Source organism: Carettochelys insculpta, chromosome 17, assembly GCF_033958435.1.
Source record: "Carettochelys insculpta isolate YL-2023 chromosome 17, ASM3395843v1, whole genome shotgun sequence".
In the NCBI taxonomy this organism is placed as follows: domain Eukaryota; kingdom Metazoa; phylum Chordata; order Testudines; family Carettochelyidae; genus Carettochelys; species Carettochelys insculpta.
The window spans coordinates 2,278,466-2,347,990 of NC_134153.1; the positions used below are offsets into that span (position 1 = coordinate 2,278,466).

At 53.3% G+C, this 69,525-nt stretch overlaps 2 protein-coding genes across 2 annotated transcripts in view; one reads left to right on the forward strand and one right to left on the reverse strand.

The window, feature by feature from the left end:
• Nucleotides 1-12,395: 12,395 nt before the first annotated feature.
• Nucleotides 12,396-48,676, reverse strand: KIAA1755 (KIAA1755 ortholog). Its single transcript, XM_075012141.1, has 14 exons — nt 48,587-48,676; nt 34,668-34,865; nt 32,637-34,011; nt 32,344-32,538; nt 31,194-31,317; nt 26,800-26,893; nt 23,754-23,840; nt 22,218-22,334; nt 21,295-21,393; nt 20,704-20,852; nt 18,569-18,707; nt 18,097-18,216; nt 16,904-17,095; nt 12,396-15,726 (listed from the first exon to the last, which is right to left on the reverse strand). Exons 1-14 carry the CDS (start codon nt 48,674-48,676, stop codon nt 14,665-14,667), a joined length of 4,041 nt encoding a protein of 1,346 aa, XP_074868242.1. The 3' UTR covers nt 12,396-14,664.
• A 2,764-nt stretch (nt 48,677-51,440) lies between these two features.
• LOC142022108 (bactericidal permeability-increasing protein-like) overlaps nt 51,441-69,525 on the forward strand; it is a 19,575-nt gene continuing 1,490 nt past the window's right edge. Inside the window, exons 1-15 of the mRNA XM_075011616.1 lie at nt 51,441-51,578; nt 54,063-54,177; nt 54,829-54,957; nt 55,795-55,950; nt 56,550-56,613; nt 58,707-58,770; nt 59,271-59,362; nt 59,882-60,058; nt 61,117-61,176; nt 63,285-63,452; nt 63,819-63,886; nt 66,315-66,357; nt 67,485-67,548; nt 67,997-68,073; nt 69,441-69,525. The exon at nt 69,441-69,525 is cut by the window's right edge and continues 1,490 nt beyond it. Coding sequence (XP_074867717.1) covers nt 51,464-51,578; nt 54,063-54,177; nt 54,829-54,957; nt 55,795-55,950; nt 56,550-56,613; nt 58,707-58,770; nt 59,271-59,362; nt 59,882-60,058; nt 61,117-61,176; nt 63,285-63,452; nt 63,819-63,886; nt 66,315-66,357; nt 67,485-67,548; nt 67,997-68,073; nt 69,441-69,479 — 1,431 coding nt within the window. The 5' untranslated portion in view covers nt 51,441-51,463 and the 3' untranslated portion in view covers nt 69,480-69,525. The remainder of the gene's footprint in view (nt 51,579-54,062; nt 54,178-54,828; nt 54,958-55,794; nt 55,951-56,549; nt 56,614-58,706; nt 58,771-59,270; nt 59,363-59,881; nt 60,059-61,116; nt 61,177-63,284; nt 63,453-63,818; nt 63,887-66,314; nt 66,358-67,484; nt 67,549-67,996; nt 68,074-69,440) is intronic.

Below are 69,525 nucleotides of genomic sequence, written 5' to 3' on the forward strand. Positions count from 1 at the left end.
ATGACTCACATCAACAGCCCTCCATGGTGTAGACAAGGCTTTAAAATGAACTGAACTGCAGCTGCGCCCCCAATAACCCATAGAATCATAGAACACTAGGACTGGAAGGGACCTCAAGAGGCCATCGAGTCCAACCCCCTGCCCCAATGGCAGGACCAAGTACTGTCTAAACCATCCCTGATAGACATCTACCTAACCTGTTCTTGAATATCTCCAGCGATGGAGATTCCACAACCTCCCTTGGCAATTTATTCCACTGTTTGTCCGCCCTGACAGTTAGGAACTTTTTCCTAATGTCCAACCTAAACCTCCCTTGCTGCAGTTTAAGTCCATTGCCTCTTGTTCTATCCTCAGCGGCCAAGAAGAACAAGTTCTCTCCTTTCTCCTTATGACACCCTTTTAGATACCTGAAAACCGCTATCATGTCTCCCCTGAATCTTTTCTTTTCCAAACTAAACAAGCCCAATTCTTTCAACCTTTTTTCATAGGTCACATTCTCTAGACCTCAGGCCTTCGTGTGTTGCACCTGTGGTCACGCAGCTCTGCTGCTGAAGGAGAAAGCTGTTTATTCAGGGAATCCTGACTGATTTGTCCCGGAGCTGCCTGTTGTCAGAGACGACTGCCAAGCCCTGCTAGGACCAGCGTCACTTGTGGCAGCCTGCCAGCCACAATAGTCCTGTAAGCCCCCATGTCTGTTGTTATGTAGGTTGTGTTGTTATTACCACCACAACAAATGCAGCAACAGGCATGAACACGATGAACCTACTCCTAACCACGCTGCTCCAGGCTCTGGCACATGCAGGGCAGGAAACCAGCAGGGCATTCACTTGGGTGGATGCTGGAGGCCCTGCAGCCTAGCAGGACATGTTCTGCAGGAGTCACAGAATCATACAATCCTAAGGCTGGAAGGGACCTCAAGAGGTCATTGAGTCCACACTCTGACCTAAAGCAGAAGCAACCCCAACTAATTCATCCCAAGACGGAACTTAAAACCTCAAGGGATGGAGAATCCACCACCTCTCCCTCTTCGACTTCAGACCGTTGCTTCTTGTTCTGGCATCTGCCACCACAGAGAACAGCCTCTCTCCATCCTCTTTAGAGCCCCCTTTCCGGAAATTGAAGGCTGCTATCAGATTACCCCTCAGTCTTCTCTTCTGCAAACTAAACAAGCCCAAAGCGCTCAGCCTATCCTCACAGGTCATGTGCTCCAGCCCCCAACAATTTTGTTGTCTGTTGGACCCACTCTAGTGCATCCACATCCCTTCTGTGCTGGGAGACCCAGAACTGGACGCAATACTCCAGATCAGGCCTCACCAGTGCCAAATAGAGGGCAATAACTCCTCTAGATCTGCTGGAGATGCTTCTCTGTAACCAGGGCTGTTAGTGGCAGACTCCCCAAGGTGTGGGAAGAACTCAGCATCCCCAGAACAGCACTTACTCTTTGGGCAGTGCTCTGCGCTGGTGAATTTCATGTCAGACAGTTCCTTATTGTTGTCTGAGTATGAGCTGGGTACATCAACAGTCCTGACTGCACGGCTAGTGCTGAGTACGGCAGGGTGTTGGCAGCAGAAAGGTACGTGCTGGGGAACAGTGCAAGCAGATGCTCAGCAAGGAGGATGGAGAAATAAACTAAGGTCATTTCCAGATACAATAAACTCTTCCATATCTGGCAGCCCTGGGACTGGGAGGTTGCTGGATAGTCAAATATTCCGGGTAATAGATACAAATTCATAACACTGAAGAAAAATAAGGTAAGATATTAAGAAACAAACCAAAATGTGTACAGAGTGCTTTATTTCCCAACAACAGTAGTATTGTACCCTGTAAACTGATACTGCATTTGCTGTAGTTATTTGTGTTGACTTTCACTGCACTGTACTGATGGAGAAGGCAACTCACATGTACTTAGGGTTAAAAAGCCGGTTATTTGAGAGTTGTGGATGATAGAATGCCGGATATGAGAAAGTTTATGGCATCTCCGTAGCCAGGATTAATCCCTGGCTCATTGCACAACCTCTGGAGACGTGAACGGGGAACAAAGATGCTCTTGTTTTGTTTACATGCGGTGAGTTTTGTTTGGTCTAACAGGGTTAGGACTAGAGGTAGGGACAATGATGGACTTTCTCTCCTCCCCATGGAAAGAACCTTTGGGAAGTGAGGAGGGAACATCATTCCTGCCCCTCATTGTCCTCTGGGGGAGGAGGGAGGCTTTGCCTGATGCAGGGCAAAGAAGCTGTGTCTACACGTGCACGCTACTTCGAAGTAGTGGCACTAACTTCGAAATAGCGCCCGTCGCAGCTACATGCGTCGGGCGCTATTTCGAAGTTAACTTCAACGTTAGGCGGTGAGACGTCGAAGTCGCTAACCTCATGAGGGGATCGGAATAGCACCCTACTTCGACGTTCAACGTCGAAGTAGGGACCGTGTAGACGATCCGCGTCCCGCAACATCGAAATTGCCGGGTCCTCCATGGTGGCCATCAGCTGGGGGGTTGAGAGATGCTCTCTCTCCAGCCCCTGCAGGGCTCTATGGTCACCGTGGGCAGCAGCCCTTAGCCCAGGGCTTCTGGCTGCTGCTGCCGCAGCTGGGGATCCATGCTGCAGGCACAGGGTCTGCAACCAGTTGTCGGCTCTGTGGATCTTGTGTTGTTTAGTGCAACTGTGTCTGGGAGGGGCCCTTTACGGGAGCGGCTTGCTGTTGAGTCCGCCCTGTGACCCTGTCTGCAGCTGTGCCTGGCACCCTTATTTTGATGTGTGCTACTTTGGCATGTAGACGTACCCTCGCAGCGCCTATTTCGATGTGGTGCCGCGCAACGTCGAAGTTGAACATCGACGTTGCCAGCCCTGGAGGACGTGTAGACGTTATTCATCGAAATAGCCTATTTCGATGTTGGCTTCACGTGTACACGTAGCCAGAGGGAGTCCCATGGGTAGAACCCACATACCATCCAAGATCTGCTGTGCACTGGAGGACGTCAGCACTGCCCTGGCTCTGACCCACCTGCCCTGCCCCCAGCTCCTGGCAGCACCATCCTGCCATGTCGGGGCTGTCCCATGGTATCTATTCCAGTGAGAGCATCACTGAGGAGAGGAGGAATCTGGAACTTGGGGCGGCAGTGGGGAGGCTGTTCAAAGGGGAATACACATTCCTGCCTGGGCGAAGGTAGCTCTCCACTCGCTCCATTCCTCCCGCTCCAACTGCCTCCCCTGCCTGCATCCCTGGGGGCAGAGAGAGCTCTCCCCGGAGCGTTGCCATGGAAGCAGCAGATGCTGCCCCCTTTGGCTAGCGATAGGGTGAGATGCAGCACAGAGCTCGGTCATTGCAGAAAAGAAGCCACAGTCGGAGAGGTTGCTTCGAACCCTGGGCCCCTCCAATGCCTGGATTCTGCATGGAGCAAGGCCCCTGCCAGGGCTTGTAAATAGTTGCTGTAGTTTTGTTTCTGAATTTCCATGGGTCAGTGTCTGTCTGTTGTTCCTTCTCTTTTCTCTTTTCCCTCTAAGATTGATGAGCTGTGCACTTGGAAAGAGAATCATTTTCTCAAAGCCCTTGGGGACCACCCGTCTTGGGACTGCAAGCAAACCCATCTTCGCCTAAAATAATTGTGCATTTGAAATTCCTTCCAGCCCTGTCCACCCCTCACTTCCACGTGCTGCAGAGCTACAGGGGAGCTCAGAGAGGTTTGCCGCCACCGAGTCCTCACACTGAGGCTCTTGACAAATGATTTTGCCATTTCAGGGATGGGGAAGAGACATTCATTAACTCCTGCTCTTGGCTTCCAGAAAGGTTACACATAATTGGTCAGACTGTCATCTATAAATCAAATACTGAAGGGGAAGGAGGTGAAGGGAAAGGTTTTACAGCAGGAGGCAAAGACTTCTTGGGAGGATCCAACCAAACAAGTGCAGAAAACAGGGCAGGAAAGGAGAGCTGAGAATCTGAGGGCATGGTTGCACCCTCCCTGGCTGTGCTGGCGGCTCCGCAGTCTGGTCTTGCTTACTGGCTGGGCTGCGGGATAAACTTTTCTGAAAGACAAGCAAATCAGTAATGTCAGTGGACATTTTCCAGGCATTTTACATGAAACATGATCGCATGAGAATTGGTTTTAAAAAAGCCTGTGTCCATTATGTGGGGAAACCCCCACATGAGCCAACACCCCCACCACTTTGTTTCCCCCCCAAAGGAGGAGTAGAGGCATGAGTGTGCTCTCACCTCTGCAACCACAATAATTGTTTTGTTAATACGTGAAAAATGGGCCAAAATGAAACCCTTTCACAAACAGCTGCCGTTCAGTTGAAAAGGCTTTTCCGTTAAAAACCAGACGTGCCTTTATGAGTGACTGTCTGTTTCCGCAGGAGGGTGGTGAAGCACTGTAATGCGTTACTGGGAGAGGTGGTGGAATCTCCATCCCTAGAGGTTGTTAAGTCCCAGCTTGAGAAAGCCCTGGCTGGGATGACTTAGTTGGGATTGGTCCTGCTCTGAGCAGTGGGTTGGACTTGATGACCTCCAGAGGTCCCTTCCAATGCTCTGAATCTATGATTCTATGAGGGATAAAGCCTTGGAAGGGATACACCCTTTGACTGGCCGTTTATCTTACAATTTCAGTGCAAGCTGGGTGCAACTATACGCACCCGGTGGTTCATATTTGTGAGTGAGGGCAAGTGTTATTCAGATAACAGGGCTCCTCCAGTGAGTTGGTCTTAAAATAATCCCATTGCCTCGAATCAGCTTTGAGCAGTGCTGTGGTGGTCCTTATTTCCAAGCAAGGGGAGTGAATTCAATCTGGTTTGTCTTCAAGTGTGGTTTTGGAGTAGAAAGCCATGATCCACTACTCACTCCAAGTGCACAGCCTAGAGCAGAGTCAGGACTTCCTTGTGTGAAGATAGGTAGCTTGGTAGGGCAGCGGCTCTGACCTGTTCCAAGCAACCGAACCCATTGCAGGAGTCGGCTTTGTTTGCTGCACCCCCAGGTTTCATGCCACTTAAAACCAACCAGCCTCATGGTCAGACAAGAACCCAAAAGAGTCACAGCTCCCCAGTGCTGACACATTGCTGACTTTCTCCTTGTTACCAGCTAATTGTAAAATACATCAGTCAGAATAGAGGCGTGGTACTTGCATCTCAGTGGATAGGATGCAGAGCTGTATGAATACCTCTCTATCTCCAGGGCTAGATTAACTCTTCTGGAAGCCTTGGTCTATCAGATTTTATGGGGTCCCCTATGCTCCAGGGTGGGGCCAAAATAAGGGGGTGAGGGTGCCAGGTGAGGCTGCTAGTTGAGGCAGAAGGCTGGCTCTGGGAGGGGTGTGATCTACTGCTGGAGTAGGCTCTGGGTTTGGGCTGTGGATGAAGCATTTGATGTGTAGGAGGGGGCTCCAGGCTGAAGCCAAGGGGAAGGGACTCAGGGCAGGAGTGGGAGTGCAGGGTCTGTGTGGGAGTTGGAGCTCCAGATTTGGTGGCAGGGTCTGGGAGAGGTGCTGGAGCAGGCTCAGGGCTGGGGCACAGGGTCTGGGCGGGAGTCTGGGACATCCCCATCCCATACTCATCTTTGGCTTTGTTCCTTGGAAGCTCTTGTGTCAAAATGCCTCCGGCTGAGCTTCAGCAGAATTTGCGCTCAGAGTCTCAGCACAGCTTGGCCAACACCTGTTGGTAATGGCTCTGCTCCTGACAGAATCCCAGCGGCACACACACCAAGGACAGCGCTTCTCCACCTGTTTACCATTGTGGGTCGCGCACACAGCTCTCTCTGTGTTAGGTGGGCCACATCCACACAACACGGAGGCTCCATTGATGGCCACAAGGGTGTGACTGTGTGTAGACTGGGCTGCAGACAGCCTGTGGGTCATGGGATTTAGAGCTTGAGACAGAAATATGCCAAGGCTGAGCATCTCCAGAGTCAGCAGAGTTTGGACTGGGGGTTTGGTTCCAGCCCATCTTTATTCAAGGCTGAACTGCAGAGCAAGTAACGCCTTAAAGAAAAGCCAGGGCAGTGCGAGATTTTATCTGCAGCGCTATGAGACAGTGGCATGGCCATGTGCCTGCCCTCTCTTGCTCTTCAGTGTCTTATTGCTGTGTTTGGAGACTGGATCCGTGCAGCCTTAGTTTCTCGCCCTGCTGGTTATAACCCCTTGGTTCTGAGAATCAGACTGTGAGGATTAGGACTTCAGTCGACAGAGTGATGCAGGTGTGAAATTCGGGTGAGAAGAGAATTAGGCCGCTATTTGAACAGCGGCTCCGTGATTTGTGCACACACCCCTGATCACAGGCACGCACTCTTCTAGAAACAATTTTGCTTCTGAACCAGCTGTGTATTTTTCATCTCGAGAGGCAGCAGCAAGAAATCCAAATGCCTGTTCATGGCGCGGCTGCTACCCATAATGCACTCCCAGGCAGATGGCCCTGGCTCTTACTTGCACAAAAGGCCACCTGCGCGGGTTCTGGCAGTGCAAAGGAGCCTTGAAGCGACCTGAGACTTCTGGGTTCAGATTTCTGACCTTAATGACATTTCCATTGGTGGAGCTGCTGGTGTCTGTGAGGGAGAAGCTGAGCACATCCCAAGTGCCTCTGAACTTCCCAGAATTAGCAGGAATGGCTCTGCCTTAGGGACAGCAAAAGGCCAGCTGGGACATGATGGCTAGCCCAGAGCAGTGGCAGGCCAGGGTCTGGGCGAGGGCTGGACTGGGCCACTGGGATCAGCTATTTCCTTTTTGTCATTCTGATGGATTTTGAGTCATGACTGACATCCCATCCAGCATGTAAAACACGGCCCTGTGGCCACGGCCTTATCCTAGGAGAGGTGGGGAGGGAGACGGCTGCAAGGGCATCTCCTGCCTTCATGCAACCAGTGCCCTATGTTTGCTACTCCATGTGGCAGCCTTCACATTTATTTACTGACAAGCAGGCAGTGCATGGCTGGGGCTGGGGGCCCAAGTGGGAAGGAAGAGCAGGGCTGGGGTGAAGATGTCACTTGTTAGGGGCAAAGGGGGCACAATGCTGGGGTCAATGGCAAAGGGAGGCAGGTTGTCACTTCCTAGCCCTAGCAAGCCAGCCCCCTTCACAGACACAGATAAGCCCCCCACAAACAGCCCTGAGGGAGTGCCCACATTTTATGCCCTGCAGTAACACAAGCAACAGACAGCTGATACTGAATTAGTAGCATTGGCCCTGCACATGGCTAGGGTGAGGTTTAGGTGCATGTGCAATGCAGCATTTATTTGAGAGTGAGATGAACTATGATAAGGAAATAGCTCTAAAAGGCTACTTGTATGCTTGAACTTTACGATAGTTATGAAACCCACACTGAGCTCTTTCAGAGACGTGGGGTCGAGTGAGAACATTTGTTGGGAGACCAATACATGAGCACACAGACAATCCAGGAAGTTTTTGGAGAATGTTGGGGATAACTTCTTGGTACAAGTGCTGAAGGAACCAACCAGGGGTCGTGCGCAACTTGACCTGCTGCTCATAAACAGGGAAGAACTAATAGAAGAAATAGAAGTGGGAGGGAACCTGGGCTGCAGCAACCATGAGATCATACATTTCATGATCTGGACAAAAGTAAGAAGGGTGAGCAGTAACATACAGATGCTTGATTTCAGAAGAGCAGACTTTGACTCCCTGAGAGAACGGATGAGCAGGATCCTTTAGGAAATGAAGATGAAGGGGAAAAGAGTTGAAGAGAACTGGCACTATTTTAAAGATGTCTTACTGAAGGCACAGGAACAAACGATCCCCCTGCATAGTAAGAAATGCAAACATGGTAGGCAACCAGCTTGGCTTAACAGGTCAATCCTTAGTCAGCTTAAATTAAAAAAAGGATGCATACAAGAAATGGAAACGTGGACAGTTGACTAAGGAGGACTATAAACATATGGCTAGAGAATGCCGGGCAGTAATCAGGAAAGTGAAAGCACAATTGGAAATGCAGCTGGCAAGGGATGTGAAGGGTAACAAGAAGGGTTTCTACAGGCATGTTAACAATAAGAGTGTTATCAGGGAGGGTGTGGGGCCGTTACTGGATGATAGAGGTAACCTAGTGACAGATGATGTAGAAAAAGTTGGAGTACTCAATGCTTTTTTTGCCTCAGTCTTCACGGACAAAGTCAGCTTCCACATGACGATCCTAGACAAAGAAGTATGGGAAGGTGGAGGGCCACCATCTGTGGGGAAGGAACAAGTTCTGAGTTATCTAGAAAAACTAGATGTGCACAAGTCCATGGGTCTGGATTTAATGCACCCCAGGGTACTGAGGGAATTGGCAGAGGTCATTGCTGAACCTTTGGCCATTACCCTTGAAGACTCTTGGAGATCAGGGGAGATACCGGATGACTGGAAGAAGGCAAACATAGTGCCCATCTTTAAAAAAGGAAAGAACTATAGACCCATCAGCCTTACCTCAATCCCTGGGAAAATAATGGAGGGAATCCTCAAGGAATCCATTTTGGAACACTTGGAAGAGGGGAAAGTGATCAAAAGTAGCCAACTTGGATTCACCAGGGGCAAGTCCTGCCTAACCAATCTGATTAGCTTCTATGACGAGGTAACAAGCTCTGTGGACATGGGGAAGTCAGTGGATGTGATATACCTTGACTTCAGTAAGGCTTTTGATACGGTCTCCCACAACATTCTTGTCCATAAGTTAAGGAAATATGGATTGGATCCTTGGACTATAAGATGGATAGAAAACTGGCTTGATGGTTGGGCCCAACAGGTAGTGGTCAGTGGCTCAATATCTGGATAGTGGTCTGTTTCAAGCGGAGTGCTGCAAGGCTCAGTTCTGGGGCCAGTGTCATTCAACATCTTTATTAATGACCTGGACGAGGGACTGGATTGCACCCTCAGCAAGTTTGCGGATGACAGAAAACTGGGGGAGAGGTAGATTTGTTAGTGGGTAGAGAGAGAATCCAGAGGGACCTGGATAAATTGGAGGACTGGGCCAAAAGAAATCTGATGCAGTTCAATAAGCAGAAGTGTAGAGTCCTGCACCTGGGGCGGAAGAATCCCAAGCATTGTTATAGGCTGGGGACCGACTGGCTCAGCAGCAGTACGATGGAAAGGGACCTAGGGGTTATGGTGGATGAAAGGCTGGACATGAGTAAACAGTGTGTCCTTGTAGCCAAGAAGGCTAACGGCATACTAGGGAGCATTAGGAGGAGCATTTTGAGCAAATCTACAGAAGTAGTTATTCCTCTTTATTCGGCATTGGTGAGGCCACATCTGGAATATTGTGTCCAGTTATGGGCCCCACAGTATAAAAAGGATGTGGATTTGCTGGAGCAGGTTCAGCGAAGGGCATCAAAACTGATTAAGGGTCTGGAGCACAAGACCTATGAGGAGAGGCTGAGGGATTTGGGCTTGTTTAGTTTACAGAAGAGAAGGCTTAGAGGTGATTTAATAGCAGCCTTCAACTTCCTGAAGGGGAGCTCTAAAAAGGAGGGTGAGAAACTGTTCTCAGTGGTGTCAGATGGCAGAACAAGAAATAATGGTCTGAAGTTGAAGAGGGAGAGGTGTAGGTTAGATATTAGGAAAACCGGGTGGTGAAGCATTGGAATGTGTTGCCTAGAGAGGTGGTGGATTCTCCATCCCTTGAGGTTTTTAAGTCCCGGCTGGACAAGGTCCTGGCTGGGGTTGATCCTGCTTGAAGCAGGGAGCTGGACTAGATGACCTCCTGAGGTCCCTTCCAGCCCTGTGATTCTGTGATTCTGATGGAAGACAGAGTAAATATATTGTTAAGGGTTTGTAGGAAAAAAGGGAAGTGGGTGAGAAGGAGCCAGATCGTCCCTAGGTGAAGGAGGGAATTCATCGAAGGAAATTGGATGGCTGCCTTCACACTGGTCCAGATGTAAGATTCGTAGTTCTGAAAATGAGACACCAAACCTGGCAGATGTTCCTTCTGCCAGCTGCACTGGAACTGAAGAGAAGGCAAACTCTAGCTGGCCTTAAATCATACTCAGCTTCAGTAACATCTGATGGATAAACCTGAGAGAACCCACTTAACATGTCTCATGAACAATTCCAAGCCCCGTGAGTGTAAGGGAGGGCAGGAAATTCACACCTCTCTTGCTCTCTCCTTGTTTGCAAGAAAATCAGTGTGTGCATTCCTAGAAAGAATAAATGACAATAATTCTTCCTTGGGCTTAGTGCAGGACAGGAAGCTCTATGCAGCACTGGTGATGGGGAATTAGGAGATGGGGAAGGAGGAAGGTGGCGGCATGAAACCTAAATGTTTCTTAAATGCTTTTGTGGGCTGCAAACTGGGCAGAGGACATGGCTGATGACTACTGTGGTTGGAGTGATAGCCCCTCTGAGACTTTGTCAGGAGCCAGGGTATGGCTGCTAATGTGTCCTGCTTGTGCAGAAAGACCCACAGGAAGGAAGTTTCCTCATTCAGTGCAAACCCACAACTCCAAACACGTGTCCAAGGAAGCAGCATTCCAGACAGATGCTGCCCCAGTACTTGTCTGCCTCAGTCCAGTAGGAAACATGGGCTAGGAAACCAGGGCACTTTCTCTAGGTCTTCAAACATACATGTGCCAGCTCAACAAGGCGCGACGGGCTTGATGCAGGAAACCCCAAATGGAATGCTGTGACCTAGGGCAGTATGGGATGTTACGTTGGTCTCCATGATGGCTGTAAAGATGAATTAATCACTAGCCTGCAAGTTGATGGCTGCCTAGGGACTAGTGACGATGACCCGATTCCATTTGATATGGGCAAACCGAGGACAATCCCCACCAGCAATAAAAGGTTTGGTGCTTCAAATCAGTCCCTGTCCCAAAGCTGAAGAAAACTATATGAAAAATAGGGAGCAAAAATGTACCCTGAAAAGTGTGAATGAAAATAGGGAGTTCTTTCAGCGATCCCAGGATTCCACTGTTAAGGAAGAAAAAGTTTGGCTAAAAAGCCTTCTTGGTCCGTTGGAGTAGTAAAGGCAGCAATTAGAAATAAAAAAAGCCACAAATAACAAATGGGGTGGGGAAATGGATAGCACATGATATAAATTAGAAGGTCTAAAGTGTAGAAAATGGATAAAGGAAGCTAAAGATATTATAGACAGATCCATGCTTGAGAGGGCTAAGGACAATATTAAGGAATTTTAAAGTGTATTAGAAACAAGGAAAGCCTAGCAATGATATAGGCCAGTTACTAGAAGGAAATGGTAAAGTAGTTAATGCAGAAAAGATAGAGATATTTAATAAATATTTCTGTTCTGTATTTGGAAAGAAGCAGGATGATATGCTTGTATCACATGATGATGGAGTACTTTTCAGTCAGTTAATAATCAAGGAGTATGTCAAATAACATGTACTAGAGATAAGCATTTTTATATCAGCAGCCTGGATAACGCGCAAACAAGAGTCTTAAAAGAGGTGACTCAGAGTATCTTTAGTTCATGGTTAATGTTTAATAAAATTGGAAGATCAGTGAAATTTCAAAGGACTGGAAGAGTGCTAATTTTGTGCTAATGTTCAAAAAGAACAAGCAGGATGATTGGACAGTTAGCTTGACTTCAGTTCTGGACAAAATAATAGAAAAGCTGATCTAGGATTCAATAAATAAATAATTAAAGGAATATAATTAATGCCAGAAAATTAGGTTATAGAAAATAGGTCTCGTCCCACAATCTGATTTTATTTTTTGATGAGATACAAGTTAGGCTGCTAACAATAATTGCATGGCTGTAATACATTTGTACTTCTGCATGGAATTTCATTTAGTACGGCGTGACATTCAGTTTAGAAATTAGTGCTATATAGTAGCAATTCTGCCCGTTAAATTGATTATGAAGCGGCAGACTGACCACTCTCAAGCAGATGTCAGTGGCGAGTCACCCTCAAATCACCATCAATTACCGGGAAGTAAATATAAACTTATTGCCAATAAAATGTGCAAATGACACACAGGTTCAGTGAGTGGTAAAAGACACTGAGGACAAGGCTTCCAGACACAGCATCAGGGTTACCTGGTGTGCTGGGTTCATTTCAGCTAAGCTTGTCAAATGCATAGCCAAATGCACAGCTCTGTGTCTAGGGACAGAAATGCAGGGTGTGCCTAACACCTGGGGGCCAATGCAAAGCAGGGACTCTGAAAAGGCTCTAGTTGTCACAGTGCACCAGGCAATCCCAGCACCTTGCTGGGGCAGAGAGGTAACGTGATACTTGGAGCTATAAACAGAGGGGTAGTGACTGGAGCAGGGGGTTGACTGGTCTGTGTCGCCAGCACTGGTGGGACCGGTACTGGCTCCCGTGCTTGTTGTTAAAAGGGAGGCAAGCATTTTGGACAAGGTGGAGAAAAGAGCCACTGGGGCTAGACCAAACAGCTGTCAATGAACTAGTGTCCAAATTCAGTCTGCTTTGCACATCTGACGACGTGGGTCTTTGCCCGCCCATGAAAGCTCATGCTCCAAAATATCCGTTAGTCTATGAGGTGCCACAGGACTTCCTGTTGTTTTTGAAGCTACAGACTAACACAGCCACCCCTCTGATCCTTGGCACAGTGTGTAAGTCCTGGGTCCTAATGGCTCATTAATGTAGAGGACAAAGGCAGAACATGAGCCAGGAGCAGGACACTTCTTTCTGGAAGAGACTTTGGCCACCCACACATTGGCTGTTTCAAACCAGGGCAGCAGAGTGAAATCTGGGGGCTTTCGATCCAGAGGAGGTGAGCTCATGGTCCCTCCTGGGTCACAGCTCCCCGTCTTCATACAGGGGGACAGACTAATGGCCAGGATGGTCCAGGAATGACAGTGACCTGAGTCCCCCCAGACCTGGACACGAGAAGGGAACCAAGGACTTCTGAAGGCCACCCTTCTGAACTTCTGAGGGGAAGGGAAAGAGGAGGAGGAGATGGGTCAGTGTGAGAGGTGAGCCTGGATTTGAATGATTTGTTAAAAATACCAGAGATGTCAAGACCACCCTTCCCAGACAGACACCCAGGGCCGGACTTTCAAACAAGTCAGACATGAGATTACTGCAATGACACGTGAAAACTGGTAACAGGGTGTGCAAACTGCTAACCACTGTCACCTGCCCATACTGGCTCTAACAGTGCATGCAAGGGACAAGTGCACAGCTGTGGAGCAAGCATGGTTAGAAGTCTATCCAGGAGCCAATCTGACATTTCTACCCTGGGATTATGGACAGTAAATCCTCCTCTGCTGGGAATGGCCTGTGAGTGCAGCCTCCGAGGAGTAGAATCTGCCGTTTATTTTTTGGCCCACTCAGCGTAGACTGAGTAGGGCTCCCAGGAGAAGATGCATCAGGAATGGATTTTGGTGCCCACCTTGAACTTATTCTTCTGGCTCCTCCTGCAGGAGGAATAGCAGCCCAGCAAGATTTCTGTTTGCTCTGGGACCAGACACCAAGCCCCTCTGAAAGCCGACTGGAAAGCCATTCCTTCTGCCTTGCTGCACACGGAGAGCTCCGGATTTGGGGGTCATTGTTGTGATTAGCCTGATGTAACCAGGACAAAACATTGCAAAACAAGCTGCAGCAGTGCCATCAACCAGGGATTGCAGGCAGCAAAATCATTTGGGTGGGCAGGAAATTCCAGTGGGTAGGCAGAGGAGTTGGGAGGAGGAAGGCAATTGGGTGAGAGCTCTGTTGTGGCACCAGTTTGTGCTCCAAGGCCTGACAGCTGTGCAGAGGGGAAAATTCAGGTGTGAGGCGCATGGTTAGTGCAGCCATTTCCTCCTGCATGGGCTCAGGGTAATTAGCGTTCATCTGATAGAAAGGAGTGGCCCAAAGGGAATCAAGATAGGCCTTGCAAGAGGTATAAAGACTGCGTGAAGGCCAACATTGCTCATACTGGTGTAGTACCCAGAGGTACTGAGACCTCATCTGGGGTGAGTAAAGTCTCTGCTCTACAGGCTTGACTGAGAGCCGCCTGGCCTTTAGCTCATGTGGTAGAGTGCAGGGCTTTAGACCCTATACTTACAGGGTCTATCCCTGAGGCTGACAACCCAGGTCTGTCAGCATTACACTGGTCTACAACTAGAGCAGCACACAAAAGACTGAACAGGCTGGTGTGCTCTCATACGACACACGTATGACAACTTTGAAGAGCAGCAACACCTACACCTCATTGATGCTCACGAGAGGAAGAATGCAACAGCAGCAGCTGCACCAACAGAGCCAGGACAATTCCCTTGCCCCCAGTGTGAACGCCCAGGCCATTCAAAGCTTGGACTCCTCAGCCACGTGCAAGTCTGCAAACAATGAGCCTGTGCAAACTCAAGATGTCATCATCAGCACACCAGACTACCTATATATATATATATATCTGCTAGAAAGGAGTGGCCAAAGTGTCTCTTTGTACCCTACATTTTTCTTGTGCAATTACCGAATGAGGACATTACTGTTAACGCCACCAGCGTGTCGCACTTACACCGTGGAGGATGACAAAGTACTTGAAGATTGTTGATTAACTGAGCCTCACAGCACCAGTGAGGTAGGTAAGCATTGTTATCCCCAGTTTGCAGAGGGGTAGAAGTTAGGCAGAGAGGAATTAAGTAACCTGCCGAAAGCAAAGGAATGAGTCAATGGCAGGTTAAGAACTAGAGTCCAGTAGCCCAGTCCTGTGCTCTAACCACTGGGTAGCCCAGTCTCACAGTGGTCAAGATTATCAGGAGTGGAAAGACAGAGCCAGTCCAGTTTGGATTGTGCTGGTTTTACTTGGGATTTGCTTTTGCATGGCTCTTTGTATGGTGGTTTTCCAGATATATGATTTCCAGGGGATTTCCCCCAGGCCTGGGCAGTTGAGGGCTCACCAGTTCCCTGGGTAGAATGGGATGAGGTGTTGAAGGCTCTTCGATCAAATTCTGTGACTCGGCATCTTTGGAAGAAAAGCTGCCATGTCGGGACACCTGAAAGTACTGGGCTGCTTCCAGCATCTGACGCCCCAGCTCCTGACTGCGTGTGCTGGGGGCTGGGCCAGACCCCTCTCCCAAGGACTCACTCACACTGTCCAGAGGAAACTGGCCAGTCTCTGGACCACGGGCCTGGGAAGGGGAAGTCAAAGGGGGCTTCAGAGTGGGTGCCACATGGAGACTTTCTAAAGCCGCCATGCTGGGATTCTGAGCCTGGTCTCTCTGTTCAAGATCAGCGCCACGGGCGGCTCTCCGGGGCCTACTGCCAGCTGTCGGACAGCCTTGACATGCGCACCCACCTCCCTGTGCCTCCTGGCAACTGCAGAACAAGGGTTCCTGCTGAGAACTGCAGGGGTCCCCGGCATCTACCCTGAGGGCAGAGTCTGCAGACAGAGGTGGTTTTAATTCTGTCCCACTCCTTGCTCTGCAGCAGCCTGGTTCCGTAACTTGTGTCTCTCTTCCTGCTGATGCTTGGGCAGGGTTGGGAGCTGCTTTGCAAACATGAGGATCTTTACTTTGGACTCTGGGACCTGATTTGGCAACAGCTGAGCTGGAGGAACCTTTCTCCCCACGATGGTCCGGCTCAACCCCTTGGGTCTCCTTGGATTTTCCCAGCGTCTCCCCAGGGATCTGCCTGGTTTCTTGACACATCTGACAGGTCTTGTTCCACTCTCCTAGTCCTCTGCAGCTGCACATGGTGTAGGCCTGTACCTTCAGCACCTGGAAACTCTCTGCTGAGAGCTGCTCAGAGAGCTGCTGCGACCATTTCTCTAGGCTTTGTTGGGCTTCGCGACTTGCTGGCTGGCCCTCCCCCAGCTTTACCCCAGCTGCATGATGTCTGCAGTCAAGGTTCAGCAATGTGACCTAGAAAACAGCAAAAGTTTGTGAGTTGAGTTCAGGTGGTCTCCCCTCCCCTATAGTCCTGCTCACCACAGGTGCAAGAACCTTCATTTACACCTTCCCCACTCTCCTCAGCTAGTTCACTTTCTAGCTCTCCACAAATCTCATTTCCCTCTTGCTTATTTATCCCCCTGTAACTTGTCTCCACCCTTGTTCTGCTGCAGTCCCTTTGCCCTGACTTCCTGGAGTCCTGCACAGACTCCTTCACAACCATAGGCCTGTGTTTGTCTCTTCCAGTGTTGGAAAAATATGGCCTCTAGAGCAGTGTTTCCCAACCTGGGGTCTGGGGACCCCCAGGGGTCCACGAGGGTATTGCAGGGGGTCCACAGGGGAAAAAAAAGAGATAAAAATGATTATCAAAAATAAGTTTTAAAAAATACAAATTTAAATTAAATGAGGTTTAAATAAATTGCAAAGTGATGATCAATTATTATTTTTAATTAAGTATCTTCCAACCATGTTATGAATTGCTGTCTGAAAATCAGCGCTGTGGTTTCTTTTTTCATGTAATGAAGTGGCCATAGCAGCTAGAATTGGCTTTCATGAGGTGTCCATGAACAGTTTCAGGGGAATGATTGGGAGTCCACACTAGCAGAAAGTTGGGAGCCACTGCTCTAGGGAGAGCCGGAGGTTGGGAGCCACTGCTCCATGGGAAGCCGGAGGTTGGGAGCCACTGCTCTAGGGAGAGCCGGAGGTTGGGAGCCACTGCTCCAGGGAGAGCCGGAGGTTGGGAGCCACTGCTCTATGGGAAGCCGGAGATTGGGAGCCACTGCTCTAGGGAGAGCCGGAGGTTGGGAGCCACTGCTCCATGGGAAGCCGGAGGTTGGGAGCCACTGCTCTATGGGAAGCCGGAGATTGGGAGCCACTGCTCTAGGGAGAGCTGGAGGTTGGGAGCCACTGCTCCATGGGAAGCCAGAGGTTGGGAGCCAGTGCTCTAGGGGAGGCTGGAGGTTGGGAGCCACTGCTATAGGCAATCAGCACAGGGAAGAGGTGGGGTGGGGTGGAGGGGAGATCTCAGACTACTACCCTGGTCACACATTTCAAACTCTGCCTTGGGGAGATTCCCCTCTCCGGGCTGAGAGCAATGCTGCCTCGTTCTGACTCAGCGCAGCGTAGAGCACGGGGCCCTTAGCATAGTCACCTCGTCGGAGAACCTGCCGAGCTTGAGCAGGGCTTCCAGCTCAGCCAGCTGCCTCTCCACATTCGCGTAGAAACTTGTCAGTTTGGCCTTCGTGGTAACTCTGGCTGCCTCGAAGGCTTCTGCCTCGGGGAGCATGGAGCCTTGGACCGCCACGGCTTTCTTGCACAGCTCAAGTCCACGGTGGTAGCAAGCCTAAAGGAGGGTGCAAGGAAACCTCTTTCTTCCTAAACAGGCTCTGCTGCCTTTCCCTTAAGGGCCCTGTGTGCTGAGGGCCAGGAGCTCTGCCGCTGAAAGACTCCAGCACCACTGTTAAAGGACTGTTCTCTGGTTGGGCAGCAAACTATTTCTGGGTGTGCAAGAAAGCAGGGGAGAGGGGGAGTGGCCCCACCAAGGCCCCTGCTTAGTCCTGGGCTTCTCCAGTGAAAGAATCATGCGAGCTTGGGAGGAAATAAGAATGAAGGGTGTCATTCTACTCTTCCTGGGCTCGTACCCCATTTCATTCTGTGCATCGCACGGGGCTTCTTGTCTGGGTCCATTAAGCAAAAGCCTCAGTCTCCAGAGAATCCTGCTGGGGACTTCAGCCCGCAGCATCACCCCAGGGTTCCCTGTATGCTAAGTGGTTGGGTGGCAGCCCAGCAGAGATGCAGGTGCTGCTCAGCTGATTAGCAGAGTGCCTACAGCTGGCAGCCTGAGCTCCTATTGGTGGTGCACATAACAGAAGTTATTCTGCCTACGGCTGAAAAAATTAGAGGGACTCCTGCACTGCAGCTCCCTTAGGCCAGAATGACCTCCCTCCAAAGCTGGAGACTAGGCGAAGGGACCAGGAGGCGGGAGTATCGAGGGTCTGAGCCTATACCTTGCCCAGGAGTATAAGGACCATCTCACTTTTGGGACTAGGCAGTATTACATCAGGAACTTCCTTGCAAAGTTTTGACGTGACACTTACATTTTGACCACACCAGCCTTCACAGGCCCACAATCACTCAACTTGTCCAACCTGGCATTTCCACAGATCTGTACCAATACTGGGCCATTTTAAACAAAATTGCAATAACATGTGAGATGCTCTCATCCTGGGTTTTCGGCTCTCACTCCGAATATGCAGCCAAAAGCCCTAGCAAGAGCCATGGTCCCGACATGACAATAGAGCTATAACCAGGATACCGACAACAGGAAAGCAAACGCTAACATACTGTAGCCTGAATGAAGAATTCCTTAAACTGCTGGTAGGATCTCTCAGGGCTGTCCGGGTTCCCTTCCCACGTGCTCAGCTCACAGAGCCGAGATTCTCCTTCATCAATCCAGCAATTGAGCTGTAAGAAGAAATGAATAGTTAACAGCAGCTGCTTCCCATGGAATTTCCCCTCCCTCCTTTGTGGCCTTCAGAGTTCATGGAGCTTGGGACCATATTTTTCTCAGTAACCCAGGAACAAAATGCAGGGCTCCAAGAAAACCTTCTTCTTCTCCATGTTCCCTTGGTATCAGTAGCCCAGGGTGGGGGAAGAGAAGTTTATGTGCTTCATTCAACTCAGAGCTGAACCAAACAAATCTGTTGCCCCGTCACTTAGTGACTAGGTCCTAGGCTTGGAGATGTTCAGTGCATGGCACGTGGTACCCACGGCACAAGCTGTCCTTTCCGGCAGCACGTCTTTGGCAAGCACTCACCTGGCTGAATTCTGCCTCCAGCTCCCAGATCTTTTGGAGCTGCTCCAGGCGCTCCAGGCAGCTGTTGGATTTTGTTACCAAAGTGTGAACTTCTTCTTCCACTTGATTGTAGAGGCCCACAGCTGAGTCCACACTGTTTCTTTGAACCAAAAAGGGAACAAGTCTGTCTGGCCCATCTCTGCTCACCTGCAGCATTTCAGTGGCTGGTGGGCAGGAGTACCAGCTACCGGGCCCAGAGTTAGCGGTGGACATGCTGCAGGTCAGGTGCAATGCAGATTCCCCACCCCCCCCACCGATTCTGAATGAAGAAACCAAGAAAGGGATCCAGTGAGCATCACTGTCTATTTAATGGACACAGGGGAACTAGGACTGATCTCCTTGTGCTTCCTGCAACTGGGTTTTGGTAATGACCCTAGCGCACACTCTTAGGTGCTGAGGAAGATAGGATCCAGAGATAGGACCCAGAGTGACCTGGATACATTGGAGGATTGGGCCAAAAGAAATCTGATGAGGTTCAAAAAGGAGAAGTGTAGAGTCCTGCTCCTGGAATGGAAGAATCCTAAGCACTGTTATAGGCTGGGGACCAACTGGCTCAGCAGCAGTACAGCAAAAAGGGACCTTGGCATTATGGTGGATGAAAGGCCGGATATGAGTAAACTGTGTGCCCTTGTAGCCAAGAAGGCTAACAGCATATTGGGGTACATTAGGAGGAGCATTTTGAGCAGATCTATAGAAGTGGCTGTTCCCCTCTATTCGGCACTGGTGAGGCTACATCTGGAATATTGCGTCCAGTTTTGGGCCCCCCAGTATAAAAAGGATGTGGATGTGCTGGAGCAGGTTCAGTGCAGGAAAATGATTGAGGGGCTGGAGCACAAGACCTATGAGAAACAGCTGGGGGGGGGGCTTGTTTAGTTTACAGGAGAGAAGACTGAGGGGTGATTTAATAGCAGCCTTCAACTTCCTGAAGGGGAGCTCTAAAGAGGAGAGTGAGAAACTTCTCAGTGGTGTCAGATGGCAGAACAAGGAGCAATGGTCTGAAGTTACAGAGGGGGAGGTGTAGGTTGAATATTAGGAAAAACTACTTCCCCAGGAGGGTGGTGAAGCATTGGAATGTGTTGCCTAGAGAGGTGGTGGATTCTCCTTCCCTGGCGGTTTTTTAAGTCCTTGCTTGACAATGTCCTGGCCGGGATGACTTAGTTGGAGTTGATCCTGCTTGAAGCAGGGGCTGGACTCCTGCGGTCCCTTCCAGCCCTGTGATTCTATGATTCTATGAAGATCACATGCCAATAGTGCAAAAGCCGTAGTCCTGTTCCTTCGCAAACTGCCCCAGGTTGGAGGTCACCGAGGGGTTATAACTATGTAGGTGACGCTTTGTCACAAAATGAGCCATGTGGCACATGTTTCTAAGCCCGGCAGCACGTCAGGGAACTCCCGCACTGGATCTGTAGCTGCCCAGCCTGTGGCTGCAGACCAGAAGACCCTGGGACAAGCTATGTGCTATGGTCCAGCTGTGGGGAGCCCTGAATAGCAGCAAGGCTGCAGACGTAATGCCGGGTGGATTGCACAGGACCAGCAATTCCAGAGGGACATACAGCCATTGCTAACTCTGCTGTCTGGCCATGGAAATACCCCCAGCCCAGCCAGTGTGAAAGCACAGAGGCAGAGAAGCTCAGGAAGAGCAGAGGAAGCTGGCTGGGTATGTTGCCTGGGCCTGGCTGGAATCGGGGTGATATCACTGGGGAGCAGCGCCACCTAGCCGCCTCTCGAACACCACAGAGCATCTATTTGAAGCTGCAGCCGCTCAAGCTCCTCTCCCTCCCAGGGCCACATGCCTGTGTTCTCCAGCAAAACCCAGGGAGAAAATCCACGCCCTGCTCAAACAATCACTGTGCAGCCACCCTCCCTGCCTGGAGTGCAGGCCCGGAGGCTGGGTGGGAGCTGGTGGAGCTGGGCGTGGGGAAGCAGCTGGTGAGGGGCCTGGGCTGGTGGGTAATGGGCTGCATTGTCTAGGGAGGCATCAGTGGAAGAGGAAGAGGGACCATGGGAGTTCGGCCAATGCCAAAGGCTCGAGCATCCTGAAGCCAGTAGGGTGAGATCTCAGGTCCCTCTTTGTGGGCAGGGAGGGCCCTCCGTACCTGATGTCTGGTGAGAAGCTCAGCCAGGAAGCCTCCTTCCTCAGCCTGGCCAGCATGGCCCCCCCTTCTCTCTGCAAGCTGACCAGCTGCGTGTTGCTCAGCACCACCTCCATCAGCTCCCTGTACCTCTCCGAGCACTTGGCAGCCTCCTGTTGGTGGGTCAGAGACACACAGGCTTGTCTCCAGCCCAGGACAGGGACTGCTGTACCCAGTCCCTTGCAGGTCTCCTGTCCACATACCGACACAGCCTGCCCTGCCTTAGCTTGTGCGCCATGCCATGGAACAGCACCTGGATGGCTTACAAATTATTTTGCAATATAACAATTGCTTCTTTGCTCTTAAATACTGCTCATGTAGCAAGCAAAGGCGGTGGGGGAGATTCACGGCTGCTTTTCAACAACGCCCCTAGAAAGTTCCTCTGGCTGTCCCAGTAGGCAGGCATTGCTGAGGGATGGGTTGCCACGGGGCAGCTGGAGGTCATGATTGTCCGTGGCCCAGCAGTGCAATGGACATACTGACATTCTGGGGGATATCTGCACCTGGAGCTGGTTGCTGGCTGTTCTGTTTGGAACCCGCAAGCAGGGCTGTTACCTGCATATCCTCGGGGAAGTTGCCCTTCTCCAGCTCTTGGATGGAGCTCTGCAGGAGCTTGGAGGCCTGCTTGAGACTGGCCACAAAGGGATGCAGTTTCTACGGGGAAGGAAATAAAGGTGGGTTGGATTGCCCAGGACCGTGAAGTCTGGCAGATGGGTGGCAAGAGAGGGGGAAAAGGGGGTTGAGCATATGGCTGTAGAAAGAGAGGGACACTAGTTTAATAGCTGATAGGGAAAGAAGCAGGTGGAAGTATGGATGACCAACAAGGCAGCCAATAAGCCAGGTGGGAAGGTTAATTACAGACAGACACTGTAGATACACATCACTATTGATATTGAGCTACAATGCTGGGTCTTCTTGTTGATGTCTTGATCTTGTGTGTAACACCCCTCCACTCTCTGATTTGCTCACCTTGATCATTTCTTTCTGATTTGTCCTCCTTGATTACTATTTTTGGTTCTCTGTGCCTTAAATATTGAGTCTGTTCTGGTCTGGCGATGGTCTGAAGAAGTGGGTCTGTCCCATGAAAGCTCACCACCTAATAAATTATTTTGCTAGTCTTTAAAGTGCTACTTGACTGCTTTTTGTTTTAATGTGAAAGCCATGGTTGTTTCAGGGAATCCCCCCCACCACACACAAATGTTTGTGATACACCAAATAATGAATTATTATTTTGCACCCAGCTGCATAGCTTGCATCCAAATCCACTCTGTCTCCACAGCTCTGTGTCACGCAGTTATCACAGTATGGGCAGCTTGTGCATCCTCACAACTTGTCTTCCTGCATTCCCAAGGTACCAGCGATTCACCAGTGATCTTTGTTGTGGGTTTTATGCCTCGTAAGAAGCCAGGTCTGCTGCAGAAGGGAAAGAGCTGCACAGCACACACAAGGAGAAAGCTAAAGACCATGAGAATAGACACCTGGAAAAACTGAACCCACTGGCTGTGGCAGTATGGGAAAGTACCATCCAAGTCCAGTGTCAGCTGGGTGCTGTCAACATATCGGCCCAGCGCTCTGAGGGACGTCAGCACCTCCACCTGCAGGAGGGAGGGACACAACGTGTCAAGCCGACAGTGAGCTCTTCCAAAGGCAAGTGATGAGTGAGAATTTGGCTTGGCAAAGCTTCCCCCGGGGACGCCTGCAGCTGCTGGGCATGAAATTCCCTCTCCTTCTCCAAATTGTACCAGCCACCTGACTCTGCAAAATGAGGCTGGAAGAGCCAGAGGGAGAGGCTGCCAGCGGAGACGCCATCCATCCATTCCTGCCTGGTAGGCCTGTGACTCCTGAATCCCACCTGCAATGTGCCGACTTAGTGCATGCAGCTGCGTCTCCCTGTGGTGAGTGGAGCTGCCTGCTCGTTACTGATTGCAAATGAGTCAGGCCCTCTGCTGGCTCACCAGCTGGGTTCCTGGCCAGCTGAGCACTGGGGTGGCTGCCCAGGAGAGATTCAGGTGCCGCCTAGCAGATTGGCAAAGTGCCCACAGCTGGCAGTGTGTGTCTATGGGTGGTGCACATTCACACATGTCATGGCGTACAGAACAAAATTTATTCTGCACATGGATGGACAAAACTAGAGGGAACCTGCTCATGAGATCAATGGGCTGGTTTGGGTAGGTCCTGCTTTCCCCCTCTCTCAAGACCACGGTGTCCGTGTGCAGCCGCGGTTCTTGTTCAGGTGAATGCCCACTGAATTCAGACCTTGGGGTGCTATCCCTGGGGGACTCATCCCCACAGCCTGCTGAGCTGGCTTCAGCCGTCTCTGCGTGGGGCCCAGGGAGGAAAGCTGTTGTCCATGGCACTGGAGCAGCTCTGCTTCCCTGGGGTTCTGGGTTTTGAATGCACAGCAGAACACTGGCATTTTAGTCAATCTCCCAGGACAGCCAAGCTGGCTAATTGAGCTCATTAATATTTCACATTATGTTAATTAACCAAGCAGCATTAAAGGAACATTCAGTTCTTTCACGATCTGAATGATTATTCTATGCCTGTGTCCAGCTCATGGGGGTAACTGGGAAAGCGTGCAGCTCCCCTAGCGTGGCTGCAGCCCCTTACCGCCATCAGACCTGCGAGGGCTGTGAGAATTACCTGCTGGGAAGACAGACAATAGAAACGACCACACAGACCAGGAGAAGGGGCCTCTCCCTGCTCCTCACCGAAGACAGGGTCCGGGTATTTTGTGACTAGGGTGAGGCCTGTCCAGGCTCTGATGATGACATCACATGACCAGGACAGATAGACTCCATCTAGTCACTGCTCTTGCCGGCTCTGATGGAGCCCCTGTGAGCTAGGCCCAGGTAGAGAGGAGGCTGGGGGGAACATGTCGGTCGAGCTCCATCCCCTTGATGGGGAGAAGGGACCATCCATCAGTTCAGACTCTGTTCTCCTTCACAGAGAAAGTGCAAATAGTATAAAGATGAGGCTAAGGAGCAGCTGCAGGAGACGCTGCTCCAACCCACCTGCATTCCAGGTAACTTCTCCAGGTGTGCAGCCACCTCCTTCTCTGCCAACAGCAACACACCATGGATGGAGGCGGGTGACGAGCTCTGCAAGGGAGGGCGGTAGGAAAGTCACTCCTTGCAATACACAGGGAAGCCTCTGCTTACTCTGCCCCTGTTGTGCAGCCCCGGCATTTGGAAATACGTGCCTGTGGGAGGGGGAGCCCCCTGGCAGCAGCAGGTCAGTGCTGGGGCTAGCTAGGAGCCAGAGAAAAAATGCAAACCATTTCCTGCCAGAAAGCAACATGGGTTAGTGCATTCACATACCAGCTGCGTCCACCTCCCAGGCCTGGGGCTCTACAAAATTCAAGGCCACAAGAAACATGTCTAGGACCCCACAAGTGGGTCTTTTGTGTGTTTTTACTCTACATGGTATAGATTTCATGGAAGAGACCTGTGTTTCCCTGACCCAAAAGGGAGTGACAGGAGAGGGACAATGTTATCTTTGGGGGTAAGCACCTCACCACCAGCAGCACAGAGGCAGGAATGGCGATACCATGCCATGGCCTCTTACTTCTGCACTGCAGCCTTCGAAGCTAAGCGGCCATAGAGTGGCGCCTGCTGACAGAGGGCCCAGCTCTGAAGGCAGCAGCCTAGCAGTAAGGGGGCAACACCAACACATCCCAGCCTCACTTCTGTGCTGCTGCTGGGGCAGCTCTGCCTTCGGAGCGGGGCTCCCAGCCCACAGCCACTGCTCTCCAGCTGCCCAGCTCTGGAGGCAGCACAGCAGCAGAGCAGAAATAAGGGGAGCAGTGCTGTCCTCATCACCCTTAACAATCTTGCGACCCCTCTCCCCGACAACCTGACGAGTTTGGTCGGGATTCCTAAAGTTACAAGACCCTGAAATTTCAAATTTAAGTCATGAAATTTATGATTTTTAAATCCTAGACCATGAAATTGACCGAAAAGGAGCGTGAATTTGGTAGCGCCCTATCCCTGAGGCAGCATGGGAAGGGCATTTCGACAAAAGATGCTGCACTCTTATAGAAGGACATGTCCCCTTGTGGCTGGGGACAGATGGAATAACATGGGGCTTATCTGAGCAGCCACAAACGAGCTCAGACTCAAATGAAGAGACCAAAAGCAAACCCAGGCAAAAGGCAGAGTTGGTGGGAGCTATGACCCGGTGGCAAATCTCAGCCCAGGTGTAGGGATGCAGGGCACTTCTCTGAGGCGCTAAGCACCTGTCTGAAGATACATGGCCCGGGTCCTGCCAGCCAGGGCTGGGAAGGGGAGGGGAGGGGCGTGTCTTTTGGGCTGGAGGAGGTCCCGCTGGGAATCCTTAGGAGCTGCTGGGAGAGGCGGAGGTGTACAGGGCAAGCTTGGACATGAGCACAGGGCCTGGGTGCTCTACTGCAGATCGGTCTATTCTCAGGGGCACTGACTAGATTCAGCCCCGGACTGTGCAACCCCGATTGACAGGTGACTTGGACTGGGATTTGAGCAAAGGGTTTTCGCCACAAGGCCGACGGTTTTCAAGCATGCAGCCGGACGGGCTGGGGTGGAACAATGCACATCTCCTGGCTACATGCACTAAGCCGGCCAGGATTACGGGGGAGCAGTGAGCATTTGATTATTCCTCTTTATTCGGCTTTGGTGAGGCCGCATCTGGAGTACTGTGTCCAGTTCTGGGACCCCAGTTATAGGAAGGATGTGGATACACTGGAGAGGGTCCAGTGGAGGGTGACCATATGACTTATGAAGAAAGGTTGAGGGAATTGGGACTGTTTTGTCTGCAGAAGAGAACACTGAGGGGGGATTTGATAACAGCCTTCAGCTTACTGAAGGGAGGTTGCAAAGAGGCTGGAGAGAGGCTGTTCACAGTGGTCACGGATGGCAGAACATGGAACAATGGTCTCAAGTTGTGGTTGGGAAGGTTCAGGTTGAACATTAGGAAAAACTTTTTCACTAGGAGGGTGCTGAAGCATTGGAATGGTCTACCCAGGGGAGTAGTGGAGTCTCCATCCCTGGGGATGTTTAAGTCTCGCCTCGACAAAGCTCTGGCAGGGCTGATCTGATGGGTTTGGTCCTGCTTAAAGCAGGGGGCTGGACTCAATGGTTTTTTTAGGTCTCTTCCAGCTCTATTGTCCTATGATTCTATGATTCCTTGTGGCCCACGGGACTATAAACAGTGCTTGAGTCTGGTCTAACCCATGTAAGACTAGGCTGTGTACCCACAGGTAGCAAGCAGAGAACTGCAGCGGCAACTTGGAGACCAAACACTCAGGAGAGAGGAACCCAGAATTGAGCTTGGGCAGCTGGGGACCAGGTGCATTGACAGCCCAGGAGGATCAACTTCCTGAAGGGGAGCTGTAAAGAGGATGGAGAGAGGCTGTTCTCAGTGGTGTCAGATGGCAGAACAAGGAACAATGGTCTGAAGTTACAGAGGGAGAGGTGTAGGTTGGATATTAGGAAAAACTACTTCCCCAGGAGGGTGGTGAAGCACTGGAATGTGTTGCCTAGAGAGGTGATGGAATCTCCATCCCTAGAGGTTTTTAAGTCCCTGCTTGACAAAGCCCTGGCTGGGATGATTTAATTGGGATTGATCCTGGACTCAGTCCTGAGGTCCCTTCCAGCCCTAAGAGTCTATGATTCTGTGATCAGTAACTGGGACCGGGACAAAGGAGGATGGGCCAGTGTGCTGGGGGGCCAGGGGATACTCAGTGTTCCTGGATAAATGCACTGCATTACAACTGTGGGTGATTGAGGCCTGCCTGCAGAAATGATCCTGGAGCTGTATGCTTAGGGCAGAGTGTGGCTGAGATCAAAACCTTGGTCTCAGGGCGCTGCAGGCAAACAGACTGTCCGAAGAGCAGCGCCAGGTCAGCTGGGACCTGCTCACAGGTCCCCACTCTCCATGACACTCTCCTGGCAGACTGTGGAGATGCTATCGAGACAAGAGTGATTAACTTTGCCAATTAGCTGCATAGAACTCGTCCCCTCAAACTGCCAGTGCTTAGCTGGAGACACCCTGCAAGCTCCCTGCTGTGCGGAGACCTGCGGGTACCTGGAATGATCTGAATGCTGCATACAGGGTCGGAGAGGGAGGCTGTCTCCTGGCATCCACCACGATGGTCAACCCTTGGTCCCTGGCTTCCCTCCTAGAGAACGAGAGAAGCCACAGTCAGCTCTCACGGGAGGGAAGAAAACGGCGTTCATTGAGTGGCAGCCCCTAAGCAGCTGCTCTGGGGTTCGCCTCCCTGCAGCAGAGGAAAAGCCCCACTTGCCTGAAGGCCCCGTGCCTGCGCCGCCGCGGCCGTGGGGAGGGAGTCTCCCAGCTCAGGCAGATGGGCTCATGGTAGCAACATGGGCGTTGGGACAGAGGCAGTAGTTCAAGCCCATCCTGTCCTCTGGGCGTCAGACCCTGAGCTTCTGCCCACGCTGGGGCATCTGCATTTCTAGTCTGAGCACACTCGCCCAGCCAGTCAGGCTGGGGAGCTTGAAGGGCCTCCTGTCCCCTGAGAGAGGCAGTGCCACCTCCTTGTAGTGTAGCTACATCTCTGTTTTAACTATCTTCTCATTGGCATTTTTAAATATTGTCAAGTCATTTTACGTATGATTGTACTAAGCCCTGTGATATAGAAATTTAGTTCTATTTTGTAGAACAGTTCCTAGAAGTAGGTAAGGTAACGACAAAACTCTCTGCACCCTTTCTTTTTGGGTTGCTTAATTGCTTGCCCTATTGAGTGAATGAGGTGTGAATGGAAAGGTGGGAGACCAGCACCTCCAGGTATGGAGAAGGTAGATCCAAGACCAGTGAGAAGAACAATGGAGCCTGTGAAGTGGGCCCGTTGAAAGAAGACTGGACGTATGGCCACCTTGGGAGTCACCAGCAAGTGCTGCCTTTGGAAGTACCACCTAGAAGCAGGTGCTAAATGCATGTTCTTAAGACTGCTCTCCCAGATTATGCATATGCATGAGATGGCTGACTTGCGTCAGCCTGCCTGAGAGAGAGGCCTGTATAAATGAAGGCATCTTACACAGGGACCCCAGGTTTTGTCTCGTCATCACCGGAGCACGGATCCAGATCAGCAGAAGCCCAGCTCCATCCCTCCCCCATCTAACTCACCTGGCCAGTGCAGTTATGGGGAGCAACTATTGGTAACAGCAACAAGGCAGGAGTGTGCTTGTGTGTGTGTGTGTATGAATGGGAATGGGATATATCATATGCCTATGATAAGTGTTGATTGCTATATGTGTATTACCGATAAATGCGGCGTTTTGCCTTTTCCCCTGAAAAGATCCCGTGCAGCACTTTTCAGTACAACAGCAGTGGCACCTCTCTCCCCACCCTCCCAGCCAGGCAAGATGTCAGCACCTGTGAAGGAACCAGACTGAAGCCACAAGGGATCAGGAACTCACCAAAGGTGTAGCGCTACTTTCAACAAACTAGCAGGAGGTGCTGTAGCCCATCACTCCCCCATCCACCCCTTCCAAACCACCGGGAGATGCCAGCAGAATTTAATGCCACTGACCCCTCGGATGTATCGCTTGGACTATCCCAGGCCTTTTCCTGCATGGAGCCAGTGAACAGCTCATCACCTTTAGGGGCTATTTTACTATAGAAATCATATAATAGAATCCTAGGGCTGGAAGGGACCTCAGCAGGTCATCGAGTCCAGCCCCCTGCTCGAAGCAGAATCAACCCCAACTAAGTCATCCCAGCCAGGACCTTGTTAAGCCAGGACTTAAAAGCCTCCAGGGATGGAGATTCTACCACCTCTCTAGGCAACACATTCCAGTGCTTCACCTCCCTCCTGGTGAAGTAGTTTTTCCTAATATCCAGCTTACTCCTCTCCCTCTGTAACTTCAGACCATTGCCATCTGACACCACTGAGAACAGTTTTTCTCAATCCCTTTTAGAGCTCCCCTTCAGGAAGCTGAAGGCTGCTATGAAATCATCCCTCAGTCTTCTCTTCTGCAAATTAAACAAGCCCAAATCCCTCAGCCTCTCCTCATGCGCTCCAGCCCCTTAATCATGTTTGTTGCCCTCCACTGAACCTGCTCCAGCACATACACATTCTTTTTAAATCCGGAGGGCCCAGAACTGGGCACGATATTCCAATACACCATCAGTGGTGTAAGTGGCTAGGGAGGCGTGGGGGCATTTCTAGCAAACAGGAAATAACTGGAGCAATCCAAAGACCCCAAGGCAGAGTCTGATTCACTAGTTCAGGGAATGGTTAAATGGACTGTATATATCTCTTCTGTGCAGAGTAAGTGGCCTTGTCTATAGCAGATCTTGGTGTCTAGCCTGGGTTACTTGTCTGGTGCACATATGTGGCACTTACATTATCCTCTGAATCAGTTACCTATTTCTCTGAGTCTTCATGGGACATGAGCATAAACTCTTCCCTTTCCCCTGGGAGATCTGCTGGGCACTTGGCCCTGGCCGGACTTCTCCCCCAGGGCAAGACCCCTGCCTTTGCTCTCTCTCTCTCTGCACACACCCAACATCAGACATGCTATTTCTCTGCACATCGAACAGCTGGCACGGGGTTGAAAAAGGATGGGTGGAAAACACATGGGAACTACCAACACAATACCCCACCTGTTCCAGCAGGGGGCAGTGGTGCTCATTGCAACATTTCAGGGGTAGAATCATGCAGCCCCACATGGAGGGTTAAAAGCCCTAGACTCCCATGAGCCAGTTCCCGAAACAATGCCTTTCAGAACAATTAACTGGGCCCAGGGCTGTCCTAACCAACAGGCAGAACACGCATTGCATAGGGCACCTGAAAATTCGGGGCACCACTGGCTCTTAAGGTCCACCCATCTCTTCTTCCTGTCCCCACCTCCTCTGGAGAGGTTGTAGTTAACTGAAAAGTGACAAGCCTGCCGGCCTCTTAGCAGACCATTCACCTGGCGAAGACCCATCCGGTGGTAATGAAGGCATTTCATAGGCACTTGCCAGCCCCAGGGACTGACTGTCAGTTTCTGAATGTGCTGGGTGAGTCGGCAGGATCCCCATTTCAGACTTGTTTTAAAATATTTCATTTGCGTGTTGCTGAAGGTTATAAAATGACACCTCTAAAACATCATGCTGCTCCCCCACTGCCGTCGGGCCTAGGGTCACACGTTTAACTGTACTGTGTAGGGCCCATAAATCCTAAGGTCAGCCTTGACTGGGCCTGCTGATGGTTGTCAGCGGCCTGGAGTCGTCTGACTCCCAGCTGCCAGGAGGGGAGCACAAAGCCAGAATGGGAGGTCCTAAGCAGAATCCTCCCCACAGAACACCATACTCCCCAGCTTCCATTAACCTTCAGTCACCCTGCAGCTGAAAGGGATGGCGGTGGAGCATGTAAGACTCCATGCATGGCAGAAAAGGGTTAATGGGTTGCTGGAGGCCCAGGGAGCCAGAAATGCCTGGAGCAGCGGGCTGGTATCCAGGGTAAAAGGCAGAGCCCTGCTTAGTGGGGCAGCAGGCGAGACAGAGCAGAGGCTGGAGGCGGCTAAGCAGCAGTTCTGCAGAAAAGGACCTGGGCATTACAGTGGATGAGAGGCTGTACATGAGTCAGCCGTGTGCCTTTGTAGCCAAGAAGTCTGACGGCATATTGGAGTGCCTTAGTAGAAGCGCTGCCAGCAGGTTGAGGGAAGCGATTATTCACCTTTAATTGACACTGGTGAGGCCACACCTGGAATATTATGTGCCCCCCAGTATAGAAAGGATGTGGAAGTGCTGGAGTAGGTCCAGTGGAAGGCAACAAAAATGATTAAGGGGCTGGAGCATATGACCTATGAGGAGAGGCTGAGGGAGTTGGACTTATTTAGTCTACAAAAGGAAAGAGTGAGGGGGGGATTTCATAGCACCTTCAGCGATCTGAAAAGGGAGAAGAGGCTGCTCTCAGAGGTGGCAGATGGCAGAACGAAAGGAGCAGTGGTCTCAAGTTACAGTGGGGGAAGTCTAGATCACATATTAGGAAAAATTATTTCCCCAGGTGGGTGGTGAAGCACTGGAATGCGTTTCCTAGAGAGGAGGTGGAATCTCCATCCCTAGAGGTTTTTAAATCCCAGCTTGAGAAAGCCCTGGCTGGGATGACTTAGTTGGGGTGGGTCCTGCTTTGAGCAGGTGGCTGAACTGGATGACCGCCTGAGGTCTCTCCCAACACTATGATTCTATGTTTGGGGGCTGCAGGCTGAGCAGATCTTCCTGGGGCAATGGGTGGGTTAAGCTGACGCTCAGTCTGGACTCTGAATGCCCTGGAGGGAGTAGAACAGTAGGCGACCTGCGGGAGGGTACAGCTCTGCGGCCCGGAAAGCACTGGAGGCTGGGCAGAGCAAAGGCTGGCTGGGAAAACGAGGCCATGTGGCTGCCATGCTGGGCAATGCTGCACCCAAGTGCCCTGGTCAGGTTAGGCTACGCTGTGGGTGTTGTGCGAAAGCTGCTGTGCTCTGCCTTACCTGGGGATGGAGCAGAGGTACCGGAAGAGATGAGCCACCTCTGTGGCGGAGCACCAGGGGGCTTCCCAGGCTCTGCTGCTCGTGTTCACCTGGAGCAAGGCCCTGCCAAGCTTGTCTCTGCTCCCTGCAACCAGGAAAAAGCAAACATTCAGGTTCCTGTCCACAGCATTGCCAAGCCCCTGCGTTCCAGAGCCTGGCCCCCAAACCCTGCGCCTGTTTACAAAGGGTGGGTTCTCTGATTTGCCTTCGCACATTGGAGCCTCTAAGAGCCACATTTTCTAGCTGACAGATATATTGGAGCATAAGCTCGCGTGGGCAAAGACCTGCTTCATCTGACGAAGCGGGTCTTTGCCCATGAAAGTTTATGCTCCAATATATCTGTTAGTCTATGAGGTGCCACAAGACTTCTTGTTGATTTTGAAGATACAGACTAACTCGGCTCCCTCTCTGATAATTTTCTAGCTGTTTTCTCTCTGCAGCCAGGAAGACTAGAGCTGTCCGTAGACAAGCCAGCTGTGTTTTCACTCAGACAATCCCAATGTGTGCTCCCGTAGACTGCTGGGCCCCACAGCTACAAGGGTGTCCTTGAAATCCCACAGGGAGTGCTGAGGACCTCCAGCACAGCCGGGTGGGGTCCTCACCAAAGAGCTCTGTCAAACCTTGCAGTTCTAACTCCAGTGTCACCTCTCTTTCACCTTGCTGACTGCTAGCTGGGGCTCTTGTGTGAGGGGCTGGAGTGTGGAGGAAGGGGTGCTGTGTTGGGAGCTTGTTGGGGGGCGTGTTCCTCTCAGTCTCAGTGTCCCTGCCTGTGAAATGGGTTGAGAAGACTGCCCTGCCGGCCTGGGACAGGAGGCCGGGGGAGAACAGCTGTGTGCACTAAGTTAATGGCTGTGCCCTGCTTAGGGGAGATTAGAACTGGCTGGGAAATGTTTGGGTTTTCCCTGCAGAATTATGTTGTTTGTGGTTTCCATTGGAACCCCACCCCCACCCCGCAAACAGTCCGTTACAAAGCTGGGTCTCAGGCACTTACAACAGACCCACTCTAGCTGGCCAGGCAAACGTTTCTAGGGCTACGAGACATTTGTACCCAAGTAGCTGAAATTGTTCCATTTCGACGCTTTAATGGCGATCCTGGGTCTGGGCTCAGTACCTGGCAAACAGGCTATGCCCGAGTGCAAGAGCTCAGGGCAGAGAACCTGCCCTGGGGGCAGCTCTGGAGGGCTGGGCTCTGCTGGCGGTAGGTCTGCCACAGGGGAGCTGCCTGGGGCTGCACAAGGGCCGTCTTTACAGATGGTGCCTTGAGGAGAGCTGCTCTCTATGAGAGACCCATCCATCTGGTCAGCACCTAGCCAGGAAAACAGATCAAAGGTGAGAGAGGTTGTAGCTGAAAGGCAGCAACACATTGTATATATCCAAAGGGGTTCAGCCCTCTGCTGGCATTACCTGTCCTGTCTGGCTTAGCTCTGCTAGTCCTGGGAGAATAAAGAACCGACACCCTTTTCCGAGTCCCTTCCTGTTGGCTGGTACCGCACAAACTGGCACCGGGGGGAGCTGGCTGGCGCTGGCCCTTGAGGAAGGAGAATTTGTGGCTGGCAGGAGGAGACTGTGACCAAGGGACTTTTCTCATTGCACCCGCAGGAGACTTGAAAAGCTTTAAGTGCCCCTGTTTTGTCACCTCCTCAGCTTTCATCTCTGGAGTCGCTGCCTGCTGAGGGCAGCCAGAGGGGAGCCTGGGAGCGGCTGCCTGGCCTGGCCTCTGAGGAGGATGAGACGGACTCGCTCGAGCTGTGGTTGCCAAGGGGAACTCCAGCTTGGGAACATCAGACTCCTCCAATATGGCTGTCATCAGCCCAGAGCCAAAGCTCACCGGGTTCTGCAGGGCGGCCACGTAGGACTCACGGTACCGACACCTTGGCCCGTGGAATTTGGGGTCTCTATTCAGTTTTCTCCTCAGACACAGCGTGCAGGGACCCTCCTCCGAGCTCTGCCCTTTCCCACAGGTCCACTTTTCCACTGCTGACCCTCTGTTCGCTATTGGAAGCCGTGATTTACTTGTGGGTAGCACCTTACTTTCTCCAGAAGGTCCAGATTGCTCCTCAGAGGGTCCTGACTTGGTTGAAAGATCAAAATTCATTTCTTCAGTGAACTCCAGCAGGTCCACGTAGTCACCTTCCAGGTCCTGGCTGACGACATCAAACAGGGTTGGCACAACACACATGCTGGGCTTCCTCCATGACCTTACTTGGTCCACTTTGATGAGCCCGGGGTACTTGCCCTGGCTGGACCTCCAGGGTCCCTCTTTGCAGCCTTGGATGCTGCCCATGTTGTTACCATGTGGCATCTGAGCGTCTGCCAGGCCAAGCGGCCTTGTGCAGCCCTGAGATGCTGGCTTCACCGGCACTTCCGCGCTGCAGAGGTCCAGCTCATGGGTGGGACTTGGTGCTGCTTTGGGCTTGCTGACGAATTCTGGCGTGGCGATCTTACTCCAAGGCAGAGGGGCAATTCCCTTCTCAGTGGCGACCAGGCAGGTGTACAGAGGTGTTCGGCTCCGGTCCCGGTTGAGTTCCTCGAGCCACTTACTGGTGAACAGCAGTGCGTAGGAGGATGCAGGGACTGGTCTCTCGTCCACCGTGCGCAAGTCCTGGGAGAGGCACTTGACAGTGATGCAGGCTGACTGCTCGCCATAGGGCTCTGCCTGGAGGTAGAAGTCTCCCGGGCGCAGTAAGAGGGGGTTGAGAGGTGCCAGGTGAACGACCACTTTCTCGTGAAGACACAAGGGCCAGCCTTCATGGAGAAAGATGCAGTTAAAGTAAGGCTCCTACGAGGAGACAAACACATTCTGTTAACAAACGTAGCAGCTGTCCAGTTTGCGGGGGCCTCGTGGGTGAAGTGCTGGACTAGGATGCAGGAGATGGCTCTGCCATGGGCCTGCTGGGTGTCCTGGGGCAAGCCTTATGCCTCAGTTTCCCCACCTGTAAAGTGGGCGTAATGAGCTTGACCTCCTTCATGAGAGCTGTTGCAGAAGAGCTGTGTGAGAGCTGGGGGTTTTTACAATGTGGCCTTCGCTCCCCAGTACGCACACACCTCACGATCTGGAAGAGCTGGTGTCACAGCCACTGTGTGTGTAGGGCTGATGGTCTGAGGGATGGGGAATTGATGGACAGGGACTTGGCAGTGCCCCAATGTGCCTCCCAATGATTAAAACCCCCAGCAGTCTGAGGGGGATGGGGAAGTATCATCACCCATTTTACAGCTGAGAAAATGAGGGCCAGGTCAAGTGATTTGCTGAAGGTCCCCCAGAGAACCAGGCACCCTGTCCTGCAGCCCAGCCCCCGGGTGGTTAGCACAGCTTTTAGAGCCCATACAGAAATTCATTCTCTGGTGGGGAGATCCCTGACTGCATCCCTCACCCGTGGCAGCCGGGCTCTGGGACGGCTCGCGGGAGGTGGCCGCTGTGTTTATTTATCAACTCACGCAGGCGGCCTGCCGCAGGTGCTCAAAGAGGCGCTTGGCAGGAATCAGGAAGTCAAGGAGGCAGCACAGCCCGTCTCCCTGGTAGTCACTGTCTAGGAGGCGGAACAGCTGGCTGAGGACGGTTGGGGCCGTGACTTCGAATGGCGGGTAGAGGGCGAGTAGGGTGCTCTGCACGGCCACATCGAGAGACCGGGGATCCTGCAGGGGAAAGGGATCATCCGTTACACAGTGACACTAGCAGTGACCCACTCCCACTCCCTCCCACCTTCCCTCAGTCAACTGACCCCCCATCTCCACAGGCTTCCACAAAATCCCCACACAGAGCCACACCAGCCCTCCAGCGTGGCCAGAGTGTGGCTGTGTATCACAGAAGAACATGGACTTCAATATGCCACTGTGGGTGGTGAGGCAGGGTGCAATAGGGATATTTCCTATGTCAGCGGAGAGCAACGAAAATGATTAAGGGGCTGGAGCCCATGACCCATGAGGAGAAGCTGAGGGATTTGGGCTTGTTTAGTTTACAGAAGAGAAGAGTGAGGGGCAATTTGATAGCAGCCTTCAACTTCCTGAAGGGGAGCCCTAAAGAGGAAGATGAGAAACTGCAGTGGTGACAGATGGCAGAACAAGGGTTAATGGTCTGAAGTTACAGAAGGAGAGGAGTAGGTTAAATATTAGGAAAAACCGTTTCCCCAGGAGGGTGGTGAAGCACTGGAATGTGTTGCCTAGAGAGATGGTGGAATCTCCATCCCTGGAGGTTTTTCAGTCCTGGCTTGAAAGGTCCTGGCTGGGATGACTTAGTTGGGGTTGATCCTGCTTGGGGCAGTAGGCTGGACTAGATGACCTCCTGAGGTCCCTTCCAGCCCTAGGGTTCTATGATTCCTTGAGAGAGACCCTGGGACACTGCTGAGGTAAGCAAAGGCCTCCGGTCTCTGTGCATTGGGGAGGTGCTGCTAGCCTCAGACAGGACGACTCTTTCAAACACACAGGCTAAAGGGAACAGAGAGGGAGCTGTGCTAGTCCATACACTCAAAACAAAAAGCAGTCAAGTAGTACTTTAAAGACTAGCAAAATAATTTATTAGGTGAGCTTTCGTGGGACAAGTGGGTCTGTCCCACGAAAGCTCACCTAATAAATTATTTTGCTTAGTCTTTAAAGTGCTGCTTGACTGCTTTTTGTTTTGATAGGCTAAAGGGCTGTGATTTGGGGTTGCCCTTTTGTGTCCAGGGTTATACTCGTTTGATTTGTGATGCACCTGAGATTCCAAGTGCAACTCCACATTCCAAACTCCTCCAAGTTCACGAGAATTCACACCTGGTGATTTGCCTCAGCCCATTGGGGGAATGGGGTAAACTGGAACCCTGATTATCTGACCTAAATGGGACTGAAGGATGGCCAGATAATGGAATTATTGGATAATACAGAATACTAATGAATAAAACAGGTCCACATAGCTATAAACACAGAGCACAGTAGGTCACCTGCATACACATCATCCCTCGTGAATCCTTCTTATCATGTTGGATAAAACAGAAGGTTGGATAATCAGGGTTTTCCTGTCCTTAGTGAAATTAGATTGGGTCCCAGCTTCCTCCAAGTCAAGAGCTGTTTCAATTCAAGCATTTCCCCATACCCTGGCAGCTGCCTTAGAAATCCAGTTGCATGGGTGGGTGACCATGTATGAGGCTAGACAGTCCAGGTAAAGTCTCATCACTAAGGGTCCTTAGTTCAAAACCAGTTATTGGAGAATCTGTTTGGAAATGCCTGACACCTCTCCAAGGGCCATTCCTTGAAGAACAAGACTCAGACTAAAACAAGAGCCACCCTTTCTGTCAGGCTCACACAGTGGTGTTTCTAATTTGCTGAGCTGGCTCTGCAGAAGCAGTTTGTTAGACAAACCCCATTTCCAAGGCTGTGCAAACCTACCTGACATAACTGGTGTGCCCAGGGAAGCAATTGAGCTGAGAAATCATGTCACATTTTAGCTGTTTTCAGAAAGTAACGGGGTGAGCGGGAGCAATAAAAATGGTTGTCAAATAGAAAAACCACATAACAAAGAGGAAAGACATTGTCTTTTCATGCCTTTAGGAAGGACTTCCAGGACATCTATGGAGAGTACATAATAATATAGCTATGGCAGCCTGAGGCAGCACTCCCAAGGCTGGTATCTGTGCAGGAACTGGACAGGTGGATCAATAAAGACTTGACTAGATTTGCACATCCACTGTGGCCATGTCTACACTAGCGCCTGAATTGGGAGTAAGGGAATTTTGAAGTTGGGTGCGTGTTTCCATTTCGATAAGCGAGTGCTGCTATCGCTGAGACACGAATGTTCCCCCACACCCCCGCCTAGAGTTACCCAATGATCTGTCTGAAGCTCGGGGAAGTGCTGTGTGGTTTTACCAGTAAATACAGTTCTGGCACAGCAGGGTTGTTCCTTAACTCCCAAGGCGCCGAGTATGCTGCTCTCTCTGCCTTATGCAGCCAAGGGAATCGGGCGTCGAAGCACCAGCCAGCTGCCAGTAACACCCCCACTCCCTCCGCTGCAGCTCCTGCAGCCAGGGGCTTAGCCCCAGCAAGGGCTGCAGCAGCCAAACTGCACAGACTGCTCCAGGCACTAGGGAAGGCCAGAGGTCAGTGGAACACACTGCAGTAGCTGAAGGCAATGCAGTGTCCCACTAACTATAGTGCAGCTCCAGACACTTCTAGCAGCAGGACCAGCCCAGGAAGGACTCTTGTCCCTGTGTTGGAACAGGAGAAGTCGTGAGGTTATTAACACGCATTTTCTGGTTCTCATTCCCTGTAACCATAACAAGGGAGCCCAGGGAAGCTTTAACTGCAATCGTTCGCAGTCCCACAAGCTTCCATCCAAACAGCTGCTCGTGATCTTTGTATCCTTCTTTCGACTTGGTGCCAAGCGTTTGCTCAATCGGTCGGGACATGGTCTCTGCGTGAGAAGGGAATCCTCCTGGCACAGATGCTTTAGCAGAGAGCTCTGTCACAACTGCACCTCCCCGCTCGCACTCGGCACACCTAATCGTTAGCGTTTTAGGCTGGCAGCCAAGCCCTGCGTGGCACAAAGCAGACAGACAGACAGACAGATGGGACTTAGGAAACGACAGCACCCACCACGCACCGAGAGCGTTAGGGCAGCAAGCTACTGCGAGGACTTCAGAGCTCTGGGCCACGTGTGTGGTCTGTGTCGGGCACAGATGACGGGGAGACAAGCAGCTGGGGAAGGGGAGTGGGAAAAGTCAGCCAAAGGTGCAGAAGCAGACAGCATTACCATGTTTTACTAGGAAGCAGCAGGGCGGCTGCGGGGAGCAGGAACTCTGGGTGCTAGAAGGTCTCCTACTGCATCTAGTTCCCCTGTCACCGGCGCTCCAGTCCATGCGAGCCGCTCTGTTCTCTTCTGGCAGATCCGCAACAGAATCCAGGTGCCCTAGGAAAGTTGCAGTGAAGCCAGGCAAGGGGCCCGCTCAGCCTAGCCTCTGCCTCTGTATCTCCATCCCATCCGGACCTGAGTGAGCCAGCAAGGATCACTCCCTGCTGCCTCCGGCCCGGCCACCCAGCTCTCCTCTCTGGGAGAAGAAAAGCCAGCGGGGCTGTGCAGGGGAGGGAGAGGGAGTGGGAAGGCGAAGGAGGAAGGGGGGCTGTCTGGGAAAGACTCTTAAACTCAGCTGAGCTCCCGCCCATGCTGCTTCATCTGCAAAACATTCACAGAGTACGCCAGGCCCCAGGCAGAGCAGCTGCCATTGTGCATCTAGACGAGCCCTTTTCATGCCCACACAGCACCAGGCCTGGGATAAGAGCACGGCAGACCCGGGGCGGGGGGTGCATCTTAAACCAGAGGCCAAATCCATCCTGGGGGCGCGCGTAGAGCTCAGGGGAGCCCCAGCAGGACGAAGGCAGCCCATGAGGCCTGCCAAGGCAAACACAAGACGCCCACACAGGCTTGTTTTTCTAACTGTTCGATTTCCCCCCAAAGTGGCTTCTTTCTCCATCTCTTCCAGGAAGAGGCCTGCCCGTCCATGCTTCAAAATCTCCACTCCTGCCTGTGTGACAGCGCTTGGCTTCATCGGCCACTCATTTCCTCTTGAAACGTTAGCTCCAAAGCCAGGTCCAGACTCGGGGCTGGCCCAGGCATGACTCAGACGAAGGGGGAGGAAAGCAAGAGTGAAGCCGGCCACTGAAAGGAGACGCTCCTTCCCCCAGACAGGACACTGCCCTGTCTCTGCCCTATGCATGAGACCAGGCTCCATTTCTACCTGAGCACCTTCACAAGGAGAGTTAGGATATATGGAGATAAGCATCTCACAGAGCTGGAAGGGACCCCTGGAGATCATTTAGTCCAGTCCCCTGCCCTCTTGGCAGGACCAAGCACCTGCCCCCTTATTCTGATTTGCCCCAGATCCCTAAATGGCCCCCTTAACCTGGGTTTAGCAGGCCACTGCTCAAACCACTGAGCTATCCCTCCCCCCAGGCTCTGTGGGGAGAATAAACAATAAAACTGTATGGCGAGAAAAGCACCACAGGATCCTTGCACCCCACAGCACTACCGCTCTGCAACGACTTGGGCTATAGAGAAATCTGTCAGCTTCCTCACAGCACTTTTTAGCCATCAGTCAAAATGAAGGTGGGTAAACTGAGGCACAGGGCTTGCCGTTGGCTACAGGATGAGCCAGGGGCTGGAATAGAGATAGGTCTCCTGACACCCATCTGAGGCCTCGTCTCACTCTGCTGGACCATGCTGCTAGCCTGCTTTAGCAGGCGTCTGTCCTGCATGGCTGTACCTGAGACGCAGTAGCTGCAGAGCTTTCTCGTACCCCAGCGCTCCCTGTAAGCTACACGCTTCGGCAGCTGCTCAGGAGAGATTGAAATGCTGCCCAGCTGATTAGCAGAGCGCCCACAGCCAGGTTTTGTGTTTCTACTGGTGGTGCACATCCATACATGCCTTGGTACGCATAAAAATTATTCCACGTATGGCTGGAAAAGCTTAGCAGGAACATTGCTGTATACCCCAGCTGTGTCTGTTGTCGTGGCTGGCTCACTGCGTAGTACATCAGACTTTTAATCACAAAGTTCAAGGTGAAGCCAGGCCTCCTCTTCTGCTCGCATAGCCTGAGAGCGTGGCCATGGAGTTGGTGCCTCTCCTTGTTATTACCTTTTTTATGGTGAGGGGAGGGATAGTTTGGTGGCTTGAGCTTTGGCCTGCTAAACCCAGGGTTGCAAGCTCAGTCCTTGAGGCAGCCCTTTAGGGAACGGGGGCAAATAAATAAATAATTTAAAAAAAAATCAGTCAGTGATGCTGATAAGTCCTGTTGTGAGTGCGGGGAGGGGTGAGGATCAGACAGCTAGCAGAGGAGAAGCGAGCACACAGAAAGCACACCAAGGATTTGCTAGACATCTGCAAGAGATGCAGCAAGGACTGTCACTCTCATGTAGGTCTTCATAGTCACAGTAGACACTGTAAATGAAGCCCTCAACTGAAACTATAAAGGGCATGATCTGTAGTCTATGCAGACTGAAGGATGCCTACTACTGAGTGCAGGGGACTGGACTCAATGACCTCTGAAGGTTCCTTCTAGTTCTATGAAATAGGTATCTCTCTCTCTCTCTCTCTCTATAGCTGTGTCTACATGTGCACGCTACTTTGAAGTAGCGGCACTAACTTCGAAATAGCGCCCGTCGCGGCTACACGCGTCGGGCGCTATTTCGAAGTTAACTTCAACGTTAGGCGGCGAGACGTCGAAGTCACTAACCTCATGAGGGGATCGGAATAGCGCCCTACTTCGACGTTCAACGTCGAAGTAGGGACCGTGTAGACGATCCGCGTCCCGCAACGTCGAAATTGCCAGGTCCTCCATGGCGGCCATCAGCTGGGGGGTTGAGAGATGCTCTCTCTCCAGCCCCTGTGGGGCTCTATGGTCACCGTGGGCAGCAGCCCTTAGCCCAGGGCTTCTGGCTGCTTTTGCGGCAGCTGGGGATCCATGCTGCAGGCACAGGGTCTGCAACCAGTTGTCGGCTCTGTGTATCTTGTGTTGTATAGTGCAACTGTGTCTGGGAGGGGCCCTTTAAGGGAGCAGCTTGCTGTTGAGTCCGCCCTGTGACCCTGTCTGCAGCTGTGCCTGGCACCCTTATTTCGATGTGTGCTACTTTGGCATGTAGACGTTCCCTCGCAGTGCCTATTTCGATGTGGTGCCGCGCAACGTTGAAGTTGAACATCGACATTGCCAGCCCTGGAGGACGTGTAGACGTTATTCATCGAAATAAGCTATTTCGATGTAGGCTTCACGTGTAGACGTAGCCTCTATGTATAAACCTTTCACAGTGCTGCCACATACAGCTGCAGTGAGCTCTCACCCAGCAATTTACCCTGGATGTCCCCTAGGGGCTGAACCATACCATCCAGGTCAGCTTTTCCTTATGTCTCCCTCTTGAAGTGCTACATTCCAGCTCTTCGCAATATTTACACTGTTGTGCTGTATTCCGATTTCCATATGGAGCAGTTGGTTCAGTCTCTGAATCACCCCAGGTTTCTTGTGAGATGGCTTGAACACCTAACAGCTGGGAGCCCATTAGTGGCAGTGGCTGGCTGGGATTGGTTCAGAATCCTTGAGGTTTCTGTGTCTTCTTCTGCACCTGCCATCTGCTGAGTTTGCTCTGTGGCTTGTTCGCCCCAAGGAACAAACTGCACCTGTCAGTGGTTTCCATGGAACACCACTGATTACCTGCCAGCTAGATGCTGAAGTCTTCTCTATGGCAGCTGGGGTTTTCCACCCATTCTCTCCATGCACTTTGACATGTACAGGGCCACCAAGTTCGAGACCTGGCAGTTCTCTGGCTGTGATGTTCGTGTGTCCATCGTTCTTTTAAACCTTTTTATCTTTTACCTTTCATAGGGGCTCCAATGGCACAATGGGTTAGCGCACGATACTAATAGAGCAGTACTGCAATAGGTATGCTGAGGTTGTGCATTCAAGCCTCACCATTACTTTTGGTTCTCAGTCCTGCTGGAAAAGTATAACAAGTGGGGTTCCGCAGGGGTCTGTGTCAGGACCGGTTCCGTTCAATATCTTCATCGACAATTTAGATATTGGCATAGAAGGTATGCTTATTAAGTTTGCAGAAGATACCAAGTTGGGAGGGGTTGCAACTGCTTTGGAGGACAGAGATTGTGACCTATGAAGAAAGGCTGAAAGAATTGGGCTTGTTTAGTTTGGAAAAGAGAAGATTGAGGGGTGACATGATAGCGGTTTTCAAGTATCTAAAAGGGAGCCATAAGGAGGAGGGAGAAAACTTGTTCTTTTTGGCCTCTGAGGGTAGAACAAGAGGCAATGGGCTTAAACTGCAGCAAGGGAGGGTTAGGTTGGACATTAGGAAAAAGTTCCTAACTGTCAGGGTGGTCAAGTACTGGAATAAGATGCCAAGGGAGGTTGTGGAATCTCCATTGCTGGAGACATTTGAGAACAGGTTAGGTAGATGTCTATCAGGGATGGGCTAGACAGTACTTGGTCCTGCCATTGGGGCCGGGGGCTGGACTTGATGGCCTCTCGAGGTTCCTTCCAGTCCTAGTGTTCTATGATTCTATGATTCTATGATCTGATTTGCCTAATTACAAAAGCAACTGAAGACAGTTGGCAGTTTTTCAAAGGGATGTTAACGGCACAAGTGCAATAATTCCACTGCACAGGAAAGATAGAAAACATAGCAAGAGACCACCCTGGCTTAATTGGGAGAGCTACGAGGATCTAAAACTCAAAAAAGGAGTCTTATAAAAAATGGAAACTAGGTCAAATTAGAAAGGATGAATATTAACATATCACACAACTATGTTGGGGCAAAACGAGAAAGGCCAAGGCACAAAATGAGCTCCAATTAGCTAGAGACACAAGGGTACCAAGAAAACATTCAACAAATGCGTTAGAAGCCATAGGAAGACATAAGGACAAAGTGGGGTCATTACTCAATGATGAGGAAAAACAATAATGAAAAATGTGGAAATGGCAGATGTGTTTAATGACATATTTTTTCAGTTTTCATCAAGTTGGCCGCAATTGGAGGCCTAACGTGGTGAATGCCAAGGAAAATGGGTTGGATCAGAAGCATTAATAGGGAAAGAAGAAGTTAAAGATTATTTAGATAACTTAGATGTCTTCAAGTCGCCAGGGGCAGATGAAATGCATCTGAGAATACTCAAGCAGCTGACTGAGAAGCTTTCTGAGCCATTAGCTATAATCTTTGAAAAATCCTGGAAGATGAAAGAGAACTTGGAAGACTGATAAAGGGCTAAGCCAGTGGCCATCTAAAGCAAGTGAAACAAGGACAACAACAAGGATTAAGGTTCTAGAACACGCGCCCTCTGAGGGGCAGGAGAATTGGGTTTGTTTAGTCTGGAAAAGAGGCGACCAAGAGAGGGCTTAATAACAGTTTTCCAAGTACCCATAAAAGGGGTCTTACACTCAGATCCCATTAGGGACAGTGCCAGTCCTCAAATCCTTCTGGTGGGCCAATGGGGATTCCTCTTTGGCAGGGCTCATGGAGGTGGCGGGGTGTCTCCTTGTCTCCATCTCCCCCATGTATCTCCTGTCCCTGCCTGCTGCCCCTGGGCAATTTAACTGCACAGCTGCGGGACTCTGGCACCACCACCAGCAGAGCTAACATGGCTTCTGGCTGCCGGCTCTGCATTATGGCCAGCACGGCCCTGGGGCCTGAGGGAGATGAGTGCAGAGACGTCCTGGCCATAGGGTGGTTTGGCACATCTGCCCTGGGCCTGCACTTTGGAGTGGCCTGCAGCAGCTGCCCCAACCATCCTATGGCTGCCATAGTGAAGCAGAGCGCCTGGCCTGGCCTGGCGGCAGAGCAGAGGCTCCCGCATCGCTTCACTTCCCCACAGCTCTAACCCCCACTGCCACCCTGCACCAGCCCTCCCCCTGTAGGATCTAAGGCCAAGTCCCTTGGGGGAAGGGGCTTGAAGGAAGGAGTGTGATGGGCAGAGCAGGGGCAGGATGAGGAAGAGTGGGGGTAGGGTGGGGCTGGACTTGGAGGAAGGGTACAGACACCGCCTTCCCCAGGGGCACGGGGCTCACATGCCTGCAGCCATGCGTGGCCCGGTTTGTGGAATTGTTTGGGCCACAGGCTGGCCAAGGGCTGTGAGTTTGAGACCCCCGACCTAAAAGGAGGAGGGAGAAATATAATTCTGTGATGCTACAACAAGCAGTGGGCTCAAACGGCAGTGCGGGAGGCGTAGGCTGGACGTGAGGCAAACTCCTAGCTGCCAGGGTGGTTACACATGGGACTAAATGGCCCAGGGCCATTGTGAACACTCCATCACCAGAGCTATTGAAGAGCAGGTTAGACACACACCTGTCAGAGATGGTCTAGATGGTGCTTGGTCCTCCAGTGAGGGCAGGGGACCGGACTCAATGTCCCCTCAAGGTCCCTTGCAGTCCCGCGATTCTGTGTCCTAAAGCCTCGGAAACTCACACGCACGTGGAAAGACGCCCCCTCACTTCGCGGCTTTACGCCCCCGCGGTGTCTGCGTGCTCCTCCTGATTTGGACACTTAGGGCTTGGCAGCGCTGGCCTGATGGGGCTGGAGATCGACCCTACGGAGGGACGCTGAGTGGGAGCATCCAGGCAGCTGTGGGAAAGGGGCTCTGGCCCCTGCGCGCGGTGGATGCCGGCACAGCTGGCTGAGGGGGAGGCAGTTGCAATAACAAACTCACGTCTGGGGATTAGGCGGGGGGTAGACAGAGCTCTGCAAAGCCAAACGGGGTGGGGGAGGAGAAAGTGAGGAGCAGCCGCTCCGCTGGCCAGGGGAGCATTGGGAGCCGGGGGGTGGGGGTGTCTTGCTGCTCTCCCCATTCGCTGGCAGGTTGGTTAGGGGCTAGGGCCCCTTGCCCACAGCTGCAGCATGACCCGCAGCACCCGGGATCCTCTGGTGCAATGGGGTTGCCGGCCTCAGGTCTGAGAGCGCAGCAGTTCTGCGCCCAGCAGCCGGTTCTCCCCGAACCAGCCGGTGTCTGTCACCCCCTCCACCTTTCCTGCTCAGGATGGACCTTGTCTCGGGACAGGCCCAACGGAAGGTGGCATTGTCGCAGGGTTAGTCTGAGCTCATACCCGGGTGTCGCCTGGCTTCCAAGTGCTCCCAGCCTGGCAGGGCTGAGTGAGAGCCAAGCTGTGCTGCCTTCCCACAATCCTCCCGGTGCCCAGGACAGACCCGGTCTCCCATGAGCCACTGGGAAAGAATCACAAAGCATCTCAGCTTAGTGCCATGCTGAGAACCACAGGGCATGTGCTCAGGAGGCCTAGTGACATCGCCAGGGGAGACTGACATCTGCAGGGCCCCCCTGCCCACCGGGGAGAGGCGAACCTGGGATGTCCATGAGTGGACATCAATCCCAGAGTGACTGGCTCTGCAGAATGGCCTATCCCAGGCACATGCAGGGTTAGGAGCATGGCTGCTGCTCCCCAGCAGCCAGGGGCTGTGCTGTGCCCAGGGAAGGCTGGGCAAACCCTCGAGGGGGATGGAGAGTCAATACAGCCTTGAAGATGGGTTCGAATGGGGATGAAGCCGTGGCATCCCAAGGCAGCGTGCCACACGGGTCCCCTGGTGACGGAGTGCCAAGGGGTGATACCCGTTCCCATGAGAGCCAGCTGCAGTGTCCCAGGGCCCCCAGAGGTTGCCTGGGGAGGGCAGGGGGTGAGGGTCTCTGTGAGGGTCTCTGTTTCTGTCTCCCTCTTTCATTTCACCCTCGCCCCTTTCTGTCTGGCTTTGCCCGAGCAGCTGTTGACAGCCTGTATGCAGCTTTTCTCTCTGTGCCCCGGCATGCACAGAGCCACCATTCAAGCCCAACAGAATGGCTGGGGCCCTCCAGCCAGGGTCTCCCCAGGGTCATCATTCCTGCATTTTTATTTCTGCAGAATCGCCGGTCCCAGCTCTGCGTTGCTATTGTCCCCTGAGCCGGGTCCAGCCGGGCAGAAGGGGAGTCACTGAGGAGGGGAATGGAGCAGAGGGAGGGTGTGTCTGGGGTGGGGGCACACCACTACAGCCAGGCAATAACAGTGATGTTTCAGGGTATGGGATCCCCCACCTCTGTGTGTTTAGCCTCTGGCGTTCACTGCTGCGTGGCTGGTTGGGCTCGGGGGAAATGTGGCTCGGACATGGCAGCACCAGGGCTGGTGGCTGGGGATGAGCTGGGATGGGCAGATGTGAACCCCAACCCTAGAGCTAAGAGCCTGTTCCATTCCAGGGGCTAGAGCTTCTGCCTTTTTCTTCGGGAGACTGAACAGTGCAGCCCTCAGCCCTGCCACCTTGCAGAGGGAGCGGTGGGGTGAGCCCGGCTTTCTGGAACTAGCCCTGCCCTTGGTATAAGCTACGCAAACGCTGCCCTTCCTCCAGCACATGCCTTGTCCCAGCCAGTCCCTTGGCTGCTCTTATTTTATTGTCTCCCCAGGTGGTTCCTGGCCTCCTGGCGTTCTCATTGCCTGACCAGTTGGTCGCATCTTGCACTGTAACCTGAGCCCAAGCCAGGGATGTCCCTGCCAGCTCCCAGGAACACACTGAACCCTGTTCGTGCTCAGGAGGCAGAGTGATATTGGCGCTGGGAAAAGGATGACCAGAGAGAGCCCTGGCCCTGCCCTGCCGGGAGGACGGTGTAATTTTAGAATTGAGCTCTGGGTGCTAGAAGTTCTCCTGTTGCATCTAGTTCCCCTGTCACCGGCGCTCCCGTCCATGTGAGCCGCTCTGTTCTCTTCTGGCAGATCCGCAACGGAGTCCAGGTGCCCTAGGAGTCCTGCTGGTGGCCAGCGGCTCTCAGAACTGCCATATGGGCAAATATGGCAGATTCTTCCCTTTCAGCTCAGCCCCTCCTGGCCTCTCCAGGGTGGGCAGCCTGACTGCAGCCTGCTCCAGGGGGTTCCCAGTCAGCCATCTGTATGCTACTGGGTAATGGGCAAGGCGTCACCTTCCAGCTCACTGCCAGGCTCTGGACTGAGGGAGCTCGTGGCATGGCCCAACAGCGCAGGCAGAGAAAGATGGGCGAGGGGCAGTGGGGAGGGATCCAGCTTTCCCCACCCACCTGCCCCGGGCTCAGTGCAGGGCCCCAGGGGTGAACGAGATATTCTATCATCCCTGTGGCCAGCAGGGCTCTGCATCGGGACAGCTGTGTCCATCAGCCTGGCAGCTGGAGCAGCGCAGAGGTGGGAGTGTGCACAGCTGATCAGCAGCTCTGCGGACAGCACTGCAGCCGCCAGGGAGTATTTGAATGTCCCTTCTGCCCCAGAGCACTGCATGGCCGCACGCCTCTTCCCCACAGTGCCTCTTCCCAGGCTGACTCAGCTGCGCTGTGGTTTGGAGCAGAAAGAAACCAAAGTGACAGTTCTTGCTCCAGGTTCCCACTGACTCAGGCTGGCCAGGGAGAATGCAGCTGTCTGCCCGGCTGGGCGGGGAGGCACTTTGTTCGCCCCACTGGAGTCTGTGCTGGGGCTGCCAGGTGAAGCCAGGAACACTAGCAGGGCCAGGTCTGAAAACAGCATGTTGGGAAAACTTGGAAATACGAGTTAAGTCTCTCTAGTCTGGCAACACCTGTAATCCGGTATGATGTCAGTTTGAGGGGCAACCACTTCTTGGCCAAAACAAAAAAGCAGTCCGGTAGCACTTTAAAGACTAACAAAATAATTTATTAGGTGATGAGCTTACATGGGACAGACCCACTTCTTCAGACCATAGCCATACCAGAACAGACTCAATATTTAAGGCACAGAGAACCAAAAATAGTTATCAAGGTGGACAAATCAGAAAAATATTATCAAGGTGAGCAAATCAGCGAGCAGAGGGGTGGAGGGGGGTCAAGAATTAGATTAAGCCAAGTATGCAAAAGAGCCCCTATAATGACCTAAAAAATTCCCATCCCAGTTCAAACCACGTGTTAATGTGTTGAATTTGAATATAAAAGAGAATTCAGCAGCCTCTCTTTCCAAAGTGTTGTGAAAATTCCTCTTCAGTTAAGACGCAAACTTTCAGGTCATTACCAGAATGGCCCACTCCCTTAAAGTGGTGACTGACTGGTTTGTGGATCAGGAGTGTTTTTATGTCTGTTTTGTGCCCATTAATTGTTTGACTAAGAGTTTGAAGTCTGTCCAACATACAAAGCATCTGGGCATTGTTGGCACATGATGACATATATGATGTTAGTTGAGGAACATAAGAATGTGCCCGTGATTCTGCGAATAACCTGGTTAGGTCCAGTATCGGAGGGGTAGCCGTGTTAGTCTGGATGTGTAACAGTAACGAAGGGTCCTGTGGCACCTTATAGACTAACAGAAAAGTTTTGAGCATGAGCTTTCGTGAGCACAGACTCTGAAGAAGTGAGTCTGTGCTCACGAAAGCTCATGCTCAAAACTTTTCTGTTAGTCTATAAGGTGCCACAGGACCCTTCGTTGCTGTTACTGGTTAGGTCCAGTGATGGCGTCGCCAGAATAGATATGTGGACACAGCTGGCAATGGGCTTTGTTGCAAGGAAAAGTTCCAGGACTGGTGTTCCAAGTTGACCAAGTTTCCCGTGGTCCCATAACATTTGTTTCCAGCCGCCAGTCCTGGGTCTCAGCACTCTGTGCTGTTATTTAGCTGTAATTGACCCCTAAATGTCTCCTAAGAGCCCAGGAAGAAATGGAAGTGCTAGTAATGCTGCTAGACAATAGTGACCTCCTGTGGTCTGGCAAACTCTCTCGTCCGGCACCGGTCAGGTCCCGAGGCTGCCAACTAGAGAGGTGCAACCTGCACTAGAGCAGAGCTGCACAGAGCAACCTGAACTCCTGGATTCTAGTCCCAGGTCTGTTCTCTGCATGAGCCTGGGCAGCTTGTTTAATTCTGCCCTGCCTCAGTTTCCCCACACATAGCTCAGGGCCAGTAGTACTCACCTTCCTCCAGGGGTCAGAAACTTCATTCATTAGCATTCGTGAAGTGCTTGGCACAGGCTCAGTATCGGTGTGTGAGTGCTCTGGGCCCATCGCGGACGTCTGCCCTGCAGCGGGAAGCAGGGGAGACGCTCCCGCTCTAAGCAGAATGGGAAGGCAGGGCAGTGCATGGGAGGGAGAAGCAGCCCCTGGTGAGAGCGTGCCCTGCCTTTCGACAGGGAGGGTAAGCAAAACTGGCTTTCTTGCACGAGTCAGTGATATCTCTAGTGCTCAGAGCTGGGTATGGCCCACAGCTTTCAGACCTAGGTGCTAGGGATGTCAGCGGCTGTTGCATGACAAGCGCAGGCCCTGGGTCTCCAGCTGGCTGTGGAAAGCTTTGCTGTGCCCCTTGCACAGCCGCAGGAGCAAATCATCTATTTACGCTTCCTTGGCATTTCTCTGCCCGGCTTTGTGCCTGAAGCGGGACGGCTGGCTCCCACGCGCTCCACTTCTGCCTAGGGGCTGAACTGGTCCCAGCTCTGCAGTGTCCCAACCCAGGGACAGCCGCGCTCTGGGGAGTTGCTCAATCTGCAGGAAGCTGGGGGTCGGACCCAGGGAAGAGGCAACGCAGTAGCTCTCTTGCACACCCTGCGATGGGGGGTGGGGAGGGCCAGCGGCTCATAGGAGTCACGAACTTCGGCTCCAAAGTAACAGGCCTTGTCCACAAGAGACGCCCCCTCTCCTGCCCCTGGGGACTTGGTGGCGGCTTCTGAGACAGACTGACTGATGCATGAAGTTGGAGAGGGTTTGGGGCCCTCCTTGCCGGGGCTCCCAAAACACCCCAGTGGAGTTCGAGCCTGTCCGCCTCACAGCGATGTTAGTCTGTCAGGTGCCACGCGACTTCCTGCTGGTCCCGTGGATGCGGACGAACATGGCTTCCCCTCCGAGACAGCCCTGTTCCAGCTCATCACCCACAAGGCAATGCTCAGCAGCTGGCTGTCTTGCTGGGTCTTTGCATGAGTGACTGCCCATCACAGCCGACTCCCAGGACTTCAACTCCAGCCCTCCGCTCCCAAAGGCAGGAGTCTCTCAGGCCACCCAGAGGAGATCCCCTGCTTGCTGCAGCAGAAGGAAGGCCAGTGGCCTTTACATAGCTTGCTGGGGGTGCAGTTGGCCAAGTAGGCGCCTAACTGGCACTTTGCACCCCCAGGACCCACAAGTTCTCTCTGCTGCACTGACTCTGCACGAACCTGCTGCGAGCTTGTGCATGTTCCTCCCAAATGTGAGAAAACTAGCTTCCAGCCATGGGTGTCCAGCCTCTTGGGCCCAAGCCTGGGAGTGCCAGACCCCTGCAGGGCAGCCACCCCATGTCTTGGGGCAGCACCAGCAAAACATGCAAGGGAGCTGGATAATGCGACTTGTGTGTTTTGAGGAGCAGAGGTAAATCACAGGCCCCCACTCCCCTAGAGCCACTGGCTGTGGCACAGCCGTGTGTCTTCTTTTGCCAGCAGCCGTGAGCTCTGGCTCTGGGGCTGGTTGCTCCAGGGGGGTCATAGAACGCAGCCCGGCACATGCAACAGCACCTCAGCTTTCCTGTGCTCTGCCTGGATCTCATTGCAAATGGGGAAGTGTAAGTTTCCCTCTTCCTTCGGCTGCGGCTGTTGGCTCTGTGAGGGACCGGGCTGCTCTGACCCTGGAAACGTGCTTCTGCCCACAGCAAACCACGGCCTCTTGTGAAACTGGCCTAGAGCCTTCTGGTCTGCTAAACTTCCCACTCAGACGCAACCATCGTGGTTTGCAGGAGGGGAGCTGCCTCCAGGACATAGACTGGGGGCAGGGGAGATGTTGCCCCCCCCAAACAAAAAGCCTCTGGCAGGTGTGGGATCTGCACGCCCCAGGGCCTGGCTGGAGCTGTCCCCAGGTCCAGAAGGCACCAACTCCAGCTGTGGCTCCTTCCCTGCCCCTCACAGCAACAAGCTCATGCAGGGCCAGCTGGAGGCAGAGCCCTAGCTCTGAGCAGACCTTGTGCATGGGACCTTTGCAGCCTGGGTCTGCGGCTGGTGTCCAGGCTGTACGGCAGCTCTGTGGCAGGGCTGGGATTCAGCCCTCTGGGCTGAGAGGGCAGAGCAACTCTTGTGCAGCCTAACCCCCCACACTGCCTGGGCTACGGCACAGAACTGTGCTGGCCGCTGCTGGGTGCGGAGGCCTCTGGCTGGTAGCCAGAAGGTGCCTCCTGAGAACATGGAAAGGGGCTGGGGCAGGGAAGAGACATTTGAGGGTGTCATGGTGCTGAATGCAGTCCGTGCTCTCCTTGCTCCATTACCTGCCTGCCGGTACACCCCTCCCCACTGCATTCCTGTGGCTTTCAGGGCTGCTCCCTGCAGGTATCCGTGAGACATGGGCTCACCCTCCCTGCTAGGGCCCAGCACACAGGCAGGAGCGAGCAGAGCTGGCAGGCAGCAGGTGTTCCTTGGTGCACGGCTCTGGCTGAGCTGCAGGAGAAGCTGGCTGGGAGCTATGGGAATAGCTGGCAGGGCCCCAGATGCAATAGGACAGTGCCTGTGAGAAACGCCTGGGAGTGAGCCATGGAGCCAGGAGCAGTCAGTGCCAGTGCCCAGTGCAGTGACGGCCCAGGGGTGTGCCGCCGCCCTGTGCCCCAGTGCCAGCCCCACGAAGCAGAACCTTGAGCAGGGCCTGGCTGTGAATTGTGCAAGAGGGGACAGCCCCCAGGGCGTGCGAAAGCCACTTTCTGCTTCCTTGGCATCTGCTCTCGGTTCCCCTTTCTGCCCTGCTATAAACACCCTGCAGGCAGTAGCAGCAGGATCAGATCCGCAGGAGCATCGGCTGCAGCCCAGCCCAGCACATCTCAGCAGCCGGCCCAGACCCCAGCACTCCCGTCAGATGGCAACCCGCCACATGCCACTGGCTGCCTCCACGCTGGCCATCTGCATGGTTCTTGCCAGGGCCACCAACCCCGGCTTCATGGCCAGGATCACGCTGAGAGGCCTGGACTATGGTAGGTTCTCCGGTTACTCTGGGTCCATCTCACACTGAGCCTGGCGAGGGGGCCCAGGTAAGCAGCTCATATGTGGGAGCTAGTCGGACAGGGAGATGGAGGTGGCACCAGAGCCCGTAAAGGAGGGAGCTGGTTGTGGCCATGAGGAGGAGCCCTGTGGGGCAGCCTGTTCCTGTGGGGGGCAGCCTGTGCCCTAGGCCCTTTCATGGCAATGTCTCCCAGCAAAGGCAGGGTGGGGGGAACCCCAACACGCCTGTTACGGCCCTTGGAGCTGCCTCTCTCCAGCATGTTCTCAGGGGGACTCAAGGCACAGGGGCAGAGTCCTCCCCTGAGTCTCTCTGCACTGGGGGGGAAGTGAGTGCGCACTGCAACCCAGCCTGGTGCAATCTGGGGGGCTGGGAACCTCCCTGTCTCCCTCTGTCCCCCAGCTTTGGGGCTTCCCACCCAGCAGAGCCCATGGCAGGTGTCTCACTCTTCTAGGGCCTGGCACCAGCACCGGGGAGCTGAGAGCCTCCCCCAGCTCCAAGAGCTTCCAGGACCCAAGTGGAAGCTGGGTAGGGGAAGGGTTTGGCTGGGGCTGAGGTGAGTAGGGTCCCTGAGGCTGAGTCAGAGGCCCAGCTCCAGTGCAGTGACGTTATGGACTGAAACACGCGGCATGAGAAGCAGTTCATCCCCCCGCCCCGAGCCGGGCTGGGGAACTGGAAGGGCCTTTCCCAGCTCGAGCGAAAGCTGCAGCAGCGTGGCCGTCTGCCCTGCAAGCAGAGGTGGGATAGCAGCTGGCACTAGCATTAATATAGATCACGCTGTGTACAAGCCTGCTGGGACCCTGGGCATGAACTCGCGCTGTTAACCTGCCCCAGGGCCATGCTGCCGCGCTGCAGGTTCACTGCTGTTTTTAACCACGTGAGCTGGAGCAAGCGTCAGTCCCCGCTCTGACTGCAGTGTACGCGCACTGGTAAGGCAGCACTGAGCTCCCCAGAGCCCTGGGCTCACCCTGCCCTGTGCCGGAGTCTGCACTCAGCCCTGGGCTGCTGGACACCAATGTGATTTAAACAAATGGCCAGGAGTACAGCAGTAACGTGGGAGGTTTTTCTGAGCACCACTGAGAGGGTGAAATCAGGGCCAATTGCTTGAAGACAGGGCTACCTACAGCCCGAGACTGCGGGTCCTCCACTCGAAGGCACCAAACCACACAGAGCACTGCTGCTGCCCTTCTGCCTAGCAAGGAGTCCCACAGGCAGCTCCCCCAGCTTCATTTGTGCCACCACCAGCCCGCTCCATGCAGAGGTGAGAGGTTACGAAAACCAGTCTCACCACCTCCACACAGGTTCTCCCAGTCCCAAATGACCAGCCACATTCCCAGGTCAGTGTAGACTTAGACCTTACCCAAAAGTGCTAAAGAAAGACTAGGGTGAGAGTAACTAGGGTGGTTAAAGCAATTCAGTTACATATACCGATCACGGAGCTCTTGGCACAGGCTGCGGCGGAGGGGGAGTAGCTGCTACTTTACAAGTGTCTGGAGCACAGCCTTTGTTAGGAGGAGTCAGTGATCCTTCGGGGCCCAAGTTCATAGCCATGATGCTTTTGAAGTGATGAGCTGAAGTGAAGACCAAGATGGAGAAAGCTCAGGCCCCCTTTTATCCCCTTGCCCATGTGGAGGTAATTGCATTATTCTTGCTGTCTGGAAGCCTGTCCAAGGTGGAGCTTGTCACCTGAGTAGGTCACCTGTCCGTGTCCATTTTAGTTAGTCAGCCATTGCCTGTCTGCTGGTCTGCACATTCAGAGCAAAGTTCCTCGGATGGTGATTGGCACCTGATAAGGCCCTTTGTCAGCCAAACACACTTTCACCTGGCTGGAAACCCTTTCACAATAGGTTGCCAAGCCTCCTGCTGAAACAAACATTTCAAACACGGGTGCAGAGTCAATGCTTGTAACTCAGATATTAAAAGGATACAGGAGAAACCAGACCAGTGAATCATCAGCTTTCAATTCATGCCTCACTTGGTGCACTTTGCACAAGATTTGATGCAAACGCGGAACAATGGTCGCAACAATGTTCTGCACGTTCCCCTCAAAACCCAGCAGTGGCACAGCGGAGCCATGCAGCCTCAGGCTCACTAGCATCCGCTAGGAGCTGGACATAATGCATGTTGAGGAGGGCAGCTCTGCTTCCTGGGTTCCCGTCCCCTCAGCAGCCGTGCAGCCCATCCACCATGCTGCAGCCTTCGCTTGTGGGTTGGGGTTAATTGGACATCACCTAGTGCACCCACCATGCAGGCAGCGGGGTGAGGGCTGCCACACAGTCTAAGGCTCTGCACTAACAATTGCATGCGGGACAGACACCAGCTCCAGGCACTTCCAGGATCAGCAGGGACCTTACCAGCCAGTTGTGACACTTTCCTCGTGCGAGGGCGGATGTGCCTGGGCTGTGCCCAGCTCACTTGCAAAGGGCCAGCCTGTGACATCCCCTCTGTGTCCCTGCAGCCCGCCAGGAGGGCACTGCTGCCCTGCAGAAGGAATTAGCCGCACTGAAGCTGCCAGACTTCTCGGGGTCCTTTAGAGTCAAGCACATAGGGAAGGTGCGCTACAGTTTCTACAGGTGAGACTGCATGCAGCCACCCCCGCTCCCTCGTGCGAGTCCTTCCCAGGGCAGGGCAGGGCCTGAGGGACCGGGCCCCACTGGCCAGAGAGCCAGATGCACAGGGGTCGGTCAGGGACAGCAGGAGCGCGCAGTGGAGAGTGAATTGGCATGGTTCTGATAACCCCTTTATCCAAAGCTCCCCGTCGGAGCCTAGTAGAATGGGACCTGGAGCCCAGGCAGACCTACCTCCTGCTGAGTGTCTGTGTCCAAGTCCCAAGCACACGGAGGAATCTCTTCTGGAGCAGCGCTCCCAGCAGCGCTGGGATGAATTCTCCAGTCAGGGGACCATAAATGAGCCCCACTGCCACCATAACCCACCAGCACAAGCAGAGCAGGGCAAGAGCGAGCGTTCGCCCAGGAGGGAGACCACCACGCTCTGCTGAGAAGGGGCAACTGGGAGAGCGCCGTGTTCCCTGGAGGGGGGACACCCCTTCCGCGTGCCTCACTGCTGTCCCGGGGTCACTTGGAGAGAGGAGCAAAGTGCCGCGCTCTGTCCTGGGCCCCTTGCCACCACGTGGGGCTCCCTGCTCAGGGTGGGGCTGCGAGCTGGCAGCTGGCTTTCCCCAGGCAGGGCTGCTTTCCTGCTGACAGAACAGCTCCCTCTTGCAGGCTGGACCTTCGCCGTTTCCAGCTGCCAAGTTCGCAGATTGCCCCAATCCCTAACGTGGGCCTGAAGGTCTCCGTGGCCAACGCCTTTGCCGAGCTGACGGGGAAGTGGCGGCTGAAGAAGAGATTCATGTGAGCTCTGCCTGGCCCTGTGCATGCACTGGCAGCTGTCACCCATGGGCCCCCAAACAGTCACTTCTTCTGTCTCCCCTCCCTGCCCCCCCACACCCACACACTTTACCTTGTCCTTCCTGCCCCACTAACACCTTCCCACTTGTGCAGGGAGCTGAGTCTCATACTCATCTTACACCAGTGCATTGGCATCAGTGGGTTACTCCTGATTTACACCAGTGTAAGTAAGAGAAGGATCAAGCCCACCATCCACGGGGAGTCAGGCCCCCAAGCCCACCCGTGAGTGGGGGTCACCATAGTGCTTGTCTCCCTGGCGTGATGATGCGCAGGGATCACTGGAAGGCAGTACCAGGCCCAGCTTCTCATGTCCTAAGGGCAGCCCCCTTGTGGCGCTAGGCAGGCAGCCATGTAACGGGGACCTTGTGGGTTATTTCCTACACCCTAATTCCTGCAACAAGGAAGGAAACCGGGAAACGGAAACGGCCACGTGACTGCATAGCTGGGTATTGCTCAGCCTCAAGGATGCTTCCCGTAAATAATCAGTGCTCCAGGGATTAACAAACAAGCCTTTCCAGCGGGGTCCCTCTAACTTTTGCCATCCATGTGTGGAATAAATTTTTGCTGTGCACAGAGGCCTGTATGGCTGTGCACCACCCATGGAAACAAGCTGTCGGCTGTGGGTGCTCTGCTAATCGCTGGGCGACATCTGACTCTCTCCTGGACAGCTGCCCAAGCGCTTGGCTTACAGGGAACTCCGCTTTCCAGCAGCATATGACGGGTATGAGGAGAGCCCATGACTGTCAATGCAATCTGTTCCCCTTCTTCCTTTCCCATTAGCAGTGACAGTGGTTCCTTTAACCTGAAGGTCGAGGGTCTCTCTATCTCCATTGGGCTGAGACTGGGCCGCGATGCCTCCGGGAGACCCACTGTTGCCATCTCAGACTGTGGAACCCACATTTCCAGCGTCCGGGTGCACATTTCCGGCAGGTTTGGGTAGGTAACCTCCCTTCGTTGCCTGGCTTGGGGATCATGTTGATTAACCCATCTTCTACAAGGGCCTCCAGGGATATAGGGCCCCTTCTGCCCATCTCTGCTGTGTCCTCTGGTCTAGGAAGTGGCACTTCCCTTCCCAGTCTGCCTTCCTTCTCTGTATGCCGGGGGTGTGAATGGACTCCCAGAGTGATCGGCCCTGCAGCTGCACAGAGAAGCTAATTAAGGAGAAGCCCTGCGACTGGCCAGGAGGGGGGTTGGTCAGTGATCAGTTTAATAAATAACCAACCCCACCAACAGCTGCTACTGAATTTTCTTACACCCAGTCTGAATTTGGCCCACACATGTCCTTTTAAGAGACCCATTTTCAGCCCACCTATACCTGTCTGCGTGCAGTTACCAGCCCATCTATTTGCAGATGCTGCCCTCACATTAAAACAAAGCAAAGCAGCTATGCTTGAACCCAAAACACCCTGGGATGATGTGGTCCTCAGTCACACCCCTCTCCCGAGTCACCCCTGGTGAAGGAACTGCTCCTCTGATTTCCTCCCACTGGCAGGAGCAGGCATGCCTGACTCTCTGGTTTCTGCACCCCCCCGCAGCTGGCTATATAATCTCTTCCACAAGAAGATTGAGTCCAGCTTCAGGAAGACAATGGAAAGCCAGGTACGCTGCGCTAGCAGCAGGGCAAGCTCGTTCTGTCGCAATCCCTTCTCTGCTGAGCAGCTCTCCTGCGGCTCAGGCACCACTTCTAAACGGCCCATTTCCTCCTGCTGTCCAGCTGGGCTTACCAACAGCTACTGAGGGCACAGAGAGGTGGGCACAGAGCTCTGGTTATTGGGGAGAGTAGTGTTGGAGCAGTGTGGCAAAGTATCATGCGAAAACTCATCAATTACAGTCGCTTTGGCAGGGTGCAGCTCCTATTGAGTTCTAAACCTGCATCGTTTGCCAGTGCCTAATCTAATTGGTCTCAATTAGCAAAGACTTCCCTTTCCACGGGGTCCATTAATTGGCTTGTGGTCTCGTAATTGGCTCACATGCCTCAGCCAAGCTCGTATCAAGACAGAGCTCATTTCGAGCGAGGCTTTCAATGGCCTGTCACTCGTACAGATTTTAGAAGCTCTGGGGGTAGAAATTCTCATTGCTGGATTTTAGAGGCATTTACCAGCTTGTTTTAATGGGGTGCGGCAGCAAAACCCTGGTACCTATGGCCCGGACAATAGCCAACCCACAGGAAACCTGCCCCACGACACGGAAACAAGCTGTTAGCAATAATTGCTACATAGCTAACTGGCATGACTTGCTCCATCTTTGGACACACGCCTCATTTAGGAAGAAGGCAGTTGGAGAGCATTGAAAACTCCAGCTAAACAATAGATTTAAAATCCAAGGCAGGTTGTACTGAGCTACTTTTAGTGCCATCTAGTGGCATTTTACCCTCCATCTGGAGGCTGTTGGCGCAGGTGGGCTGGCATCAGATGCAAAGCTGGGGCCTAGCAGAGCCGTGTAGCCCCAGTTTAAGGCTTTCGGCTCCCGCCTCTGTGGCGGGGATGCCTCTGGGGAAATTGGAACCCTGACGAGCATCAAGCTCCCAGCATGTCAGGGCCCTTTTGCCACATGCATGTTTCCCAGAGCGCAGGCAGGATCTGTGCCACTGGAAAAGCCTTACACAGTAATATTCTTATTCTCCACTTATTTACAATTGCCATGAAAGCAGAATACATGCTAAGCACACAGTGTCATGATCACCAACCCTGATAAGAGAGGCAGACTTCCCCTGTTGGGACAAACAAAGTCACTCTCTAGATGCTGGTTGCTGCACCTCACAGTCTTGGGGGGGTCTTTGGGGTGAGTCCTCCTTAAAGTGTTCCTTCTTCCCTCCTGCTTGATGTTCTGGTCCTTTCCTTCCTGCTTGATGTTATGTTCTTCTTCCTGCCCCCCACCCCGACGTTTCTTTCTTTCTTTCTTTCTTGGACCCCAGTTTGAGTAGTGAAACTTGAGTTCGGCTTAGCTATACCTTGACCAATTATTTTAGTACAATTTTACTAACCAATAATAGCCCTCGGAAATAGAATTACCTAACCAATCATAACCCACCACCTTAACTGATTTACACCTAACAGAATTAATTATACGTCACACAGGAGCAATTACAAACCAGACAGAGATTATACAGAAAACAGTAGAAAAGTGAAGACAGTCATCAGAGAATGGTGGTTTCACCTCAGCCATTGATAAGTCGGTGCCTGCCAGACGAAATGCTGTTAATTTAGTTTTCTTTACCCATCTTGAGATCTGTTTAACAGTGGGTGGCACTGGGATGTGGTCTTCTTCTTACCAGCCTCATGTGACACTATTGTACTGGAATGTAGATGGAATGTGAGTATGTGACTTGTAGCTTCACGGTTACTGGCTGCTGCTTTTTCGTCTGGCTGCAGAAAAGCTATGGGCCTCTCAAAATGGTTAGAGAAATCATATTGGTTAGACTGTTACACAACTGGACATTGGGGCACCTGAGCACCTTGCCAAGGGCTCACCCCAGCCACTTAGCTGTGCTTGGATTTCCTTCCGCAAGCAAACATTTGCACGCTTACACCCCCTGCCCCACACGATGCGTGCTGGGAAAGCAGCCTCACTGGCATGCACAAATTCCATTTGCATGTGCACATGAGGGCTTATGCCTAAGGAAAGAAATCACCTTGTTCAACCTGGCGAGAGGCTGCGCCATGTCTCCAGTGTCACCTCTCTGGTTCCCTCAGGTCTGCAAAGTGGTGACCCGCTCTGTCAGCACCAAGCTGCAGCCCTATCTCCAGACGCTGCCAGGTACTGTACATAGTGGGGACGGCATTGGGTTTCCCAGGCATTTCCCCAAGCCTGGCACTGTTTTCATCCCCCATTTAGCCTCTGAGGGCCACGGGGCACCTCATCACCCAAAGGGACCCTAAGCTCCCTGGTGGAGGCTGCCCCCCTCTGCAGCCAGCTGGCCGTTCCCAGGGTGGGAGGGTGCAAAGTCCTGTCTCATTGCTGCCATTCTGGGGAGCTTGGCTGGAGCAGGCCCTGGGTCCCAGGCTGGGGCTGCAGGTGTCCTAAGCAGGACCCAGCTTGACTCTCAGGGCTGAGGGTGTTTCCAGAGTCGGTGGCTGCAGAAAAAACCTGTATCATTTCTCCAAGCTGAGCGGAGAAGGAATAAACCGGGTGCCCTAGTTCCCCAGCGCCATTGGTAAATCCTCCAGCTTGGGGGTGGGACGGGCTGCCCTCTCCCCTCCCCTGAGATTTCTTCCGGCATCCTAGCCCATCCGATCTGTGTCTCTCCTGCTCTGCAGTAACAGCAAAGATAGACCAGGTGGCTGGAATTGATTACAGCCTCATTGCACCTCCTGCAGCCACAGCCCAGACTCTGGATGTCAACCTGAAGGTGAGAGTGGCCGGGAGAGACAAACAGCCCTGAGGGATCGGGGAAGAGTATTTGTATGTCCCATTAGCATTTCTGCCTAGTGAGAGCCCAAAGCTTCAACTCCCAGAGGCCCAGGTGTCCAAGGAGCTCAGGGCTGGAAGTCAGGACTCAGTGATTCTGCTCCCAGGTCTGCTGCCGGCTTCTCATTACAGCCTTATGGCCAATGGCAAGTCACTTAACCTCCCTGTGCCTCCAGAGACCTATCTGCAGCCCAACCCGGGTAAAAAGAGTAAAACACAATCCATCCCTGGCTGGGATCTCATGCAGGGCATTTGCCACACCCCAGGCCGTTCCAAGGGCCTGGCCTTTGACCCGTCCCAGGTTCCATGTAACACGTTCTGGTGTGAATGCAGGGTGGGGAGAGCAGTGGGTAGACCTGGGTTTTATTCCATCCTCCAAGCTGGGTCAGTGAGAGCCAAGCTCAGTCCAGCTCTACCCTGTTCTCGCCCCAGTCTGACTCTTCCTTTCCTGCCTCCCTAGGGGGAATTTTTTTCCCTGGCCCATCGTTCGGCCACCCCCTTTGCTCCCCCAGCACTGGCCTTCCCTGTGGATCATGACCGCATGGCTTACTTCGGGGCCTCCAGCTACTTCTTCAACACCGCCAGCTTTGTGTACCACACGGCTGGGGCCCTGCACTTCCAGATCACCGACGACATGGTATGGGGCCCGGGGTTCCATTCCCCTCAAGCACAGGCTTGCTGGTACCTGAGTCTCTCCGGTCCCTCTGTGAGATGGGGCTTCCGGGCTGGTCCTGCAGCAGGGGGACGGGAGAGCCAAACCCACTGGTGCCTGTACTCCAACGCTGTGGTGGTGGGGGCTCTCTGAGCACTGACATGGGTGGGTGAGTGAGAAGGGATCTCCTCTCTTTAATGGGGCACCGAATGGAGAGTTTCGGTGCAAAAGGCAAGTTCTCAAATGGACCCGCATCGGTGGCAATTACCTGCAGGCAAGGTGTGAGGCTGAGAGCTCTTCTCACCGCTCCAGGAGGGCCCAGGAGAACCTGGGCAGCAGCTGCAGGAAAAGGGGTGGTGGTAAGGCACAGTTCCTGGGCTAAGGGCACCTCTGAGCACATCCACCTTGGGGCTGGGGCTGTGATCTGTTCCGGGTGGAGCAGCGATTGCCCCACTCTCAGCCTGGGCCCTACATGCTGTGTCCCCTGTGCGCTGTCCTGGGTCACCTCCCAGCTGTGAACTCCAGCATGAAAGGCAAATTGCGAACAGCCACTGTTCCCCCAGAAGGAGTGGAATCACCTGCCTTAGTTACGGCCTCACTTTACCTGACTGACCCGGTCAGGCACCAAGCTGGTACCGGCTTGGCATAGTGGTGGTCTGCTGGTTGTATCCCAGGCCCACATCTTTCACCCAGGTAATGGACCTTCCTTCAGAGACCTCGAGTCAGGCAATGACGCACCCACTGAGGGCTGGAAGGTCACTCAGCTCTGTGTGGGAGAGCAGCCAGCTTGCTTGTGTGCATTTCCCTCAGACCCAGAGGAGCCCAGACCCAGGAGTGCCTTTGGCCCCAGGTCCTGGCTGTCCTGAGGAAAGGCACTTGGAGAAACCTTACCCTGATGGAGAGAGTGGCCTCTAGGGAGGGTGCTGGAGGTGGTTTGATGGCCCATTTTGCCTCCTGCTTTTCTGCGTGCTGTTCCACATGGCAGGTCATCATTGTTATGATGAAGTGGCCCTCAGGCACAGTGTGTGTTTCTCTTCCGACAGATCCCTAAGACATTCCAGTTCCATTTGAACACCTCCACCTTCTCAGCCTTCATCCCCCAGGTAAGTCTCCTGCTCCCCTCAGCGTGCATGGGGCTGAACCAGCTCTCCGCCCACCACACACAAAACACTGGGGCCATGGTTTGCTGGGAGGGGCCTTGGAGCCTGGATCTGTTGCCCGTTCCCAGGTAGAATTAAAAAGGAGAACTTCCCACAGCACTTCGGCTTCATTACGATACTAGATAAGGTGGTGAGGTCCATGAATGGCTATTGGCCAGGCTGGGTAGGATGGTGTCCCTGGCCTCTGTTTGTCAGCGGCTAGAAATGGATGGCAGGAGAGGGATGGCTGTGGTGATTTCTTGTCCTGTTCACTCACTCTGGGACACCCGGCATTGCCCATTGTCAGTAGACAAGTATCAGAGAGGGAGCTGCGTTAGTCTGTATCTTCGAGAACAACAAGAAGTCCTGTAGCACCTTATAGACTGACAGATTTATTGCGGCAGAAGCTTGTGTGGGCAAAACTCGCTTTGTTAGATGCGAGAGTGGAGGCAGGGGCGGAGTTCAAAGGAAGGTTTAAAAAGGGAGTCTCAGTCAAGGGCAGGGCCGGAGTTGACAGGGTTTCTTCAGTCACAGAGGATGTGGCCCTTTATCGGCAGTTAATGTGGAGTTGTGAACGTCAAGAGAGGAGAAATCAAGTCAGTTCAGTCAGGGAGCTTGTGGCCCATTATCGGTGGCTAATGTGGAGAAGTGAACATCAAGGCTACGTCTACACGTGCACCCAACTTTGAAATAGCTTATTTCGATGTTGCGACATCGAAATAGGCTATTTCGATGAATAACGTCTACACGTCCTCCAGGGCTGGCAACGTCGATGTTCAACTTTGACGTTGCTCAGCCCAACATCGAAATAGGCACAGCGAGGGAACGTCTACACGCCAAAGTAGCACACATCGAAATAAGGGAGCCAGGCACAGCTGCAGACAGGGTCACGGGGCGGACTCAACAGCAAGTCGCTCCCTTAAAGGGCCCCTCCCAGACACACTTTCATTAAACAGTGCAAGATACACAGAGCCAACAACTAGTTGCAGACCCTGTATATGCAGCACGGACCCCCAGCTGCAGCAGCAGCAGCCAGAAGCCCTGGGCTAAGGGCTGCTGCCCACGGTGACCACAGAGCCCCGCAAGGGCTGGAGAGAGAGTATCTCTCAACCCCCCAGCTGATGGCTGCCATGGAGGACCCCGCTATTTCGATGTTGCGGGACGCGGATCGTCTACACGTCCCTACTTCGATGTTGAACGTCGAAGTAGGGCGCTATTCCCATCCCCTCATGGGGTTAGCGACTTCGACGTCTCGCCGCCTGACCTCGATTTCAACTTCGAAATAGCGCCCGACGCGTGTAGACGTGACGGGCGCTATTTCGAAGTTAGTGCCGCTACTTCGAAGTAGCGTGCACGTGTAGACGCAGCTCAAGAGTGTTAAAATTGCTTTTCTAATGGACCAGCCACTCCCAGTCTCTGTTCAATCCTTGGATGATGCAGTCAAATTTGCAAATGAATTGCAGCGCTGAAGTCTGACCCAGTGTGGCCATTCTTCCGTTCTTATTTAGGAAAGACCAGATTTGGACCTGGTGCTGTGGGTGCGCTGCTCCTTGGGGCAAGGGTCACAGGAGGAATGTGAGGTGTTAGACTAAAGGCTGCATCAGGTTCCATTCCTCGGGAACTTTGCTTTGCTGTACCATGCCAGTGTCAGACATACAATCCCAGGGCTGGAAGAGACCTCAGGATGTCATCTAGTCCAGCCCCCTGCCTAAAGCAGGATCAACCCCCACTAAGTCATCCCAGCCTTGACCTTGTCAAGCCAGGACTTAAAACCTCCAGGGATGGAGACTCCACCACCAATCTAGGCAACGCATTCCAGTGCTTCACCACCCTCCTGGTCAAGTAATTTTTCCTAAAATCTAACCTACACCTCTCCCTCTGTAACTTCAGACCATTGCTCCTTGTTCTGCCGTCCGACACCACTGGCATGCATCTGACAAAGTGGGTCTTTGCCCATGAAAACTTATGCTGCAATAAATCTGTCAGTCTATAAGGTGCTACAAAACTTCTCATTGTTGATGCTTGTGTGAATCTGCCCAGTGCTGATGGGCCGTCCTCTGCTCTCTCCCCAGCTGGAAAAGATGTACCCGGAAAAGCTGATGAAGCTCACGATCAAAACTTCTTCTGCTCCATTCCTGACCATCACACCTGGGAACTTGTTGCTTAAGCCTGTTTTGGACATTCAAGCCTACGTTGTCCTGTCCAACTCCTCCGTGATCCCCATCTTCCTCCTCAGTGCGGTCAGTCTGGGCTTATGGGAGTCCTTAGTGTGATGGAGGAGGGATCTCGCCTATGGGCCTGGAACAGCTGCAAGCTCTCCTAAGCTCATATCCATGTGTCCTTGTGTCCACTGCGACCCCCTTGACCCGGGCCAGCCCCTCCTCGGAGTGAGGTGCCTCCTCCTGGGATTGTCCAGGACTGGAGTTTCTCTGAGCTGGGCCCTTTGCCAAGTCCAGCGGGATGGGAGTGGGACTCCTCCCATCACCTGCATTTCTGCTCCTTTCCCACGGTGCCTCTCTGCCCCCGCCCCTCCCTTTGGGCTCCCCAGTCCCAGGAATGGGCCTTTGCATTTTCACGGGAACAGACCTGGCTTCTCCTTCTCCTAGACCAGCAGCGTTTCAGCCAAGATTATGGTGACCTCTGCCCGCATAGGTGGGACCCTGGACCTGGGCAGGTAGGAGCTACAGTGGGGGAGGGGAGGAGGTCCACCTTTGTCCTTCCACACTAAGCCTCTACTGCTTAGCTGGGTAGAGAGCTGGTGGCCGGCGCTGCCAGAGGGCATGGCTAAACCTGTCCGTGGGCCCCGGAGGGTCACTTCCAGTCTGCGGCTGGGCCGGGTCCAGAAGCATCCCAGAGCTCCTGACCCCGACTCCCCACTGGCTAGTGAGCTGGCCATGCCATGGCCTTATCAGTGAGATAAATCCAGCCCTGGTGGAAGCAATGCTGGTATCAGGCAGCTGCTGCTTGCATCCAAGGTGAATTTGAGGAAGTAAATGCACGGTTGGGCAGGTGGTGTTGGAGAGGGTGCTTTGGATTCTTCGATCATGGGATGCTGTTCCGGGCACAAGGATTATTGGGAAGAGATGGGGCCCATCTAACCAAGAGAGGAAGGAGCATTTTCGCAAGTAGGCTTGCAAACTTAGTGAGGAGAGCTTTGGATATGGTCTCCCACAATATTCTTGTCAGCAAGTTAAAGGAATGTGGATTGGATAAATGGATGGTAAGATGGATAGAAAGCTGGTTAGAAGGTCGGGCCCAGCAGGTAGTGATCAACGGCTCGATGTTGGGATTGCGGTCGGTTTCTAGCAGAGTGCCCCAAGGTTCGGTTCTGGGTCCTGTTCTGTTCAGCATATTTATCAATGACCTGGATGAGGGGCTGGATTGCACCCTCAGCAAGTTTGCGGATGACACTCAGCTAGGGGGAAAGGTAGATATTCTGGAAGGTAGGGACAGGGTCCAGACTGACTTATACAAATTGGAAGACTGGGCTGCAAGAAATCTGATGAGGTTCAATAAGTACAAGTGCAGAGTCCTGCACTTGGGCCGGAAGAATCCCAAGCATTGTTACAGGCTGGGGTCCGACTGGCTCAGTAGTAGTTTTGCAGAAAAGGACCTGGGAGTTGTAGTGGACGAGAGGCTGGACGTGAGTCAACGGTGTGCCGTTGTAGCCAAGAAAGCTCATGGCATATTAAGTTGCATCAAGAGGAGCGTTGCCAGTAGATGCAGAGAAGTGATTATTCCTCTTTATTCGGCTTTGGTGAGGCTGCATCTGGAGTACTGTGTCCAGTTCTGGGCCCCCAGTAAGGATGTGGATACACTGGAGAGGGTCCAACGGAGGATGACCAAAATAATTAGGGGGCTGAAGCATATGACTTATGAAGAAAGGTTCAGGGAATTGGGACTGTTTAGTCTGCAGAGGAGAAGACTGAGGGGGGACTTGATAACAGCCTTCAACTTACTGAAGGGAGGCTGCAAAGAGGCTGGAGAGAGGCTGTTCACAGTGGTCACGGATGGCAGAACATGGAACAATGGACTCAAGTTGTGGTTGGAAAGGTCCAGGTTGAACATTAGGAAATACTTTTTCAGTAGGAGGGTGCTGAAGCATTGGAATGGTCTGCCCAGGGAAGTAGTGGAGTCTCCATCCCTGGAGGTGTCTAAGTCTCGCCTCGACAAAGCCCTGGCGGGGCTGATCTGATGGGTTTGGTCCTGCTTAGAGCAGGGGGCTGGACTCGATGGCTTTTTTAGGTCTCTTCCAGCTCTATTGTTCTATGATTCTCTGATTCTGTGGTGCTGTACCTCTCAATGAAGGTCAGAGCCATGTCACTGCCAGGAGTTGGGGGGAGGCTGGGGAAGAAGCTGGGATGAAAGCTGGGGATGCAGGCTCCCAGCTGCCAGACTCCCCTTCCCTCCACCCTGTGCGCTGGGTGTTACAGCACACACAGCCCTGAGTATAACAGTGTATTGCCCACCCCCAGCTGTATCACAGTACCCGTGTATGCCTCTACAGGGCCCATCCCTGGCTGCAGCACAGTACCCGAGTATCCCTGCCCAGGGCCCATCCCTGGCTACAGCACAGTACTCGAGTATCCCTGCCCAGGGCCCATCCCTGGCTGCAGGACAGTACCCGAGTATCCCTGCCCAGGGCCCATCCCCAGCTGCAGCACAGTACCCGAGTATCCCTGCCCAGGGCCCATCCCCAGCTGCAGCACAGTACCCGAGTATCCCTGCCCAGGGCCCATCCCCAGCTGCAGCACAGTACTCGAGTGTCACTGCCATGGGCCCATCCCTGGCTGCAGCACAGTACTCGAGTATCACTGCCATGGGCCCATCCCTGGCTGCAGCACAGTACTCAAGTATCCCTGGGCAGGGCCAGCCCAGCGCTGTCCCTGACTGCCCGGGATCTGCAGTTGTTGCTGAGGTCTGGCAGTGTGTGTGGCGTTGGCGGCCATTCCCCTCCTGAGCAGGCAGAGCTGGCTGGGTGGGGTTCAGCCGTGTGCACTCCTGGGGCAGAGCCCCACCAGCAGAGCTCCCGAGCTAAGGCCGCAGTGCGGTGCCCGTCTCTCTCTCTCTCTCCCTCTCTCTCTCTCTCTCTCTCTCTGCAGGATGGAGCTGTCACTGAAGCACTCGGACGTGGGTCCTTTCTCTGTGAGTTCTGCTGAAGAGACTTTACGCCAGCAGCCCCACCCAGGCCCTGCAGGAGGCGCTGTGGGCCTGATTCCCACCCCAGGGTGTAGCCTCAGCCTGGGGCCGTCGGGGGAGGGGAGACAGCACCCCACCGCCTCCGTTCCATGCGTGTGTGGCCAGGCAGGGGCAGCTTTCGTTTCCAATAGGAGCTGCACCACTGCAACACTGGGGCTCCTCTTGTCTTCCAGCTGCCCTGGCCGCGGTCACTCCCTGGCTCCATCGGGCAGCTCTGGAGCCCCCTCCCCAGGGAAGTGCTTGTCCATTGCAGCCCCCTGGGCCTGGCCCTGGCCCTGGGCCAGCTTCCTGCCCCCGGGGCTGACGAGCTGGGCTCTGGCCCAATCCAGAGAGGTCGAGTCCACTCTGCTTCCTGCCTCTGCCTGCTGCCTCCCATGTCGGAGCTTCTGGGAAACGCGGGTGGCCAGGAACTTCCCCGGGGTATCCTAGGAACAGAGAGAGGAGAAGGCCCATCCCTTCCCCCTCCCTTGAGCACCAGGAGACCAGGTGTACACCTGCACTACACACCAAGCCCAGGCTGGGTCTCAGCCCCCGCCCCCCATCACTCTGATGTGGAGAGCAAGCACTTGGGACCTGGCTCTGGGACTGGCTTCCTGCCTGGGACCTTTGGGGGCTGGGTCCAAGCCCTGCATGTTGCCCAGTGGACACAGGTCAAGGTGCAGGCGTGGCCGGGACGGAAGCATTAGCCCAGCGGAGGGGGACCCAGGTGCAGCGGGGGCACCTGGGCCAGGCTTACAGTGCAGGGTGGACGTGCCACATGGGCTTGGAAATGCCGGGTCCCCCAGAGCCCAGATCGGTGAGCGGTGCACCCATGCGGTGGGAAGCGCAGTGGCCCTGCACACCCCGTGGTACCTGTGTGAGCCGGGCCCAGAGCGCCCAGTCCCACATGGTGCAGCCTGTGAGACTTGCCTCCTTTCCAGGATGGCCTGTGGGTTCTGTTGCCGCCTTGCTTCCAGCAGGTTCTTACCAAGGTTCCTGGTGCCTTGGTCCTCCCCTGACACGCAGACCCCTCTCCCTATGGCCACCTCGACTGCCAGATGCTGTGGTTTACACTCGTCTCCTTGTGCCCCCAGGTTCAGCTGCTGCAGTCGCTCATGAACTTCTATGGCTTGAACATCCTGCTCCCGCGCATTAACGGTGAGGGCCTGGGGCGTCAGGAGCAGTCCTAGTACCTGGGTTAGCAGCAGGGACCAGAGAAGACCTGGATCCCTAAGCTTCCACCTGAGTCTGGGGCTGCTGCATCCAGGGCGGGGGCTGGCCAAGTCCACCTGGGAGCACTGACATGCAGGGAAGAGACCACAGTGGAAAGAACGTGCCTGACACAGGCCTTAATGCCTTCCAGATCCCCCTCCCTCCCACTCTGCTTCTGGCGGGGCCCTGGGACTGGCTTGCGTGCGCGTGCAGGGGTGGAGCAACCCACGAGGCGTCACCTGCTTGCGCAGCCACTGGGAGAGGGCCCCTCTCTGTCCCGCTCCCACACTCAGTGTGTAACCAGTATCCACTTGACTGTGCCCATTTCGAAGCACAGCCCTCTGCGACTCTGTGTGCTCTGCCCTGCCGCGCTCATGGGTGTTTTCTTTTGCAGCACGACTAAAGGAGGGCTTCCCTCTCCCGCTGCCGGCTCACATCCAGCTCTCCAGCCTTGTCATCCGGCCCCAGCAGGTTAGTGCACACGGGCCACTGGGGCTGGCCAGGGGGACAATAATTTGGGGTGAAAATGCCACAGGTGGGGCAGATCAGAACCAGGAGCAACGTCCTCAGCAAGGGCTGAGCGGTGCCCAGAACAATGGGGACTGGAGAAAGTGAGAGCCCTTAATGCAGGGGTAGGGGAGGCGAGGGGCCCAGTTCCCCCTTTGCACGGCTAATGCAGCTCTTGTGGTGGGGAGCAGGGCTGGGGGAGGACAGAGAGGGAAGGAGGGGGTCTCTGAACCTAAGAGCTGTGAGAGTTCCCAGGGAGGATGACGGGGCAATGGCTGGGATTAGCTGCTGCTAGCTGGCTGGGAGGGGCTGGGCTGTGTGAAGGGAGGCGAATGAGGAGAAGTTCCCACACAGGATGGATCACTGAGAGTGCAACACACAAACTCCCTGGGAGCACAGGCTCATATTCAGGCCTCCAAGGCACTTCCCTTGTTCCCTGGGCATTCACTGGGACTGGGAGGGCAAGGGGTTAGGAAGCATCTCACAGAGAAGCACTTAGCAACTGAGCTGATCTCAGCTCCAGGCAGATTTTCACAACTGCACAAGTCCAGTAGTGCACCAGTTCCAGAGTGGCATGGCAGAGTCAGTGTGCAAATGCGCACGTGGTTTTGTGTTTTCTGAAAAAGCTGGTCGTAAAGTTCACCGGGTCCCTTTCATAAAGAGCACAACTTTGCTGTGACGTTTGGCCCTCGGTTCCCACCACCGCGAGCGCACACAGGCTAGCAACACGCTAGGGAGGAGTTTGTGTCCAGCAGCTTCCCCCCCACCCCCAGCATTCTCACATCAGCAGTGGCTGCATCCCATGGCTCTGTACACACAAGCTAGCACCCACCGAATCAGCACAAAGAGGCCTGTGAATTTCAGTGGGATTGGCTCCAGCCCATAGCTCCCTCTGCAGAAGAGGAACTCAGTCCATGTAACATGGTGAGGACAGAGTCCATTGGGTGTTGGCAGGGCACGTTTCGAAAGCCCGTCCCAGGCTGAGCTGCATGACGATGTCATTGTGTGTGACTATAGCAGCCGAGCGCAAAGAAGCAATGTGCCAGGGACAGAAACAGAAACAGCTGCTCACGCAAAGCTGAATAAATCTAAAGCTGGGAACGCAAGCTGGGGAGAAACATGGATTTCCCTCTGATGTGGAGCCAGCTCGCGCTCCACAGGCCTTGCAGCATATGCATGAGACACACGCTTATCGGCTTGCTGCTGAAACTAGAGCCACATTCCCTGATTAAAGAGGGCCATGCATTGACTGCCCAAGGCTGGTGGGCTCTGTTGGTTCAGGACCAAAGGAAAGGCTTTGCCAAGGGGTGACATCATGATCTCTCCCCTAGAACTTCCTGCTGTTCGGAGCAGATGTTCGCTACGTGTAGAGATGCCGAAGATGAGATGCTGAAAGAAACGACAGCTACAGAAAGG

Bases quoted from the DNA above. Each gene is read 5' to 3' on its own strand.
- KIAA1755 (XM_075012141.1), bottom strand. From the start codon at position 48,676: ATGGGCCCAGAGCACTCACACACCGATACTGAGCCTGTGCCAAGCACT. The intron at 32,539-32,636 runs GTAATGCCAGCA...TTTCCTGGCTAG, and splicing joins AGCTAAGCCAGACAGGACAG to GTGCTGACCAGATGGATGGG. The intron at 31,318-32,343 runs GTACTGAGCCCA...TCCTGGTTGCAG, and splicing joins GGGCATAGCCTGTTTGCCAG to GGAGCAGAGACAAGCTTGGC.